General features: G+C 41.7%; 3 protein-coding genes across 3 annotated transcripts in view; 2 read left to right on the top strand and 1 right to left on the bottom strand.

Moving 5' to 3' along the window:
* si:ch211-195b21.5 (serine/arginine repetitive matrix protein 5) overlaps nt 1-10,111 on the top strand; it is a 16,150-nt gene extending 6,039 nt beyond the window's left edge. The window contains exons 4-8 of the mRNA XM_036593792.1: nt 1-624; nt 3,216-3,292; nt 4,462-4,555; nt 6,330-6,448; nt 8,246-10,111. The exon at nt 1-624 is cut by the window's left edge and continues 28 nt beyond it. Coding sequence (XP_036449685.1) covers nt 1-624; nt 3,216-3,292; nt 4,462-4,555; nt 6,330-6,448; nt 8,246-8,677 — 1,346 coding nt within the window. The 3' untranslated portion in view covers nt 8,678-10,111. The remainder of the gene's footprint in view (nt 625-3,215; nt 3,293-4,461; nt 4,556-6,329; nt 6,449-8,245) is intronic.
* Nucleotides 10,112-16,178: 6,067 nt separating this feature from the next.
* On the bottom strand, nt 16,179-60,241 carry tbc1d12a (TBC1 domain family, member 12a). Its single transcript, XM_036593350.1, is given in 15 exon segments — nt 16,179-16,631; nt 17,838-17,993; nt 17,995-18,097; nt 21,740-21,849; nt 23,483-23,611; nt 24,848-24,919; nt 25,504-25,598; nt 30,495-30,575; nt 30,752-30,858; nt 34,080-34,197; nt 36,397-36,479; nt 38,085-38,203; nt 49,447-49,573; nt 58,689-58,727; nt 58,729-60,241. Coding segments are annotated over 15 exon segments (2,595 nt in total). The 5' UTR covers nt 59,916-60,241; the 3' UTR covers nt 16,179-16,562.
* A 6,377-nt stretch (nt 60,242-66,618) lies between these two features.
* LOC118823766 (D(1)-like dopamine receptor) lies at nt 66,619-68,031 on the top strand. Its single transcript, XM_036593563.1, has one exon. The coding sequence runs from the start codon at nt 66,619-66,621 to the stop codon at nt 68,029-68,031; it is 1,413 nt and encodes a 470-aa protein (XP_036449456.1).
* Nucleotides 68,032-72,089: the final 4,058 nt, after the last annotated feature.

Raw genomic sequence — 72,089 nt, 5'->3', positions numbered from 1 at the left:
AAAGCCAGCCTGTAATGGAAACCTTCCAGAAGTATTCAGAACTTCCACAAAAGCTGTATGAACCTGAACTCCTCGCTGGCTTTAACCAGAGCGGTCTGCTTCCTCATGAGCGGGTCGGAGAGGGTGCCAGTTCCTTCCCCCGGATCTTATCCTGGGACGACCCCAGCCTGCAGCCTGAAGTCAAGCCCATGTTCTCAAGCATCGAGGATGAAGAGGAGTTCCTTTACGGAGAGGAGGAAGGGAGGACCAAACCTCAGGCTGTCACCGTCCCTCTGGCCCAGACCAGACCAGTACAATCCCCAGTGGAGACGATGATTTCTTCAGCAGAGTCTCCATATCTCACCAAGACGCTCCTCTACCAGACCTCCACTCTTCAGGAGCCCAAAGCTCAAGCCGTGCCCAGCAAACAGCCCTTGTCGACAGACACAGCTAAGGTCACCCCTGAGGACTGTGAGAAGGTGAAAAACCTGCTAAAGACTATCGGTTTGAACCTCAGCATGACTGATATCAGTAAGATGGCAGCCAGGCTGAAGCAGAAACAGGTGGAGCAGAGAGGGACTTCTCCAGCTTCAGGGCTTGCATTGCTCAAACCAGCCCTGGAAGCTCTGCAGGCTTTGTCTAAAGGTACCATTCAGTGCTGGATCTGATTATGATTAATGAAACAGTAATTTAACAGTGTGCATCTCCACAGGTGTTCGGGTTACGTTGCCTGTCACAAGTTTGGGGACACCTAGTGTTTCAATGTGTTTTTGCATGTTTTCTTTGATTGTGATAGCTTAATATGCGGGGTGATTCAAAGAGATTAATCCGATTTCAAAATGATTTATTTCACTTGTAAATCATTACAGAACAATGCAGTAAACTAAGGCTGTGTTCACACAGCAGGTAAAAGCGGCCCAAATCTGATTTTCTCACCAAATCCATTTTTTTTTGTTTGGCTGTTCACATTATCTTTTAAATGTGATCTGTATGCGACATCATTCTGAACAGATCAGCTCCTAAACTGACCCACATGCGCAAAAGAGCAATGCTTTACGTGGCGGCTCATTCAAAGGTAAACAGTCATGACGGCCAGCGAACGCCAGTCGATCCCGGTGCTTCAGTTTCGTCTTCGCCAGCATCACAGAAGTGATTATGAAGTTCCAGTGGTTGACAGCTGGGCTCATCACCCACAATGTGTTCGAGTTTGTCGTGAAAAGGGCTCGTTATTCGGCCACTTCTTTGGTTCGTGTCCTCGGATTCTTTAAAATGTTCTTTAACGCTGCAGCCTCTGTCTCCTCCGGCCACGTTCGGCCGTTCCGTTCGAAACCTCTTTGAACACGGCTGCGATGAGTCTCTTTTAATGTTTTGGTACAGAAACATCAGCCTAAATGTTTTTGAGTCTCAGCAGTGCGAAATTATGATGAATGTCGAGTTGGATTGACATAAAACTCGCATGAATTCCGATCTGGCTGTTCTGAGTTGCATTGCCGCAGATCGGATACGTATCGGATTTCAGTACCACATATGAAATCGTCTCAAATCGGAATTGAAAATGTCAGATTCAATGTGTTTTTTGCTGCTCACACTGACACACAGACACATCTGTGTCACATATGAGGAAAAAGATCGGATTTGGGCCACTTTTACCTGCTGTGTGAACAAAGCCTAAATGGTTTAAATGAGCATAAAGTTTACTATGTAATTGTACAAGGTCTCAGTATGAACCTCCTCCAGCTGTACAGACATCAACACCATAGTCAAACTCATCCCATACCCATACTTTCAGTTTCGGAGATCATCCAGTGTTGTGGAACCAACAACGAACGTTCTGAGCTGTTGGAGGTTCACTGCCGATGAAAATCACGCTGCACAGTTATGACGGATTCACTCTTATTGAAGTGGAGAACGCAGAACGCTTTCTGCTCAGGGGTTGCATCTCCTCTCAGACTGAAGGGAGCCATCTTCCACTGACAGTCAGAAACTCTATGACCCCCTCTTACAATTGGTATGTGATTGTAAAATATGGTGCTTTGAAATCGGATGAATCTTTTTGAGTTACTCTGTATATTATATCCGTACCAAGCTGTTTAGATTTTGCCATTTTTCAATGCAAAAACTGCCAAACTGAAGGAACAACTGCTAAAAGCCTTACCTTGTAAATAATATCAAAGCGCACACATTTTGTCTCATAGATGTGATGTAAGCACTCAGATGTTTAAACCACCTTTAGGACAAAAGATTTTGAAATATGAGATTTAACAATAGTTTGGAAAAGAAAACTGTCAAATTATTATTTAGGGAAAACCTGCAAGAATTAGTAAATAGAAGTAATGTTAAAACTTTTGCTGGTGTTTGTTTTAAATGTGAAGCACCTTGTAGACCACTCACTCACTCACTCACTCTCACTCACTCACTCACTCACTCACTCACATTTAGCAGGCTAAAGGTTCTCCTCAAGGGGTAGCTTTTGGTGCTTGTAAGAATAATTGATAGTTTTAGTGCCCCTTATTCATTGAAGTTGCCTAAACATGAGCTCAGATTTAACTACGTTTAATGTCACACAAACTACTTTGCATCTGATTCATGAAACTTCGGTGCAATATGGAAACAAGCGGACATTTGAGCGCAACTGATGAATCGGTTTCAGTGCGAGATATCAAGTGCCAGCTTACTAGTACCTCACTTTCATGTTCTTAATATGAAGCGCATGAGCGAATGGCTGTGTTCATAGCTCCTAAGTTGATTGAATGATTAAGAGAATCATTTTTTACTTTCCAATATGTTTATTATCTGGGTTGTGGTTTGTTTAGCAGTATAAAACAATAGCACAGTGTAATGTATCTTTAAATGAAAATAGAACAGTTGCAGCATTTGTTTATACCAATGTGCATGTAAAATAAGTACGTTTTCTATTTTTGTTCTAATGTTTGGTATTTCAGATCATATTGATACTTTTGTTTAGTTTTCGGAAAATCTTTTTTAGGCTGTTACTATCTTGCTCAAATGTACACACTTCTACCAGACTCTCAGCGAAACTTGCGTTCGCTCACTTTCTGATCAGATTCGCAACTTGTGTTTCCCTGTTTTCATAAGAACTGAAAAGTAAAGTGGGGAAAAAAAGGCAGGGTGTCCCCAAACCTTTGAATGCAGTGGTAATGGTTTAATTACTCTAAATGAAAGTAGATTTGTTCAGAGTTCCTTTACCTCATATGGACCGAATTTTCTGTTTTCAGCACCCAAGTCTGATGACAGTAGGAGCAATCGTTCTGGAAGCAGCCATTCTCACAGGGAATCCGATCACAGAGAAAAGGTAATGAGAGCTGTTTATAACACGTCTTTCCGCCACCTGGATGTACTGCTAGCAACACCTGATGCAAATGGGGGACAAAGGGAAAAGCTGAATAAATGAGTGGATAAACTTAATAAATACATACGCTTCCAGAATGGTGTATGTGAAATTAACATCCTGTCATGCTGTGTGAGTAAATACTGTGCAGGCCCAGTTGACCTTGGTTATGGATGAGGATGGCAAGAGGAAAAAAATCAAAATTACCTTGAAAAACTGTTCATTATGGGGTACAAGTTGCAGGAGCTTCAGTAACAAAGACTGCTCAACTGACTAGTGTTTCAATAGGAGCAGTTACTAAAGTGTCTACGTTTACATTTGTACATCTACATTTAGATCTATGGGAAAGACATCGGTAAACGGGGCTGGACATTATGTTTGAAAGCACACATTCAGTGACTGTGATGCTTGTGCATTAGTACGATATGTAAGGAGTAGCTGGGTGACTGAGAATGTTAATGCAGGACGTGATCAGACTGTCAGCCAGGACAGTCCGTCCACAACTACATAGAGAGGGACATTCTACATATGTATATGGGTTTTTAAAACACTGTGTCCACTCACTGTCCACTCTACTAGACACTCCTACCTTGTCAGTCCACCTTGTAGATGTAAAGTCAGAGACGATAGCTCATCTGCTGCTGCACAGTTTGTGTTGGTCATCCTCTAGTCCTTCATCAGTGGTCACAGGACGCTGCCCACAGGACGCTGTTGGCTGGATAGTTTTGGTTGGTGGACTATTCTCAGTCCAGCAGTGACACTGAGGTGTTTAAAAACTCCAGCAGCACTGCTGTGTCTGATCCACTCGCACCAGCACAACACACACTAACACACCACCACCACGTCAGTGTTACTGCAGTGCTGAGAATGATCCACCACCCAAATAGTACCTGCTCTGTGAGGGTCCATGGGGGTCCTGACCACTGAAGAACAGATTAACAAGTATGCAGAGAAACAGATGGACTACAGTCTGTAACTGTAGAACTACAAAGTGCACCTATATAGTAAGTGGAGCTGATAAAATGGACAGTGAGCGCAGAAACAAGGAGGTGGTCAGAATGTTATGCCTGATCGGTGTATATTGGTAATGTTTTGCTGACTGTGTGCTGATGCTAATTCTTGTGCAACTGTAGCGGAGTGACGAAAAGGAGAGGAGGGAGAAACAGATCCAGATGAAGAGGAAGGAGTATCTGGTGAAGGAACTGGAGGGGCTGCTGAAGCAGGAGGGTGTGTTCTCACGTCAAGTTATCTTGTTCATTCTCAACACAAAGGCTCTTAAAACCTCTTTCCAGCAAGTGACATTACTTTGCTAAATTAAGAGAAGCAATATGAGGGTGAGGGAGGTAGTACTGAGACAGATTTGAGACAGTGAGAATATGGGACTTTCCTACATCTGAATCTGCACTTTAAAAGCAGAGATATGGATGAGCATCAACCAACATAAGCCTGATTCAGCCAAGTTTACATGGGGTCTTGGGATACTTTCCTTTTTTACAGGTGCTACTTGGTGTTCTCCTAGTGTTCATCCACTTCCCGAGTCGTTAAATAATGGAGGCTTTGGAAGAGTCTCTCAAATATTTACTTGGTCTGGTCCGATACCAGCTGATACCACGAGACGTAAGCTTAGGCTTTGTTCACACAGCAGGTAAAAGTGGCCCAAATCTGATCTTTTTCTCCATATGTGACACAGATGTGTATCTGTGTGAACAGATAAACACACTGAATCTGACATTTTCAATCCCAATTTGAGACGCTTTCATATGTGGTGCTGAAATCTGATACATATCTGATCTGCAGCAATGCGACTCACTCTGAACAGCCAGATCGGAAATCATGCGACTTTTACGTCAGTCCAACTCGACATTCGTCATCATTTCGTGCTGCTGAGACCTCATAAACATTTAGGCTGATGTTTCTGTACTAAAAAATTAGAAGAGACTCATCAAAACCCTCCGTGTTCAAAGAGGTTTTGAAAGAAATGGCCGAGCGTGGTCGTAGGAGAGCGATTCTGCAGCGTCAAAGAACAGTTAAAAGTCTGAAAGCAAAGTTTAAAGAATCCGAGGACGTGAACCAAAGAAGGGACCGTGGCCGAATAACGTGCCTTTTTTACGGCGAGCTCGAACACATTCTGGGTGATAAGCCAAGCAGTCAGTCAGTGAAGCTTCATGATGGCTCCTGTGATGCTGGCGAAGATGAAGCTGAACCTCTGGGAGTGACAGGTGTTCATTAATAGTCATGATTGTTGACCTCTGGATGAGCCGCGTGAAGCATTGTTCTTTCAGTTTAGGAGCTGACCTTTTCAGTTTAGGAGCTGACCTGTTCAGACTGATGTCACATACAGATCACATTTAAAAGATAAAACAAACAAATAAAAAAGATAAAGACAAAAAAATTGGATTTTGTGCTGTGTGAACATAGCCTTAGTGTACCCTATTGTGCTAATGGGCACATGACTCAAGCTAGCAGTGGACAAGGGTCTGCTTGCACAACGAGGTGTTGCTGATGTCCTGGCAGTCGGACACAGCCGTTGGTCACTTTAGCCCGTTTTTAAACACACATAATCACTTCCCCAATACGGATGGAGACGTGTGGGCCAGCAAAACGGAGGTGAAAAAGTCTACATTTACTACCAAAGTCTGTATGTACTGACTTTACTCTGTTCAACTGAACAATATAGTGTTTTTTAAATGTAGTTTTATTTTTTAAATTACCGTTGTATTATAGGCTGTAGATCAGTGGTTTCCAGCCCTCCTCCAGGAGAGCTACCTGCTTGCATAATCAGTCTCTAATCAACCTCTTCCCAAATCCCTGATATGCTGGATCAGTAACAAAAAAGGCCATAATGCATTGATCGTATTAAATGAAAAATGTGCTGATTAATCATACTCATACTCAGATGTCCTCATATTCAACTTATTGATGTATTATCAAAATGATCTTCATATGTCATTTGTGAGTAGCTCTAAGGTGCATGTATCTGCACTCTCTCTTCTGTTTGCAGGTTCAGGTGATTTGATCCCAGTAATAGGTTTCTTTTGCCAGCGATGTGAGGAGTTCTTTGGGGATCTGAATAGCGCGGAGGGCCACAGTGCCTGCCACAAACAGAACAACACACAGAAGGTAACAATTCACAGCAATACAGATATATATACATATAGTCACTTCTTCTTGGTTACGGTATGAAAATGCATGTTTGATTTCTTTATAGGTTTAAATGTAGCTGGCCAGCCAAGACAGGTTTGGTGTCAAGTCTACTTCTTTAGTTTTACATTGGAGCAATGATGCTAATGTAGCTAACAAGTGATGGAAGTGTATGTACAAAAAATAGCAGTGGGCAAGTAGCACAGCTACATCATCACACTCTTGCCTCAAACAGCGTCAGGTAAACTAAAACTAAAGCCAGTGCACTTTTAGGTCGATTTTAAACCTGATTTGCCTCGAATTTGACACAAATTCAACAAAGATTTGACAACAAACCGAACTTCCAGGAGCAACTGGCGGCTCCGGAGTGCACAGAGGCCTCCCGATGTCTGACATTTGACTGTTTACGTCTGAGTCCTGTAGCATGAGATGGTCAGCAACATAACTGAACGAGTGGTTCAGGCAGTAGCAAATGAAAGAGCTAGAAAAGAGGAAAAAACAGGCAAAGACATGGAGGAGCTGCTTGTTGAATACTGGTAACTGCCTCTGTGAAGTCAGTGCCTTTATAATAACCACTCCTTTTACAAGTTCATGTCAGCTTGACAGACTAGTAAAATACACATTTATAATTTAACACGATAACTATGTATGGTCATATTTTCCAGCTCTTTCCAATTTCATGATGAGTACCTTTATAGACCCTTACCCTATAGCTTGCATTTTCCACGATGGTAATATAATTTCTAAAGGTGCACCAGTTATGAATTTTTATGGCCAATTCTGATTTTTTTAATAGCCAAATTAGTCAATTTTGATCAGCTATGTTCAAAGTAAGCCTGGCAAATAGCTATCAAGCACTTTGAGTAGTACATATTTATGCTTAGATATTTTGGTATTGGTATAACACCAGCAGCTTTCATATACAGAGCGACACAGTTCAGTCAAAAAAAATCACTTAATAAAATGTTACTTACTCATTTATAATAATAGCCATTCTGCACAGATGGCATGTAACCAAAATATTGAAAAACTGGTGCGTTGGCACCCGTCTTCTGGACAAGCGTTTTCATTTTAGTTCAACCTATTAAAATGGCCTAAGTATGCACATGTGTACTTAATTACTTAATATTCTGTTTGTAAAGCCTATAATAAACTGCATTGTTTTCACTGTATACATTTTTGTCAACTAGACATAGTTTAGAACAAAGCCTGATCACAATTAATTGAGCTGATCACAGTTATTTTCTTCCATTGTTGGCTTTCACAATCACGTTTAGGTCACAGCAAACAAAACTTGCATGTGGTTTCATCAGTTGGATGGATGCAAATTCATGAAAATAAAAGAAGACTGAAATTTATTGACACGTTGCGAGGTTTACAGAAACAACAAAAGTTAGTTTTTACTGGTGCTTTAACACCTTTAGGTGGCAGTGGTGAGTAATGTTTGAGTTTGAGCTGGGAAACAAGACAGCTCACTTAATAACACTATAATAGTTGCATTTAGTCAACAATTATTTCTGTTAGTTAATCATCAGTTAAATGTTCAGGATCAGGACAGGTCTAGGAATGGATAAATGAAGGTGATGCAATCAAGTATTTTAATATTTTATAAAATAATTTGTGTAGTATGAGCACTTTTTGAAACTTCTTAGTCTTATAGTGCACACTTGGTTCAAGAAAGCAAATGTGTCTAATCAACTGATCGACTACGTTTGTGGTAAGAGAAAAAGTGTGTAAATTCGATTTACCAACCAGAATTCTGTCCATTCTCCGCAGAAGGCGCCGGTGGATCATCACGACAGGCATAAGGACACCAAGAGGCACGGACAGCAAGAGACACCAAGAGAGCACCAACAAAGACCACACTCGTCTGACTGCAGAGACAGAGAGAGACCGCCCATCCAGGACAAACGGTCAGCGGCGTCACGCATCTACCAAGACTTCCGCGAGCGCAGTCCGGAGAGGAAGCGAGCGAAGGAGGAAAAGAGTCCCCACTCCTCTTCATCTCACGGGACAGATCACGACAAGACCAAAGCGGAGTCTGAGAAGAAGGAGTGCAAACAGGAGAGCAAGGACAAAAATGAGGACAATGGGTCGCCCAAGAGCGAGAAGAAGAAAAAGAAGAAAGAGAAGAAAATGAAGAAAAAGGAAAAAAAGAAGGAGAAGAAAAAGAAAAAAGAGAAGGCAGAGAAGGATGCCGCCGAGTAATCGAACTGCCGCTCGGCTTGGATGGGAACGCTCGCGTTTTTTGATAAAGAATGTACATTTGTAATTGGACCTCTGCATTTGCCTAATGCTGTTTACAATGATCAGATGTAGTTTTTTTCATGTTACAAGTTCAGACAGTTTCATCCTTTGCTCAAACAGTTATTTACAAGCTGCCAGTTCACTGTTTTGTTCAAACATGATGAAGGTGGAATGGAAAGCAGAAATATCCATCATGGACCTGAGTGAATGGTTGCTGATGTTATAAATAAATTGGTCAGTATTTTGTCAAAGTTTCTATGTAAATCCCTGATACTTTCCACCTTGCTGTGTTTTACGTCCTACATTGGAGTCTCTTTTGGTTCAGTTCTTAAAGGGCCTTTCTTTTCCTTGGCAACATAAATGATGGAGGTTAATACAGTGCTGTGTGGTTGTAATCATATCAGTACGGCTGAAATTCAGCAGAACTGAATCTGACTTTTAGAAAGACATTTCATACTACATTTCGTGTTTTCCTTGTGGTTCTGCTGTCCAAACTTTGAGTGCGTATACATGCACTCATTAATCTGATCGTAATCGGATTTCTGCAGTTAGCCGATTATTCAAATGGGCATGTAAACAGCATACTCTGATCTAGAAATCCGATTAGGAAATCCAATGAAGAGAGCTGGATTTTAGCTCAGTAATCAGATTTCTCAGTGCATGTAAACTCTCACTCTGATTTCTTTCGGATTTCTCAGCCTGCGCTTGCGCGAGATCAGACGTTGGATGTCGCGAGACGCAGCAAAACACTTGGAGCGGCGCTGAAACCAAACACGAAATAAAGGATTTGAATATTCTTCATCTTGTAGATGATGTATGTTTATATTTTCAGGTAAAGTGGGGCGTTGTTTAAAAAAAAGTTTGAGTTTTACATTACGTTTCCGTCACGTCGTCTTCTGCGAGTCTATTGGCTGGTTGAAAAGCAGTAATCTGATTACTGCCTGAGTCATGTAGACCCAGAGTTTCCCATTATCTGATTACTCAAGAGCATGTAAACGTGTTGATTATTGAAATTACAGTTAGGGCTGTCATGGTTAATTAAAATCCATAAAGAAGTAATCGGTTGCGTTCACAGGTCAGTATAAAGCAATGTTCAGCAGATAGCATTCGGATCACTTCTGTCTGCATTACTGAAAGAGAGGAGACCCACACCAGCAGGATCTTGCAAATCCATGTGTTTGCAGTTAAATTCCAGTACAACTTTACAGTAAAAGGGATTCTGAATGGTTTAAAATTAGCTAATGGTTGTTAATTAGGTCATGAACACTTAACAGTATAACACAAATAAAAAGGGCATCAGTACCTTGTTGCTTGCCAAATAGAGAACCCACATTCATCTATACTCTTAAAACTCAGATCGTGTTGGTTACTTGCTTTGTTTTCTCCATCATTTGAATTAAACCGGTCAGCTTCATCAAACATTCATATTCATCAGATATGACAGCTGATTGCCACCCTTTTTATTTACAACTGCTTATTGATGATTTGTAATGTTTATGACCTAATTAAAACTGTTAATAAACTGCTTTTAAACCATTCATAAAGCCTTTATAAGGGTGCTAAAAATCCATGAACGTAGAGTAAAAAGGTTCCAGTGATAAAATGCATGTCTATGAAGTAAAAGGTTTTGTTTAACTTGGTCTAACAGGCTCCTCCAATAATATTCACTAAGACTTTACCAAAGGTTTCTCTGTAAAACATACAAGGTTAAGAATGTCACTTGAATGTTTGTTACAAGCTTCAAACGTTTCAAATGTCAGTGTTTAAGTAGAGCTGGTACTGTTAGTGTTAAACCCTGTGTGGGAAGTGTACATTACCGCTAGTTTTGCCTTAATATAACATTGCAACTCCCATAGAGGTCCCCAACAGAAATTTGCATTATCATAGTGATGGTTCTCAGGTAAATGATAAAGTGGAGATTTGTATGAGGATATAAAGCTGAAAAAAGGCTAAAAGCAGCAGTAAATATCTCTCCATCCTAAATATTACCTATACGGCACTGCACCGGTCCCCCATGCTGGACCCTGTGGTTGGTGGGCCCACATGGTCCCCCCACGTTGCCTTTTCGGGCTGAGCCCGGCCGGGTTACGTGGGCTGCCCAGCCAAAAGGCGCTTGCTGAGAAACACTACCCCCAGGCCTGGCTCCAGGGGTTGGTGCCGGTAACCCTTTCCCGGGCAGGGTACAAGGTTCCCTTTGTCATGGAGGATTTTTGGATTTTTTGGATTTTTCGAGTATAAATGGCGGAAATGAGCTTTCTTTGCAGGGTGGTGGGCTACACTCTACTTGATAGGGTGATGAGTCGTCCAGGAGGAGCTAGGAGTAGAGCCGCTACTCCTCCGCATTGAGAGGAGCCAGTTGAGGTGGTTCGGGCATCTGATCCGGATGCGCTCTGGACGCCTCCCAGTGGGGGTATACCAGGCACGGCCTACTGGGACAAGACCCCGGGGTCGTCCTAGGACCCGCTGGAGAGATTATATCTCCAAGTTGGCCAGGGAGTGGCTTGGGGTCCCCAGGAATGATCTGGAGGAAGTTGCGGGGGACAGGGTCTTCTGGGATTCTCTGCTCTCCTAACTGCTACCGCGACCCTATCTGGACTAATGATGATGATGATAAAAGGCTTTAAGTAGAATTTAAGTGTGTTACAGTTACTGCCTATTTTTTTTTTTTAGTTTAAAAGAATGACAGCCTTACTAAAGTTAAAAACACTGCAGTAAGTCTTGCACCCAACTGATCTGTATAGCGACTGAATGGCCTCCATGTTTAAGGGTTCAAATCAGGTGTAATTCCATAAAAAAACTGTCTCTTCTTATTAAAAAATGCCTTTAACTAATAAAAAAAGACAAAACAACATGGCACGAGTCTCATTATTCAGCTATATTTACACATCTACAGGCTACCGCCCCCAAACCAGAGAGGAAATCAATTCACAATTTATATACATCACTGACTATATGTAAGAAAACTGTACAATAGTGAGTCTGAGTTAAAAAAAGGAAAGCACACTAACTGATTTCTTATTTAAATAAAAAACATTACATTGTACAACTTTAAATAAGTATCAGACGTGTCACTTCGTTGTCTAAAACTATGGGAGATCATGGCCTGAAGCGGAGAGTCAAGGTGCAAACAGAAATGCCGTGTGGGTCACTGTGTACTTCGTAGAGTGTTGAGCTGATGTTTTCACTCAGTGTGGCCTGACTGATGTGCTGGAGGACAGTCCAGAACCTGAGGGCTTTTTCTAAGAAGCAGGTTAAAGTGTTAGCAAGTCAGCTGGTTCACTTTCAAGTGATAATTTGGCAAAAGAAAATCAAAGTTTACACCATTTGACCTTCACCACAAATGTACTTGATCAGTCAAGACATGTTTAGAGTCGCATAAAAGTCTGCTTCTTCAGTTTTATGTAGCTATGAGTGGACGTTTATGCTTAAATCATAAGACTTGTCTTAAACCTTGTCAAGTGAAGTCATTTCAAGCATGTTTAAGCGGTTCCTTCACTGTGTGACACTTAAAAAAAGATGGTTCTTTAAGGGTTCTGTAGTAAAGGCAATGGTTTTATTCAGCACCTCTCTATTTAGTTTGCATGGTGAAATCGTTCTTCAGAAGGAGGAGAATGTGTTGCGTACAGTTCTATATAGAAGAGTTTTGAAAATGGTTCTGTATAGTACCAAAATGGGTTCTTCAGCTTGACTTCATAACAACAGAATAACCCTTTTTGGTGCTATATAGAACCCTTTTTAAAAAGGTTCTGTATAGAACCATCTACAGCACATTCTCCATCAATCTGAAGATCTATTTCACCGTGCAAAGAACCCTTTAACCAGGCAAATGGTTCTTTGAGTGTTCATGCTTCTACATAGAACCATTTTCTTTACTAAAGAACCCTTGAAGAACCATCTTTTTAAAAGTGTAGAACAATTCTCAAAAAGGTTCTATACAGAACCACATAAAACACATTTTCCATCAATCTAAAGAACCTTTTCACCATGCGAAGAACCATTCAAGCATGAAATGGTTCTATATAGAACTCATGGCATAAACCTTGTCAAGTGAAGTCATTTCAAGCTTTTTTAAACGGTTCCTACACTGTGTGACACTTAAAAAAGATGGTTCTTTAAGGGTTCTGCAGTAAAGGCAATGGTTTTATTTAGCACCTCTCTGTTTAGTTTGCATGGTGAAATCGTTCTTCAGATTGAAGGAGAATGTGCTGCATACAGTTCTATATAGAAGAGTTTCGAAAATGGTTCTATATAGTACCAAAATGGGTTCTTCAGCTTGACTTCATAACAATAGAATAACCCTTTTTGGTGCTATATAGCACCCTTTTTAAAACAAGGTTCTGTATAGAACCATCTACAGCACGTTTTCCATCAATCTGAAGATCTATTTCACTGTGCAAAGAACCCATTAATCATGCAGATGGTTCTTTGAGAGTTCATGCCTCTATATAGAACCATTTTCTTTACTAAAGAACCCTTGAAGAACCATCTTTTTAAAAGTGTAGAACAATAAACACACAAAACACATTCTCCATCAATCTAAAGAACCTTTTCACCATGCGAAGAAGCATTCAAGCATGAAATGGTTCTATACAGAATTCATAGTTCTAAATAGAACCACTGCCTTTACTAAAGAACTCCTGAAGAACCATCTTTTTTAAGTGTGTAGAAAAATGAACCTCACTATAGCAAACACAGTAGTAGCCTTAGCTTCGTAGCTCAAGCGCTAAAGTGCTGGAGGACAGTTCAGAACCTGAGGGCTTTTTCTAAGAAGCAGGTTAAATGTGTTTGCAAGTCAGCTGGTTCAGTTTCAAGTGATAATTTGGCAAAAAATATCAAAGTTTACACCATTTTACCTTCACCACAAATGTACTTGATCAGTCAAGACATGGGTTTAGAGTCGCATAAAAATCTGCTTCTTCAGTTTTACGCTGAAGCTACGAGGCTAACGTAGCTATGAGTGGACGTTTAAGCTTAAATCATCACAGACTTGGCTTAAACCTTGTCACATAAAGTAATCAGGCTTGTTTACGTGGGTTCTACACTGTTCGACACTCTTATCTAAATAAATGAACAAAACTACCTCAGTATGGCTAAAAATACAGTAGCCTTTAGCATCGTAGCTCAAGCGCTAAAGTGAAGTGAACTGCAGACACCATGTCTTAGCTAACAAGTACTGAAGTACTTTATGCCTAAATCACCACACACGTGCCTCAAAACTAGCCAAGTGAAGTCATTTCAAGCTTGTTTAAGCGGTTCCTTCACTGTGTGACACTTAAAAAAGATGGTTCTTTAAAGGGTTCTGTAGTACAGGCAATGGTTCTATTTAGCACCTCTCTATTTAGCTTGCATGGTGAAATCGTAATTCAAATTGATGGAGAATGTGTTGTATACGTTTCTATATAGTACCAAAATGGATTCTTCTATTGTTACAAGCTTGACATCATAACAATAGAAGAACCCTTTTCTGGTGCTTTATAGAACCCTCTTCAAAAAGGTTTCTTTACAGCACATTCTCCATTAATCTGAAGAACTATTTCATCATACAAAGAACACTTTAACCAGGCAAAGGGTTCTTTGTGTGTTCATGCGTCTATATAGAACCATTTTCTTTACTAAAGAACCCTTGAAGAGCCATCTCTGTAAAAGTGTAGAACACTTTTCAAAAAGGTTCTATACAGAACCACATAAAACATATTCTCCATCAATCTAAAGAACCTTTTCACCATGTGAAGAACCATTCAAGCATGAAATGGTTCTATATAGAACTCATGGCATAAACCTTGTCAAGTGAAGTCATCTTAAGCGCTTCCTACACTCTGTGACACTTAAAAAAGATGGTTCTTTTAAGGGTTCTGCAGTAAAGGCAATGGTTTTTTAGCACCTCTCTGTTTAGTTTGCATGGTTGAAGGAGAATGTGTTGCATACAGTTCTATATAGAAGAGTTTCGAAAATGGTTCTATGTAGTACCAAAATGGGTTCTTCAGCTTGACATCATAACATTAGAACCCTTTTTGGTGCTATATAGCATCCTTTTTAAAACAAGGTTCTGTATAGAACCATCTACAGCACATTTTCCATCAATCTGAAGATCTATTTCACTGTGCAAAGAACCCATTAATCATGCAGATGGTTCTTTGAGAGTTCATGCCCCTATATAGAACCATTTTCTTTACTAAAGAACCCTTGAAGAACCATCTTTTCAAAGTGTAGAACAATAAACAAATAAAACACATTCTCCATCAATCTAAAGAACCATTTCACCATGCAAAGAACCATTCAAGCACGAAATGGTTCTATACAGAATTCATAGTGAAGTAATTTTAAGCTTAAGTGGTTCCTACCCTGTGTGACACTTAAAAAAGATGGTTCTTTAAGGGTTCTGTAGTAAAGGCAATGGTTCTATTTAGCTCCTCTCTATTTAGTTAGCATGAAATCATTCTTCACATTGATGGAGAATGTGTTGTATACATTCTACTAAAACCTTTTTAAAAATAGTTATACACTTTTAAAAAAGATGGTTCAATGGTTCTTTAGTAAAGAAAATGGTTCTATATAGAACCATTAACACTCAAAGAACCCTTTGCGCGATTAAAGGGTTCTTTGCATGGTGAAATCGTTCTTCAGATTGAAGGAGAATGTACTGCATACAGTTCTACATAGAAGAGTTTTGAAAATGGTTCTATATAGTACCAAAATGGGTTCTTCAGCGTGACATCATAACAACAGAAGAACCCCTTTTTAAAAAGAAACATTCTCCATCAATCTGAAGATCTATTTCACTGTGAGAAAGAACCCTTTAATCATGCAAAGGGTTCTTTGAGAGTTCATGCTTCTATATAGAACCTTTTTCATGTCCATTTTCTGACTCCAGTTCCCTAAACACACTCAACCGACTGACCAACACGTAACAGAAGCTGGCCTCTCAATGAAACCCAATTCAGGACTGAAAAAGAGAGATATTCAGTTACTTTTCAGTAACTTTCAGTTTTCAGTTAAATATTTATAATGGTAATAAAATAGATGAAGAGTGGTCTCGGACCTTTGCACAGTACTGTATATATATATATATGTGTGTGTGCACTCATGAGTTCTACAGGGCTTGGCACTAGTTTATAACAGCTTATTAGACGGCTGGTAGACGGGAACAGGAATTCCACTAATGTAGGGCTGCACCATTAACCGTACTGTGGCCTTCGCAAGTAGCCCATTGCCAAAGGCCACAATGAAAGTATTGCTTTTAGTACAATGGCTGCTGCATTGTAATCAAGCAACTGGGGTTCTAAACACTAATGCACAAGCACTCTAATCAATCCCAGTCCCTTCTGTGGAGTGTGTCAAGAGGGCATTGACCAATCTCTGATGATGCCGTTGAGTGTTCTGCTGGGTTTAGGGCAAATCGAGGGTCCATCGTGGGAGTGACCACGTATTGCACTCAATTAATTACAATCACAATAGTCAAAACGACCTCAATTAGAGAGTTTATTGTAATCATGCAGCCCTACAGCTGCGGCAGCATGGATGTGCTTGTGTGTGTGTGTGTGCGATATTGGGTTGGAATGTGTGTGTATGTGAGTGTGAGAGTGTATTATCAAGAGTAACATTGAAAAGGCTGGCACATGAGATGGAAACCTGACACACAAGAATGTTCTTTCCACGCAAGACGGACGTGTGGCCGAATTCAGCCAGCAGTCCAGATCCACAAAGTCTCTTCACTGCCATAGAATGACTGGAGTCTGCCTCCTTAATACTGTAGAGGACAAGATGAAGACAGACAATGGCCTTCTCTCCATCATAAAAACAAAGTGACTTCATAAGCAGTCCCGAGGCAGCCGTCAGCCATTAGCCGTTAGCTTCTCAACGCAGGACTGGCTGTTTTATCAGTCTCTTTAGGTCCATCTTTCAGGGCAGAGAACACCTGCAGGAGAGAGAGAAAGAGATTGGCACACAAACCACCAAAATGACCTGGATGACTTTAAATAAATATTTATCAGGCATAACATTATGACCACCTTCTTGTTTCTACGCTCATTGTCCATTTTATCAGCTCCACTTACTATATAGGTGCACTTTGTAGTTCTACAGTTACAGACTGTAGTCCATCTGTTTCTCTGCATACTTTGTTAGCCCCCTTTTACCCTGTTCTTCAGTGTTCAGGACCCCCATGGACCCTCACAGAGCAGGTACTGTTTGGGTGGTGGATCATTCTCAGCACTGCAGTAACACTGACGTGGTGGTGGTGGTGTGTTAGTGTGTGTGTTGCGCTGGTCTGAGTGGATCAGACACAGCAGTGCTGCTGGAGTTTTTAAACACCTCAGTGTCGCTGCTGGACTGAGAATAGTCCACCAACCAAAAATATCCAGCCAACAGCGTCCTGTGACCACTGATGAAGGACTAGAGGATGACCAACACAAACTGTGTAGCAGCAGATGATCTATCGTCTCTGACTTTACATCTACAAGGTGGACCAACAAGGTAGGAGTGTCTAATAGAGTGGACAGTGAGTGGACACAGTGTTTAAAAACTCCAGCAGCACTGCTGTGTCTGATCCGCTCATACCAGCACAACACACACTAACACACCACCACCACATCAGTGTTACTGCAGTGCTGTATGATCCACCACCCATTTTTTTGGGGATTTTTACCTAGTTTTCTCCACAATTTAGTCGTCTCCAATTCCACCCACTAGTTAGGACTCCGCCAATCACACAGTACCATCAGTGCTAGGAGGGTGAAGGCTAACACAGGCTTCCTCCGAGTCCTGTGAAGAGCCACCGCATCTTTTTGAACTGCCGCTCACGCAACGTCACTGGACAGCCAAACGGGCTAGTAGGAAAGCGCCAACCGCCAGATCTGTTACGTCAGCCAACAGCATTGCGTTGAGTGATGGGGGGAGAAGTGGGGGCCGTCCTACCCACCCAGAGAGGCCAATTGTTCCCTCTTACACTCCCGGCCACGGATGGCTGTGGCCTCACCAGGGATCGAACTCACGATCTCCTGATGATAGGGCCAACACTTAGACGGTTGCACCACTCTCTGCACTCTCTGCATCTCTGCACACTTTCAACACAATTCCACAATTAATCTGCTCGTGATAAAACATGTGTGCAGTCTGTTTTTACCTGGTTCCACCTCCGGTTGTTGCTGAGCATGTGTGTGTTGGCTATGCAGGTGAAGAGTGTGTGCGCTGGAGTGTTCTCCGGGAGGCGGGACAGGAACTGTGCGCTGTGTATAAAGTCCATCTGCAGGAGCACATCCTGATAGAGGCGAAGAATTCCCTAATCCGGTTCGGAATAACGCCTCCTCCCCATCCCGGCAAAACAGGTCCCACACGCGACAAGCCACGTCCAACGGCAACGACTTGCTGTACAGCGTGAAGATCCTGTGTACACAAACACACACACAGGCTTGTACGATCTATATCTCACATTGTTCTGAGGGTTTATATGACTTTTGTGTGGGTTCATATATAAAACACAGTTATCACTGAAACAGGCTGTTTTGTTAGTGGGCTTTTAAGACTCTGTATATATGTAAATTATCTCTGCTCTGATTGGTTTTCCTGTGTTGCATCTGCGTGTGCAGATGAAAGCAAACGAAAGATCTCAGGTCAACAGTGGGTATGCGCTGAAAAAAAGGCTAAAGTCCAGGTGTCTTTATTGTGTTTAATGAAACAAACCAAAATTCAAGTAACATCTGGGCAAATAATGTAAATTTCAATTTGCCATTTTATTTACACTTTTGAATAAAAGCATAAATGTATGAAACATAAAAACTACAAGGTAATAAAGAAAACATTTTTATTCTTGATCAAATCTGCTTTTAATAGGACAAAACGGAGCTGCCAATAAATAAAAATAGCATAGTTGGTCATGATGACAAATTCTATTATTTTTAAGAATAGTTTGCTACAGACGTGCTGCAGGAGACTTCTCTTTCTGTTTTTGGCAATATGATACTTTGTTATCGTGATATGTCACAAATACGCTTTTCTGCGCATATCATGGATATTGTCAGTATATGAACACTGACTGACTGTACTTCATTACACAGTGAGCATAATTAGGTCTGTTTAAAGGGATTTAGTGTAGTTTAGTTTGTGCAATACTGAATAAAGAAGCCATGTTTTCAAGTGGAATCAAACCTGTAGTGCAGAAGTCAAACCTGTAGTGCATAAATCGCTTGTCTAATGTCCCTTATAGAAACTCTAAAACAGACGACTTTCACCCAGTGGTTACCCGTTATCTTGACATGTTGTTTGTAGTTCTATTTAATCTTTTGCATATTTTTTCGGCCACAATTTTTCTCTTTTGTCCAAAAAACTGAAAGGGACACTTTCACTTTCAGTGCATCTCTATGATAACTGTTTTACTAGAGTTCATGTAAACATACTCAATGATACTCATACAAAGCAGCCCCAACTCTAACCTTAGGCTTTGTTCACACAGCAGGTAAAAGTGGCCCAAATCCGATCTTTTTCTCCATATGTGACACAGATGTGTGTCAGTGTGAACAGATAAACACACTGAATCTGCCATTTTCAATTGCGATTTGAGACACTTTCATATGTGGTACTGAAATCCGATACGTATCCGATCTGCGGCAATGTGACTGAGTCTGAACAGCCAGATCAAAATTCATGCGACTTTCATGTCAATCCAGCTCGACATTCATCATCGTTTCGTGCTGCTGAGACTCATAAACATTTAGGCTGATGTTTCTGTCCAAAAAAATTAGAAGAGACTGATCACACCCTCCGTGTTTGAAGAGATTTCTAAAGAAATAGCCGAACGAGGCTGCAGCGTCAAAGAACAGTTAAAAGTCTGAAAGCAAACTTTAAAGAATCCGAGGACGCGAACCAAAGAAGGGACCGCGCCCTTTTTACGGCTCGAACACATTCTGGGTGATGAGCCCAGCTGTCAGTCAGTGAAGCTTCATGATGGCTCCTGTGATGCTGGCGAAGATGAAGCTGATCCTCCGGGAGCGACTGGCGTTCGTTCATATTCATGACTGTTTACCTCTGGATGAGCCGTGAAGCAGCGTGACGCTCTGTTCTTTTTCGCATGTGGGTCAGTTTAGGAGCTGATCTGTTCAGACTGATGTCAAATACAGATCACATTTAAAAGATAATGTGAACAGCTAAACAAAAAAATCAGATTTGGTGAGAAAAGATTTGGGCCACTTTTACCTGCTGTGTGAATGTAGCCATAGTCACTAAGGGGAGAAAATGAATACAGAAAAAGTTTTTTTTTTTAACGTACATTTGTCACATCTAAAGCTCTAAGGGTGCGTTTACACTTGTTCGGTTCCACTGGGTCCAGATCAAAGCAGAAAATGATACATTGTTGCATTTTAGTTGTGGTTTGCTTCGCGTTCACAGTGACATATTTAACTTCGAACCAAGAAATGTAGTGGCTCACTGCTGTAACAAAAACAGACAAACCTCAGTGCCTCAGCCCTTAGAAACCTAAAATTTCTGGTATTTTTTGGGTCAATTACAATTGCAATTATAAAGTATTTACATGTGACGGTCACACATACCATATGTTATTTTCAGGAGACCCTGGGCTGCTCAGATATGCCATTGTTTGACATGTGAATGCTCACAGAAATTTGTTATCTTTATGAATTTGGGTCATTTCTGATCAAAAATTTACCCAGTGCCTGCTAAATTTGTTTTTTTTAATTACAGAGATCTTGAAAACAAGTGCAGTTGTAGTTATCTTCTCTGAAATTGTTAGTCTGGAGTGTCTGTGAGCTGAAAGTGCAAATATGTTGATGGTGATTCATTCTATTAGTTGTTATTAGTAAAAATAAACAATTAGCATGTTTTTTTATTGATTTTCTGTCCTCTTGGATTCATGATCAGTGCTAAAACTCTGATACACAGCAAGAGAGGCTTTATTTTTAATTACAAACTGAGCTGCATATTTAATATCAGATATTTTTAATACTCAAAATCAATGTAAACTGAAAGCCCTTTGTTTATAATATGAAGGCTGAAAGCAGAGATGTAGTATAACAGTAGCGAGTGGGTTTGGGTGATTTGGGTGGATCTCTGGCTGACTGATGGTCACAGGTGGATGAAATCACTCTGGATGGTGAAGCAGAGTCTGATGAGTGATCTGATGTGTGAATCATGCCGCTGTTTTAACCCTTTGTTGGAATATGAAGGCCAAACAGCAGAGCAATAATATCAGGATTTTAGGTGATTTTCCAAGCCAAATTACTCACTGATACTGATGCCACAGCTCGACGACGTCATGCTTGCTAGTTTGGGGCGGGTCGGCTGAATGTCCTGATATGTGGATCATGTTTGTATCTTAAACTGTTCTGAAGTTATGAAGGCTAGAGGTGACCGTTTTGCCCACAAATTGCAGTCTCCATGTCCTAAGGGTTAATATATAACTTATGCAGTCAAATGTGTATATCAAGTATTTAATAATGACTTCAAATGTGCCTCAGCCTCGGTTTAAACCGAAACTATCCGTTCTATAATTACTGATTCAGAGTTTATGAAGAGATAATAAAACACGAGCAAGTGTCAAAACAGCATCAGAACCTTTTCTATGAACCAAAAAGTTCTGCAGAGAGGAGACGACATCTTCAATCTGTATTGTGTTCATACTTCAAACAAACTGCACCAGAATTCGTCTGGAAGTGAACTAAGACCGACCTACTCAGGGGGTCTCGGTCCACTTATCTGGTGCGAACCAGATGTTCAATGGCAGTGCTGTCGTTTGCTCTAACGAAGCACACTAACAGAGCAATCGCACCAGGCTTCGTTTTGATCGAACCAAACCTGCCAAGTCTGAACACACCCTAAAAGCAAAACCTACCCAACTGCTCCACCCTCAACATGGAAATGAATTACATTCCACAGTTAGAGCCATTTTCCACCAGGGGGCACTGCTGAGCTATGTTGTTTCTCATGTGACTGGCTTCCCGTACAAAAAAGAAAGGCTGTAATTAAGACGAACAGCTGCTCTTCCATTCTGATGTGAAACGCCTGGTCTGGACTCACCAGTCTATGAGGTAAAAGTCTGGAGTCAGACTGTTGTTCTGGAAGTGCTGGAACAATTTGGGCAGATTCTCCTCAAAGAAAACCTCAAACGCTGCAAAGTACTTCAGCATCTAAACACAAAGGCACAAACACAGACAACAAAGCAGTACAAATAAATACGTAACCGTGAGTGAAAGTAAACTCTCAGACGTCAAACTTTTTGTCAGAAATAACAAAAGCATGACACAATTTCACAGAATTTTTTTTCAATTTTAGCTCATTGAAACAGGCAATTCTGCTGAAAAGCGCAGATTCTAGATTTTCGCTCCAGCTGTGTTTAGAAGTATAAGAGGAGATATGATTTATGAAACATTACTATTATGTTTATGGTTGTATGGTCTTGTTTTGCACATAAAGCATCTTTTACATTTTTGTCACTGACATCGAAAACAAATGGAAAAACTCAGAAGCACAGACTCAAACCTGTCTGCACTGCTTTAGTTACCATGCAAATTATTAACCTCTTATGCTCATGAGTATATTTCCGTTTTCCCATCTGAATTTATGCCCAAATCGTAAAGCAAATTATTCAGTAACTGCATTAAATAAATGTAAAGTTTTGGTTTTTTTTGGTAAAAGATCCCCTCAAATGAACAGAATGTGTTTTATGATCATAAACATTATGCCATGTGTTTACAATTTACTGCTGGAAGCCAAAAATTTTAGACGCTCTTTGTATTTCTTTTATAAAAATTTTTTTTTCGGTGCAGATCACTGAAGAGCCGCCATCTGAGATCCAGTTTATAGCTCAGATTTGTGGAAAAATGGGTCAACTGAATTCAGCTTCTTTCACTACTAAGTTTTAAAATACATTACCCATCTATTTGACTGGAAAGAAGACAGTTACAGCTCTATTACACAGATGATGTACAAAATAATTATGTAATATAAACGTACAGAAAAATGACAGTACTGTCTCTAGACTTCTAAGAGTTAAGTGAAATTCCTCATGCGCAACTTTCACATAACTGGGTCACAGATGGTTAAAACAAATGCTGACTACACACATACTGCTGTATGCAAAAGTTTGGGCACCCCTAGTTTAAACATTCTCTACAGAAAACAGGCTTCTGCCTATTTGAATGCACAAGTACTGTTTTTTTTTCTGGGGGGAGGTAATAAAACAAAATGTGGCCTGTGCAAAAGTTATGGCACATTTCATCTTATTCTATTTTTTCCCCATATCATAAGCTAAGCAAATAAATAGAAATTGTGCACAAAACTTGCACAAAAATGTTGGAGTGTGTTCCCTGCAGACATAACTTACTTGCACTTGCAAAATCAACCAAACACATAATTTGGCCGGGAAGCCCAAACCTTCGCATCCAACTGTGTGCGCAGCAAATTAGATTAAGTGGCCCTTATTAGTCCCACAACGGGGAAATTTCACCTTTGCATTTTAACCCATCCGTGCAGTGAAACACCACATACACACTAGTGAACACACACACTAGGGGGCAGTGAGCACACTTGCCCGGAGCAGTGGGCTGCCCTAGCCACAGCGCCCAGGGAGCAGTTGAGGTTTAGGTGCCTTAGCACTTCAATCACGTACTGTCAGCTCAGGGGATCGAACCGGCGACCTTCTGGTCACAGGGCGTGTTCCCTAACCTCCAGCTCATGACTTAGCATGGTGTAATTTCTTGTGAATGTTTCAGCAGGGCGTGGTTTACTTTAAAAAGTTTTATGAGGGGGGCTGTGTTTTACCAGATCGTGGTCCACCCTGAAGAAGGCCATTTGGCAGGGTTTGTTGAGGAGGTTGGCAAAGGCAATAAAGGCGTCCGCCTCCTCAAGGTTCAGAATGAGGACAGCAGCAATGAAGGACATTCCCTGCACCTGAAAACAGACACACACACCATAACATCTCCAACTTGCCATACTGGTGAAAGACAGTGGGGCAGCTTATCTGACACCACCACCACCTGCAGGGCTGTATGAAGTGCAGTAAGACGACGTGTTAAAACTCCACAGATGGGAGCTGCTAATATCAGCAGTCTACATTAACGATGCTCCGAAATAAACATTCTTGGCCAAAAAATACTCTCTAAAATTTACAGTCTGTGGGCTACAGGATGTAAACAGAACCCAACAACATCCAAAAGAGCAATAAATTCTATTGTTTTTAACAAAGCTGACATAAACTCCTTATTCGGAGGTCATGTGTTTTCACACACTTCCTCTTGTGTTCTGTTTAGTCATCATAGGTCCCAATCCCAATATCGGACTGTGGCATGTGCCCGTCTCCTGGGTCTGAGGACGGCTGCGAGAGCTCCTGAGCGGACAGCGACAGACTCTGCCTCGGTCACCACCCCTGCTCTCCAGCTTGGCCACCAGGATTGAACGTTAGGCAAATTAAAGTGGCCTCGTTGTGGGACTGGAGGCGGTGCCCAGGGGGCGGGGTTCAGGACACGTACGCCATCCCCCACTCCCTCGCACATTTCATCCTCTCCCCGTTGTTCCTGCCGGCTCTTGCCGCTGTCCTCGGGGCCCAGGGGACGGGCGCATGACACACGGACTAATAGCAATGACTACATTTCTGAGAACTATACGCGGATCAGGCATAACATTATGACCACCTCCTTGTTTCCACGCTCATTGTCCATTTTATCAGCTCCACTTACTATATAGGTGCACTTTGTAGTTCTACAGTTATAGACTGTAGTCCATCTGTTTCTCTGCACACTTTGTTAGCCCCCTTTTACCCTGTTCTTCAGTGGTCAGGACCCCCATGGACCCATGGATCCACTCAGACCAGCACAACACACACTAACACACCACCACCACGTCAGTGTTACTGCAGTGCTGAGAATGATCCACCACCCGAATAGTACCTGCTCTGTGAGGGTCCATGGGGGTCCTGACCACTGAACAACAGGGTAACAAAGTATCAGAGAAACAGATGGACTACAGTCTGTAACTGTAGAACTACAAAGTGCACCTATATAGTAAGTGGAGCTGATAAAATGGACAATGAGCGTAGAAACAAGGATAATGTTATGCCTGATCGGTGTATATACAGCTGTCAATATTTCAGTTAGATCTACCTGGAGGTGCAGTATGAGAGATACTCACATAGCCTACATCTGGTCTATAACACGTGTACGCCCCCAACACGCTGTGCAACAAGTCATGGTAGGGTCCACCCTTCAGAGAAGGAGAGAAAGAAAGAAAAGTTATACAGTAACTAAAGCCATGTTCACAATCACTTCAGGGCATGTTCTGGTATCCATTTATTCATCTGTAAATATTAACATGCTTTGCCTTCATGCCAAAAACAAGCAGTCGAGCATCAACAGAGCAATTACTTCTGTTTAATTTCCCAACATTGAGGAAACACCACAAAGAGAGGTTCAAAGACAGGATCGATTATAAAGGGGGCTGCACAATATATCATTTGTTGATCATTATCATGATATTGGTCCTTACGATGCTGATATCTCAGCAGCAAATAATGCAGAAGCTACATTTGATGTGTCTGATTCGATTATCACAATCAAATCATCAGACGTTATGCTGAGTGTTGATGTATGTTTTTTTTCAATTTATACTATACCGACAACGTGCAGCAGTATAACAAAAATAATCCATTTTAATCCCCCCCAATTCCTCCTTTAGATGCACCACTTCCACTGCTGGAGTGATGATTAGCTCCATTATCAGGGTCACAATTGGACCCCTGCAGCCTACTAATCTCAAAATGATGTTCAAAGCAAGTGTCTCCATCTCACCTTCTGGAATATGTAGAGGGAGGGGAAGGTCCTGAAGATGTCCAGCTTGATCAGGTCTAAACTGGACTCCCTGTCTGCCAGCGACGCACCACAATCTCAATTAGCAAAAGAAACAGAAATAAATAACAAATCAACTTAAGTGTTAAAAAACTCCAACTCCGTGACGATGAACGAGAACAAACATACATACTGCAGTACGCAAAACTTCACCACCCCTGGTCAAAGGACGTTTTGTTGATTTTCCAAGCGAAAATAAGTTAACAGCAGTGAACAAATTCAAATGTGGCATTTATTTGCTGAGTTTAACAAACTGGAAAAACTAAAATAAACAGAAATGTTTCAGAACTTTTGGACTGGCCACATTTTAGGTTTTATCTTCTTCCCCAAATATAAATAAAGTACAGCAAAAAAAATTCATTGAAAAAAAAAAAAACATTTATAAAACATGTACTTTAACCAGGGTTATCCAAACTTTTGCATGCATACAACTGTATACATACTAGAGTGGGCGATTTGAGCTCAAATATATATCATGGTATTTTCTAGTTTTCAGATGATAACGACTCCCTGATATTGATTTATAGCAGTAGCAATAATAATAACAACAACAAAACAAAGCAAAAATATTAAAAAAAAAAAACCAGACAGTTCCAGTCCTAAAATCTGATTGGCTGAGTCGCATTCGAACCCGCTGTAAAATCCACAATGTAACACGGCTGTGACGCCTCACAACAACTGAACTCTGCATTACTGCACTATGGCACGAAAAACCCTTCTGCTGTTAATGGATTAATCTTTGACTCTAAAGCTGATCAGAGCACCGACTGTACTGATGAACTAAGAACACGTTTTTTTGTTTAAACTGAGGGGCTGACAGCTTATTTTCTTAACTAGAACTAGGCTGGTCAGATAGCCAACCGGCTAAAAGAGCCAACAGCCTAAACAGCTCCATCATTAATATTACAGGCTTGAATTAAAGCACTCACGATATGATTCAGTGGAAAACGGCAGTATAGAAGTCTAAAGAATGTCACCTGAATGTCCCTACACGCTTCAAACGTCCCGTGTTTCGGTCAGAAGTCACATCAAACCCAGACTGAATCCCAAACGGCTCCGTTCTCCCTAGCTAAATAGTGAGCTGTGTGAACATTAAGTTTAGCTTCTGCTGCCTAATACTGCACTGCTCATCGAGTATGAATGTGTCCGAGTCCCAAATGACCATTTTTAGTGGTATTTTGCTCTGTTGGGCTGCAGGAGTCAGTATTTAAACTCCTACGTAGTGCACTATGTAGCGAGCAGGGAGCCATTTGAGATTCAGCCCCAGCGTGAGAAAAGTGGCGTCGTCAGACTGACAGAAGACTCACAGTGGTAATTTGGTGACCAGAAAGTACTTATAAACAAAGTATTTACAGTAAACAGTGCTGTTTTATTATATGTTCACTGTTATACGACAAAAAGTTTTAAAAATCATGAAATTTCTGCAGTGTACAGTGATGGGCGGCCGAACGTTCTTCGCCTCATTTGGCAGTCCATGGGTGCTTAACAACGATACCGTACTCTAAAGGAACTACATTTCTTGGCGGAATACTTTTATGTCGGTTGTTATTAATATTAACTTAAATAATTATCTAAAATATTGCGCATTTTAATATATTTTATGTTGGCTGCCGTTTTACAAAAGCAATAAACCACTTGAGGCTGTGTGTTACTGCAATTTTATCACGGGGACGGGAGTTTTAGGTAGAAAGAACAACCTTCCCTGTGATAAAATCGCAGTAACCCATGGCCTCTCGTGGCTAACTGCTTGAATAATAACCACTACTACAGCTATTACTGCTGTCATCATTTCTATTATTATTATTATTGCAGCGACTGTGTTTGCCCTTCAAAACAAATAAAAAAATAAAAAGGTTCATTTTCAACTTAAACAAGAAAAAAAACTGACTGTGTGCAAGTGAAAAGTTGGGCTTTCTTCACTGTGCAATCTCTAACATGCAATCTTGTTGCTACCTCAGTTCCCTTTTATGAGGTCGTTCTCTCAAACAGCTGATTCTGTCTACCTCCCCACTCATTCTCAATTCCCTTTTGCACTTCGCAGCTGCTAAAAAAAAACCCCAAAAAAACACTTTGACCGTTTGCTTAGTCAAGTTTACCACGTTATATTTACCCCTCGCCTGATGGCTGGGTTTTACAAGCTGATTCATCCGTGCTTGTTTAGTTCACCACTCAGGGTGGATCTGTTTGGTTTAACAGAGTAAAAATAGAAACCATCACAGAGTAATAACTTGCCTATTACGGTCAGCAAAAAAACAGATACCATTGCTGACACACTACTGAGCCAAGGAGTCCAAAAAGGAAGCCAAAGGCCCAGTCCCATTTCACCCCTCGCCCCTACCACTGAGCCCTTAGCCCTCTGTTTTGCACATTCACGTTTAGGGGTAGGGTGCCCCGATTCTTGTTGAGATAGAGAGGTGTGGTGAAGTGTTGGGGCTACATGATCCCTCCAAACGGAGGTTTTTCAGAGACTCCAATCAGAGAGTTATGAGAAAAAAAGAAAAACCGGCGAGATGGAGAACAAGAGACCGAAGAAACCCACAAATGTGAGAATTTTCTCTGTTAAAAAATTACGATAATCACTGTATTATCTTAGTTTAATGTCGTTTCAGTGTATTATGGTCATAACAAGCATAAAAAAATCGCTAATGGCATGCTAATGTATCGGTAGCTAGCTAGTTAACTTACCATTCCACCTTAAATAGTCCAGCAGTTCTGACGCCTGAAGCGCCAGAATGTAACGGCTGCACCATTTAAAGTCGAACGAGAAAATTCGAACAAGAAGCTGGTGAATATCTGATTTCAGCTTCATATCACTGAAGAATTAGTGTTGGGTGATAATAAATAATTGCCCCCCTCTCAAGCCCAGCAGTGAGGAGCTGAACTTTACCCTCCTCTGCTGTCACTGAAGACGGGCCAGGGCGCCTACAGAGCAGCGCTAGTAGCTGTTAATGAAGCAATGTTTTTTTTTTTTATCTGAGGGTCCCATTTCGTGGGGCAAGATTTCAACCACTACCCCTTGTAACTCGGTTCCAAGGGGTTAGAGTGACACTCGAAAAAAAACAAGGGATAGGGTTAAAAAGAAGAAATGGGATTGGGCCTAAATGTGTTTGACTGACTACAGCAAAGTCTCTGGTTGTGAGACAAACGGACTGGACCCACAGCGAAAAAGTCGTCAGACAAGGACAAGGAGACGCAGGACTGGAGGAAGGTCACAAAGGATTCAGGATTGGTGGAGGAAACCTCAATATCCTTCTATACTTTGATGACATTCATAGCTGAAAATCTAGAGATTAGTGCTGGGCGATATGACCTCAAATCAATATCACGATTAATTGAATGTTTTACCTCGATTACGATTATTTTGTTTCGTTTTTTGCCCTCATAGTTCACTGAAGGTTTGTACTGAATTTACTCTGCATATCTTAATGTAAATCATCTCAACAGCCAGATCGGATTTCACGCAGCTTTCACGTCAATCCAACTTGACATTCATCATAATTTCGCGCTGCTGAGACTCATCAACATTTGGGCTGATGTTTCTGTACAAACAGTAGAAAAGACTCATCCAAAACCCTCCGTGTTTGAAGAGATTCTGAAAGAAATGTCCGAACGCTGCCGCAGGAGAACGAGGCTGCAGCGTCAAAGAACAGTTAAAAGTCTGAAAGCAAAGTTTAAAGAATCCAAGGAGACGAGAACCAAAGAAGTGACCGCGCCCTTTTTACGGCTCAAACATATTCTGGGTGATGAGCCCAGCTGTCAGTCAGTGAAGCTTCATGATGGCTCCTGTGATGCTGGTGAAGATGAAGCTGAACCTCCGGGAGTGATTGGCGTTCACTGGCCGTCATGATTGGTTACCTCTGGATGAGCCGCGTGAAGCAGCGTGACGCTCTGTTCTTTTGCGCATGTTGGTCAGTTTAGCTGATCTGTTCAGACTGATGTCGAATACAGATCACATTTAAAAGATAATGTGAACAGCCAAACAAAGAAAATCAGATTTGGGCCACTTTTACCTGCTGTGTGAACAAGCCTTAGCTTCCATGTCGCAGAGTGGACGTGGCAGAGTCACGTGATACACAGTTTTTAAGGGGGCAGTACATGAACACACAGAGTGGGGAGAGGATTAACAGAATTAAAAAAAAACCCCCAAAAAAAAACCCAAATAACCGACCTGGGCAAGATTACGTCAATGTTGGTCTAGATCACTTTTTTGCGATTAACTGCCCAGCCCTACTAGAAACCTGAAGGCCTTAAGAAAAGTTAAAGAACAGAGTGAAAAGGTGGGACTTCAGCTCAATGTGAAGAGGACAAAGGCTCTGACAACAAGACTGCTAACTCCTCAAGTGATGGAGAAATGGTGCACTGCAGCTTGAAAAGATCTTCAAATGCAGGCATTTGTCTCTACAAACAAAGATCAGGATTGTCCAGGCTGTGGTCTTCTCTGTGGTTCTTCATGGATGTGAAAGCTGGACAATAAACAAGCGAAACATGGATATACCGAAGCCTTTGAACTCTGGTGTTGGCGAAGACTTCTGAAAGTATATTTGTTGGCAAAGAAAAAAAAAAATTAAGGCCCACCTCCAACTCGAAGCCCAAACTGAAGCTCCTATTTTGGACGTATCCTGAGAAGAACCAATTCATCTGAAAAGACATTATGCTTGGAAGAGGAGACGGTAAAAGAGGAAGAGGACGACCAACAGCAAGATGGGTGAATACAAGCATAGGAATCATGAACCAGCCAATCAGAAACCCAAAGACCCAAACAGAAGACAGGATATTCTGGAGAAACACTGTCCACATCGTTGCCTAATACATACACACAAACAGAATCACATGCCTCTTTTAACCTCAAATGGAGCATTCAGAGCACTAAAAAATGTAGGTCAGTAAAGGTCAGTAAAGTAAAGGTCAAGCCCAACAAGGAAATGAATACATACCCTCATTCTCACTGACCGAGCTCGTCTCATTAAAACTCCGCCACTTCTCTTTGGCTCTAGACAGGAAGATCTCATACAGTTCTGGAAAGACACACACAAACGAGAGTCCACTTTAAATCCTGCTGGTCACTATAATGACACTTCAGTTCTTATTGTCATTAGTCAGCAGAGCAACATCTGCTGTTAATGAGAAAATGTAATTGTGTTTGTATAGAGGCCAAGAGGTGATCCTAAAAGGCCTATGTTGCCATGGTTACCGGGGGTGATGTTGAGCTCGTTGCCGATGGCGAGGCTCCAGACTTTTCCACGGACGCTGGGGGGCAGACCCTGCCACCAGAGTTCACGAACCCGCCGAGTGTTCCTCCTGCACAGGCAAGCATTTAATCAACTCACTGACCCATTAATCAACTAATCAGAGGGATCCAAGCACCACATTAAAGCACTGCAGTGGCACAGCAGTGAGGTCCTTTAATCATGCTATTAAATTTGCCATTGGACCTTCCAAAGAAAACATACAGCCTTTTAATTTGCGAGGGCTGACTTAGAGGGAAGCTACGGTCTACACATTAAGAAATGCACTGTCGCTACAGGATGCAGAAACGTTAGTTCACGCCTTCATCACGTCCAGGTTAGATTACTGTAACGCTCTGCTTTCTGGTTGTTCCAGCCAAAACCTTAACAAGCTTCAGTTAGTCCAGAACGCTGCAGCCAGAGTTCTCAGCAAAACCAGGAAATTCGACCACATTAGCCCAATTTTGTGTACCTTACATTGGTTGCCAGTTAAATTCCGCATTGAGTACAAAATTCTTCTGCTGACGTATAAAGCTCTGAATGGCCTTGATCCTCAGTACCTCAGTGACCTTATTTCTTACTATCAACCGACACGCCCACTTAGATCACAAGGTGCTGCTCATTATTAGTACCCAGAATAAATAAAGTTACGTCAGGGGGAGGAGCCTTTTCATACAAAGCCCCCCAGCTTTGGAATAGCCTACCAGTCTGTGTTCGGGACTCAGACACAGCCTCCATCTTTAAGTCTAGGCTAAAAACGTACCTGTTTAGTCGAGCCTTTGGTTAATTAGTTTTCCTAACTATGTCCCTCTTATCCCCCCTATTCCCCCCCTCTTTTTCCCTGAGCTGAGCGGCTGCGTGTCCTACGAGGGTCTGACGTGACTGATGCGGCCGGCGCACTGCACAGTGGTGTTAAACTCTATCCACTTATACTGTTTTGTGTCTGTGCTGTTATCCGGTGTCGACCAGAGGAGGATGGGTTCCCCTTTTGAGTCTGGTTCCTCTCGAGGTTTCTTCCTCCTGTTGAGGGAGTTTTTCCTTGCCACTGTCGCCAATGCTTGCTCACTGGGGGACCCGGATTCTCTGTAAAGCTGCTTTGTGACAACATCTGTTGTAAAAGGCGCTATATAAATAAATTTGACTTGACTTGACTACACTCACCGGCCACTTTATTAGAAACACCTTGTAGTCAGGGTATCTGCAGGTATGGGGAGGTTAAATTTTTTAGGGCCAATCCCATTTCACCCCTCGCCCCTACCACTTAGCCCCTACCCCTCTGTTTTGCGTGTTCACGTCTAGGAGTAGGGTGTCCCGATTCTTGTTGAGATAGAGGGGTAGGGCAAAGTGTTTGGGCTATATGGCTCTCCAAACAGAGGTTTTTCAGAGACTCACTCCAAACAGTGTTATGAGAAGAAAAAGAGAAACTGGTGAGATGGCTGAACAAGGGACCAAAGAAACCCATCAAATGTGAGAATTTTCTCAGTTAAAAATTACGACAACCACTGTATTATCGAGGTTTAATGTTGTTTAGAAATGGGATTGGGCCTTAATGCCACTTAGAGACAAATTTAAGACCACTTCCGCAAAAACAAAACAGTAAAAAGCACAGAATGGCATCAGTATTACATTTGCATTTCAAACATAAATTGACAGTTTTGCACAAACAAAAATAAAATTGTCTACAAACTGAAAATAGAGTCTATTTTTTCTGCTATTTTTCTGCAATTCTCTCAGAATCATGATGTGTCTGAGTTCAGTACCCATTGTCTCCAACTCTTCCTTTTTTCTTTCAATTCACACATTTTTTTTTGTTCGCTTAAGCAGTGTGTTTGATTTGGTGATAAGCTGCACCATTAATGCACCAGCCTTTCGCTCAGCTTCCTTCTGCGAGCTGATCGACACCTGAAGCAGAGTTTGCTTCTTTTTTTCAGCTCTGATTGTCGATGATTCTTGATAGCTTCGTTACCGTGTGCAGACACCAGAGCACCTCTGCTCTAAGAGGAGCCGTAGAGCCAAACGTCGTTCGGAGGTCTGTTGTTGCTGCTGCTGTCTCTAAAGCTGGTATCTGAAATGGAGCAGAGCTCTTTGGAACTGAGGTGCAAGACACACAACAGTTCTGGTAAATGTCGGGTGTTTGCTGGCGAGTTTTTGCAACCGCTTTGTGATTCTCGCTCTTCTGTGCGACTCCACGGCTCTTATTCCCACTGTGAAGACCTTCTTACAGTGTGCAACACTCTTCGTACAGATTACCTTGAACTGGATTAACCACGGTGCAAAATTGGGCTTATCCAACCAGTTCTCGCCACATTTACACATCCCTATGCCTGCAGTACCGTCTCTGCTAGCTAAAACAAAGTAATGAACGTACTTGCAATTAGCGCCCCTCTGAGCCATAAATAACGCTGATGGTTCCGTTGAATTCAATCTGCCACAGTAACGTGCATATGAACGTGCATTATCAATAAATTCACACTAAAGTTATCAATAATCTTATCGTTAGTATTTGCACGCATAAGTTAGCAAATAGTACCTTCTGCAAATTATGTCGGTACAAAACTGGCTACCAAGTTCCAGTCCATTTTAATCTGAAGGTCTGTTTCATGTGACTGACTTGGTCAACCTGGAATCGGCTTCACTGTTCATCTGTCGTCTGCACATGTCGAGCGGCCCAGGCGTGCTAGCACTAAGTGACGGAGATACTTGTCGTGACAATCGAGCCACTGTTTTCTAAAAGTTGTAGTTCCGACAAAAAAACAACCACTTTTATCTGCCTGGTTAGGATTTTCCCTACAAATTTACAGAACATCTCAGGTACAGAGGGTCAGAATCGACACATGAGAACTGAGTTTTCTATGAGGGAACGAAGCTGTGGACTGGTTTTGCTTTGTATTCACGCTTCGCCGACATTTCCCTGCCTCGCTCTGACAAATAAAACCATTGGTTTGTTTTACCTGGACGCAGGTATGGATAAGACCGTTTCTGCATGGCGAGGGTTTAAATACTCGAGTGAATTGAGGCCTCAGTCAGGCTGTTCTGTTCTCTGCTGCTGTCCCGACATTGTGTTTTACTTGCCCCGGGCATTCAGGCGATCACTATCGTTGAACCTGTATGAGGTAGATGGAGCTCTAAAATGAGTGGGGCTAGTGAGTGAAAGCACAAGGCAGAGGGATTCTAATAAAGTGAACAAGTGGGTAAATATTCAGAATGGAGGGATGGATGGACAACGGCATGTTTTCAAAAAACAGCTGTCTGAAAGGACGGCAGCTTGGGCAGATTACATGGATGAGCACTCACATGCTTTCCCAGTTGGGCAGAATCTCAGTATTCCAGATAACCATGGCATGGGCGATGTTCTCCTCCTGCCGGTACCTCTCCTTCATCTGCTTCTTTTTACGCTGAGCTTCCTTCATCTCTGACAGGGGAAGGAAGGGAGGGAGAGGAGTGTGAAAGAAAGGAGGGAAGAAAGAAAGAAAACAGGAGGGTGGGATAAAAATAAATAATGGTTTATTATTATGTGCAAACAATCAATGCTTATCAGCACATAGACACACAGGCCTGATCAATATGAAAATGTGATTACTGATACAAGTTAGTTACCCTTTATTAATCCCGTAACGGGGAAATTCACCTCCGCATTTAACCCATCCGTGCAGTGAAACACCACATACACACTACTGAACACACACACTAGGGGGCAGTGAGCGCACTTGCCCACAGCGTAGGCAGCCCTATCCACAGCGCCCAGGGAGCAGCTGGGGGTTAGGCGTCTTGCTCAAGGCACCTCAGTCGTGTCCTGTCAGCTCAGGGAATTGAACCGGTGACCTTCCGGTCACAGGGCTGGTTCCCTAACCTCCAGCCCACGACTGTGACTGTTAAACCCATGAACAGATACAGTTTAGCTCTACAGTAAATGGACGCCGTTCTTAAGCGGGGCATTTTCCCACTTCGCATTACTAGTGGACCGTTACCATCCGCCACCAGTTAATGTTATTCTATAGACCAGTGCTGATCTACCAGCTAATGCTGAACTAAACTACCAGTTAGCGCTGATCTACTGGCTAGTACTGTTCTACCAATTAGTGCTATTCTATAGACCAGTCCTGATCTACAAGGTAGTGCTGAACTACCAGTTCGTGCTGAGCTACTGACTAATACTGTTCTACAAATTAGTGCTATTTTACATACAAGTGCTGATCTACCAGCTAATGCTGAATTACCAGTTAGCGCTGATCTACTGGCGAATACTGTTCGACCAATTAGTGCTAATTTACATACAAGTGCTGATCTACCAGCTAGTGCTGAACTACCAGTTAGCGCTGATCTACTGGTTAGTACTGTTCTACCAATTAGTGCTATTCTAAAGACCAGTCCTGATCTACCAGCTAATGCTGAACTACCAGTTAGCGCTGATCTACTGGCGAATACTGTTCGACCAATTAGTGCTAATTTACATACAAGTGCTGATCTACCAGCTAATGCTGAACTACCAGTTAGTGCTGATCTACTGGCGAATACTGTTCGACCAATTAGGGCTTTTCTGCCAGCTAGTGTAGAACTTCCAGTTGACAAGTTGGCTAGTACTGTTCTACCAGTTGGTGCTATTCTACAGACCAGTGCTGAATTACCAGCTAGCACTGATCTACTGGCGAATACTGTTCGACCAATTAGTGCTAATTTACATACAAGTGCTGATCTACCAGCTAGTGCTGAAATACCAGTTAGCGCTGATCTACTGGTTAGTACTGTTCTACCAGTTGGTGCTATTCTACAGACCAGTGCTGAACTACCAGTTAGCCAGAACTACCAGTTAGCACTGATCCACTGGCTAGCACTGTTCCACCAAGTGGTGCTATTCTACAGACCAGTGCTGAACTACCAGTTAGGTCCTAATATGTGCATATGCACATAACAGCTGCTGCCAAATTAGCTCCGACCTGCTGAAGCATGGACTCTACAAGACCTCTGAAAGTGCCCTGGGGTATCTGGCACCAAGACGTTAGCAGCAGATCCTTTAAGTCCTGTACGTTGGAGCTGCTGCGAATCAGACTTCTTGTTACAGCACATCCCACAGATGCTCAATCAGATTCAGATCTGAGGAATTTGGAGGCCGGGGCAACATCTTGAACGCTTTGTCATGTTTTTAAACCATTCCTGAACAATGTGTACAGTGTGGCAGGGCGCATTATCCTGCTGAAAGAGGCCACTGCCACCCTGATGTACCTGGTCTGCAAAAAAGCTTAGGCAGGTGGCATTCCTGTGGACGCCAACCTATGTCCAGACCCAGGATTCCCACCAGAGCATCCAGTTCCCTCCATCACCTTGTCCTTGACCTTGCGCAGTGATGAGTCTTGGGCGCCCCCCCACCCTGTCACTGGGAGCACCCAACAAGCGTTGCCACAATCTGGCCCTCGTCAAAGCTGATCCTCTCAGGTCTTTACTCCTGCCTAATTCTCTCACACCCAACATCGATTTCGAGGACCGACTGTTTGCTTGCCGTCAAATATATCTCAGACCTTGACACGCACCACTGTTACGAGTAAATGTTATTGACTTCATCTTCATCGGTCATAATGTTTTGGCTTGTCGGTGTACGTGCAGACGAAACACTTACCCCTCCTTTTGGCTCCCGCCACCATCTCATTGTACTCCTGTCTGTGTCTCTGAGCTTCCTCCTCAGACTTAGCTGGCAGATTCCTGACACAGGGAATGTTAAACAATCAGCTGTAATACATCAAATGTCTCTGTAAAAGCCACAGAGAATTCTGACCATCCATGATATTTCAATATTATACAACAGTCAGTTCTGCCCACGCAAGCTGATTGGTTGAGAGGCGTTCTAACTGTGCTGTTATTTTGCCATAACATCACATTTTTTCAGGAACACTATCACGCCGTTGAGACGCCGTTGCTAAGCAACGACTTTCACAGCTGTAGGAGATGCTCAAGCCATTTGAACGTTTTTACTTCTTACTCTGCCACAAACAGAAAATGGACACTTTTAAGATCACATTTGACTGACAGCCGATTTGGTCAGACTCTGAAGATGAGACGACACTAAATTCCCAAACTGTCATCACCACTGAGCAGCTTTTCAGTCGGCAGCTGTGACAGAAGAACAGCTAAGCAACCTGGAACCAGCCAGAAATGAACCCAATACCATTCGCCAAACTAAATGGGCTGTAAGATGCTTTACAGACTGGCTGGAACAAAACAACATTAATACTGATCTGGCAAAAATTGACTGAGCTAAACCTGATATTGCGGCAGTTTTATGGCTCAGTCTGATTTGGTCAGACTCTGAAGATCAGACTACTCGTTTGGCGAATGGTGTTGGGTTCATTTCTGGCTGATTCCAGGTAGTTTAGCTGTTCTTCTGTCACAGCTGCCAACTGAAAAGCTGCTCAGTGGTGATGACAGTTTGGGAATTTAGTGTAAGGAGCTGGAGAACGAACTGCCGGCTGTGCAGCGAGTGGGCGGAGTTCGTTACTCTGACGTAGCAACAAACTGCTCGTTAAGGAACTATAATTTGGTGAAGGAACTGCGAACATTAAAACATATTAAACGGCGCGTTCACGGCCCAGTTTATTAATTTATTACTTTATTTATTTAACTGTTCTATAAAAGAAATAAAACACTCAAGGTTGTGCGTTATTGTGAATAACACACTCCCTCTCGTGTTCTACTGCTTAATTAACAGGCTGCTTCCACAGTCCCTCTTATATACAAAATGAACAGCTTATTCACACAACGAACAGCTGCATTGTGATACGAGAACCTTGTGAACGTAACAGGCTTTGGACAAATAATAATTTCAGCACAGAGGATTCAGCCGTTCTGTGGACACAAGGAGCACATTCTTTAATGTGGAGAGAAGCCAAAGCCTCTTCAGAGTGAGAGACAGCATGTCTGTGTGAACGAGAGTGAATAAACAAATCATACTTCGGTGTTACATTACAGCATATCCTGATGCACGATAGGAAAGAGGTCAGCTGGAAAATAGGACCATAAAGCAGCTACTTGTTACTGCATTATAGTTACTTTTTAACTATATAACACATGGACTGGGTTTGGTAAACAACAAACGCTGACCAACGACAGGCGGCTAACGTTTTGCTCCGTCTCACAGAATAAAATCTGAAATTGTTTAACTCCCTGAAGTATGTTTGGCAGGCCTTTTAGGCCTTACCAGTAATACACAGTGAGTAAATATTTGGCTATGTGGCAGCATGCAGTCGTGTCACTCTGCTATGTGGAAGCAGTGAATCATGGGAGATGTAGTTCCAGCCTGGAAACACTTACGCGGGCCTGTCCTCCAGAATGAGCGCAGTAGTAGACAAAGGCTCAAACTCCAGATTCTTCCGTCTCATTGGCTGTCGGGGGTGAGGCCCGGTCCCTGGTCCCGCCCTTGCCTCGTACTCCTTCAAAGAAAAAGGAGGAACCATTCAGAAGGAAAAAAAAAAGAAAGAATGAAAAGAAAGCCAAAACAATGGAACAGCTGGTTTGAGGCTGCAGAAGATCCACGTCTGCAAATGCCACGGCCCAGCACAGCGCTCGTCTGAGACGGAAGGAGGAAAGAGAGGGAGAAAAAAAAAAAGAGGATGAAGAAATGAAAAAACAACACGACTGGCGAATGGCATGTGTGAGGAGATGCTATCAAATCTGATTTTTATATGCAGTACAGGTCAAAAAGTGAGGCACCTATTTATACAGGGGTTTTTCTTAGACTTTACTATTTACCCACATTTTAGAATAATAGTGAAATAACACGATGGAACTGCTACAATCAAAAATAACAGACTTCTGTCAAACAGAGTCAATTAGATCCACCTTAACTCGTCGCAACAACGTACCTTTCCGTCACCAGTCCATGTACAGCTGTATGCAAAAGTAATTTATGAAACAAATCCTAGTCAAATTACACATTATGTAGATTTTTGAGTGAAAATATTCTTTTAGAGGAAAAACTTACATGGAAGTTTAACATATTGGAAAAACATAAAATATCAAATGTGCCATAACTTTTGCACAGGCCACATTTTGTTTTTTTTTCCCCTCCAAATTATTAAATTAAGCAAATAAATAGTAATCGTGCATTAAAATGTGCAGAAAGTTGTTCCCTGTAGAAAATAGGTACTTAGAAAATCAACAAAAACGTATAATGATCTGGTCCAAACTTTTGCATACGACTGTATAAACTCTAAGCTGCAAAAAACATTTTGAATTCACTCTGTTTGTTACAGCAGTTTAGCCCCGCCCACTCACACTGAAGTTATAAGGAGTGTTTCAGCTCCTTCAATAAGGACAGCTAATTAGAGAATATAACGCTGTGCATGCAAATTTCCAGGCAAAACTCGCATTAAGTAAAAAAATTTTGTTTTCAGCATCAGGAAAAAGCTGAAAATCTATATTCACAGAAAATTACACTCAACAACCAAGTTTAATATCAACATTTTCATTATTTACTGTCCTTTGCTTTCATTATGGTTACCATTCTTTACAGGAGACTTGTTCTCAGTTTTTAAGAAATCTGCAGGGATATTTTTCCACACCTCCAAAGTCTTAAAAGTTCAAGGTCATTTGAGGTCATCTGCACATTTTAATGCATAATTACTGTTTATGTGCGGAAATTCAACAAATAAAGAAATATTGTGCACTAAAATTCGTAGAAAAATGCACCCTTGTACCTGTAGAAGATGTGCTAATGTGTTTTCACCTAGAAAATCAACAAAATGGAACTTGACTGGGGGTCTCCAAAATTTTTTAGGGGGTACATGAAACCATACGAACGTCATAAGTGGACAACAGGGTGAAAATGAAATACAAAAAAAGGATTCTGATTAACTATTTCTGGGGGGCATTTGGGAGAAATTTCTTCTAAATTCAATTTCAGTTGTGGAAATAAATTACATAACTGGAAAAACTATTTTTCTCTTTTTATTTATCCGCCCAACAGCTGCTGGCGTGCCTGATCACAGGCAGACTGCATCTAAACACCAACATGCAAACAAGAAAGGAATAAATGCAAATCCGACCGAAGCACGTCATCCTACTGTCTAAATACAGGCGATGTGTGGGTGATGGAGCACAGGCCGACTTCCCTTTCAAAACAACTCAAATGTAATGGAACAATTTTCTGGATGTTTATGATTTGTAGCCCATCCTGTTTCAACAAACGAGCGACTGGCAAAAGCATCAAAGATAAAGACCTTAACAGCAATCATATTTTCACAACTTGGGAACTAAATCATGCTGTTCACAAGAAAAACGAGGAAAGGAAAGCATCTGTGAGAGAAAGAGAGAGAAAGATACTTTTTCTAGTACACTTCTCAAATGCTCTCTTCAATCATGTATGCATGTAAATATATAAACAGGCACAAATGATGCAAATGACATCATACTAGGCCCAGTTTCCCAAAAGCATCTTACGCTGGTGTTACATGGTGAAACTTCCGTGCAATTTTAGCTGCTCGAAACCTACATGAAACTAAATCGCCCTTGAGTTGCATAACTTAAAGCATCCTGCAACTCATTTGAAACTCAGTCGCAACTTAGTCAAACAAGTTTCATGAAACAGCCAATCGAAACGCAGGTAATGCATCGTGACCATATCACATGACATCGTTTTAAACAATTGATTTCACTGAATCGATAGACAACATTAAATTTGTTACATTCATGCAGTTTTCCACATTTTCCCCAAATGCAGTCGTTCTTAAGACTTTTAGCACTGAAGCTACACAATATAAGCAATGGCAGCATTTAAATCAGCAATTAGCATTATGCAAACAAATCCTCACATATTTACCCTCAAGTTTAATGAGTTTAAAGAGGGAGTCTTGTTGTAAACAAGTCTAGCTGCCTCCTACAGTTGTGCCACAGTAGCCTCTAGAGATTTTGGGGTTTAAACACCAGGAAAAAACCCCTTTGATGAGGTATCTTGAAGGTAGTAGGGACAAAACAATGTGCTTTGGACACCATTTGAATTTTTTTTTGTTTGCTTTGTTTTATTATCTGCTACAACTAGCCACTGCAGAAGGAAGTCAGATATCATATCTGTATTTATCAGCCTCTACATCAGTGCATTTTTTTTATTGTTAATCGCTTTGCGTAATGCTTGCTCAGTATTGTAGTTATTTAAGCAACAGAACACTCGAATAACATTTGAATAACATTATTCGCGATAACACACGACCTTCAGTGTTCTATTGCTTTTATACAACAGTTAAATAAAGTAATTAATTAATAAACTGGGCCGTGAACGCAGCGTTTTATATGTTTTAATGTTCACAGGGCCTTCCACCGAATTATAGTTCTTTAACAAGCAGCTTGTTGCTACGTCAGAGTAATGAACTCCCCTGCACAGACTGCTGTGAGCCTCGCCTTTTGAAGTACCGACTGAGCCATAAAACTGCCGAAATATCAGGTTCAGCTCAGTTTTGTCATTTTTTGCCAGATCAGTATTAATGTTGTTTTGTTCCAGCCAGTCTGTAAAGCATCTTACAGCCCATTTAGTTTGGCGAATGGTGTTGGGTTCATTTCTGGCTGATTCCAGGTTGTTCAGCTGTTCTTCTGTCACAGCTGCCGACTGAAAAGCTGCTCAGTGGTGATGACAGTTTGGGAATTTAGTGTGAGGAGCTGGAGAACGAACTGCCGGCTGTGCAGCGAGTGGGCGGAGTTCGTTACTCTGACGTAGCAACAAGCTGCTCGTTAAGGAACTATAATTTGGTGAAGGAACTGCGAACATTAAAACATATTAAACGCCGCGTTCACGGCCCAGTTTATTAATTTATTACTTTATTTATTTAACTGTTGTATAAAAGCAACAGAACACTCCAGGTCGTGTGCTGCGCTTCAAAGTGACACATAACTCAACAAACAACATATTAAATGCTAGTTTTAGGCCTGAGTGACCCTTAAAGGGCTTAATTTAACATGAAAACATTGTTAATGCTTCTAAATGTACTGCTCACTCCCCAGTCTACAAGGCCCGTATACGGACACCAAGCTGCATAAACAGCCCGTTTTGAATTCAATGCTTTTGTAAGGTCACAAAAACCATCACGTTTACAAGCATCCGTCTATTCGGCCTACAGCGCTGCCCATTTATGTTGGAAGTTTTAAAGAGTGCCTTAGTCCAGGCTGCCTTTTGAATGAACCACAATACAAGACAGCCAATCGGATCACACATCAGTCTTAGAGGCACGGTAAGAACAAACAGCCTGTTTAATTCTCGGATAAAGAGAGAGGCAGGAAATGGTCATTGAAAAAGAATGATGACTGCCTTTGGGACACATCCCCACACGAAACACAAAAGGTTTTACCAAAAAAGTAGATGATATGCACTCCAAAATAACTGTTTGAGTCAAGTGGGTGATGGACATCATTTTCACAATGCTATCTGGTGAGTTTCAGGCCAACAATGCTTGTTATCTACATTTAGCGTTGGAGCTCCAGTGCTAAACAGCAAACTTCAGATACCAAACACAGCAAACTTTGACTACATTTGTTTTAAGCAGAAAAAAGAGTGCAAATTAGTTTTTTTTCACCAAACTATTCCTTCGAGGCACTGCATACCTCATTCCTAACGCTGTGAAGAGACCAAGAAGCAGTGGCGGACAGTAATGAGTAAATGTAATTCGTTACTGTACTTAAGTAGTTTTTGTGTATCTGTACTTTTTTCCATTTTGGGCGACTTTTTACTTTCACTTCACTACATTTCAAAGTCAGATGTCTTATTTTTTTACTCTACTACATTATGAGAAATCTGTCGTTCCTTTTGGTTTATGTGTGTATAAAAATGTAACGTCAAAACGAAAGAAGCACAAAGAAAGAACACCAATCAGGGCACAGTGGTCACTTAGTTTTGAGCTTGTTTTGACCCGACCCAGTGCAGCACACGGTTCAACATCAGTGCAGCAGCGTAAAATTTTGGGAGAGTCTATTCAACATAAATGATGAACTAACCTAACTTTGTGTAAATAGACCACAATATAGAAATATGTACACATATGCAGTTGTGACTGACGTGTCTTTTATTCTGAATTTATACAAACACTATTTCATTTTATAGTAAATTAGTTTTGGCTAGTTTATGTTTATGAACAGAGACCTACAGATGCAGTTTAGTAACGGAAAACTCATTTGTGAATCTGAGTTTAAAGTTTTTATTAAACTTGAACTTGTAACTAAGTTGCAAATAAATCTTAAACTGAAACTTTGCTTGTTTGTATAAAGTGATTTCAGAGCCACTCAGTTCTACCTGATGGAAACTGTTCGCCTTCAGTGCTTTGTGCTTATGATAATTTTATTAGACATCAGTGACAGACTCATTTGGCAACAATTACCTTGTCAATTTTAAAAAGCAGTAATGTAAAATCTGTGTTTTCCTATTTAATTGTGGAAAAAGGATCTTTTACTTTGAAAGGACAAATAATTAATGACATCACATGACCAGGAATTCCTATTATGATGTTGTTATTACCATATATTCCAAATACCAATCGAAAATGTGTTGAAAATTATATTTTAAGGTGCTACGGTATGATTGTGCATTGTTGCTATATGGCAACAATTTACCAAATACCCCAAAGTAGAGTACCCCAAAGTCTTTACTTTTTTTTTCAAATATTTCCATTATTTAAGCACTTTTAAGTAACAAAAACACATTAAAACATTATCATGTTTAAGTAATAATTCATGCAACAGAGGGTTAAAAGACTGGTTTACCAAGAGAGACACTGGAGTATTTTCACCTAAAATGAGTTAATGAAGCGAGTCTTGTTACAAAAATGATAATAGGACATTAAAGTCATAATTAATCTTTTAGTACTTTTACTTGCGATACTTAAGTACATTTGAAGGCAAATACTTCTAGTACTTTTACTCAAGTGGAGGTCTAAAGGGAGGAACTTCTACTTTTACTGGAGTAATATTTTACCTTGGGCTCTCTCTACTTTAACTCCAGTACATGATTTGTGTACTTCGTCCACCACTGCCAAGAAGTGCTCAATGTGGCGAGTTCTGAGTACATAACTGTAATCAAGAGAAAACCAGTGAACTTCCGCCCACGGCAAAGGTTTGTACTGCTTGCTTATGCATGCATATACAAAAAGAACTACACTACTTCTGCCTCTCTCGCAAGCAGGCGACAGCTGACAAAGCCAGCAGTCCTCGAGAAAGAGTCAAAGTGAAGAAAAGGAATGAAGAGACAATATATATGTAAAAAAAAGGACATGAGAGAGAAAAAGAGCAGACTGCAATTCATTATCACTCAGAAAAGGCCTCCCCACTGCACTTGAGACGGCACAATATTCCTTATCCGTCACTCTTTATCTGCAAACAGTACTCATTTTGTGAATATCCATGTATGTGCAATGCTGTGCAGAAGTCAGAGAGGACACTTGCGTAACGAAGGAGAGAGTCAAAGGAAAATAAGTGGGGAAAAAAAAAATGGGAGTATCCGAGGCTGAAGTTAAAAAAAGAAGATTAAAAGCTACAGAGAAAATGGGATTCCTAACAACCACCTGGTAGACCAAAACTGCCCCAGTCAGTTAAACAGCATTTAAAGCTTTCATCTCTGAGAGAGAGGAGAAAATCAAGCTGCTTCAGACCTGAAAACATCCACAGGTGTTTCTGTCCATCCTTCCACTGTGAGAAGACGACTCAGCGCTACACTCTCAGAAATAAAGGTAGTAAACTGTCACTGGGGAAGTGCCCATCTTGTCACTGGGGTGGGACCCTCAAGGGTCCATCTCAGTACCTTTAGGCTACGTTTACATTACCAGTCACGCTGCTCAAATCCTATTTTTTCCTCAAATCCGATCTCTCTGACACGATGGTTCACACTCGTTTAGGTAAGTGACTCAAATCTGACATTAATGTGACGAACCGGCGTCCTGAAATGACCCTCATGAGCTCATCCTACTCAGTAACGTCACGTGAATGAATCACTGATCATCATCAGCACAAACTAACGAGCAGAACGAGCTTCGCTGAGAAGATAATAACTCTGATCAGCTCTCAGCTTCATTATTACAACCACAACTTACTGGCTCTCTTGCTAAAACACTAGAACTCAAGTCACCCAAACAGCCCAAATCATTTCTATAAAAATACATCCTCAAAACTTCTTTCAACCCTGATTAAACTTCATCTAGGTCTTCATGAAGGTCACGCAGACTTGCTGATGTGGTTAAGAGCATGACATGACTTACTATGAACTGCAAAAATGGGCAAAACATGTCCAAAAGCTGAAGTAGTAGTTGCTGATGTCCTGAAGACATAAGTAAATCTGTGAACACAGCTTGAAGCAAATAAGAAATTATTCAGACATGCAGTTTACACAGTGCTAAACTGCTAAAAGCTGCTGGAAAAAAGACATCAAAACAAAAAAGGAGTGCTGATGTAGAATCAGTATTCCTGACAACAGAAGTTTGCCGAAAGAACTTTCAGGGATGTATTTTTACAGAAATTATTTACGCTATTCGGGTGACTGAGCTCCAGCGTTTGTTAGGAATGTCATTCTCGTTAGCGCAAGGCCAAAAGCCACAGCTGAACGCCTGTGACCTTCAATCTGTTATAAGCACTGTATTATAAACAGACATGTGCCTGGGATGGATATCACCACATGGGCTCAGGAACACTGACAGAATTTTCACTGCATCAACTAACTCAGGTTAAGAAGCCATATATCAACACTGTGAAGAAACGCCGCCGACTTCTCTGGGTTTGAGCTCATCTGAAATGGACTGATGCACGGTGGGAATGTTTACAGTAGTCTGACAAGTCAACATTTTTAATTGTTTATAAAAATAATGGACGTTGCGTTCTCTGGGCTATAAAACGACCATCTAAGCTGCTACGAGCATAAAATTCAAAGGCCAGGGTCGGTCATGGTGCAGGGATGTATTAGTGTCCATGGCATGGGTAACTTCTCTGAAAGCCACCAGTAACGTGAACGATTTATACACATTTTGGAGAAACATATGTTGCCTTTTAGATGCCGCCTTTTTCAGGGACGCCCATGCTTATGCCTGTGTAATCAGAGAGCGTGCAGGTGCTAGACTGACCTGTCTGTCCTCCGTTTTAAAATGTGTGGCACATTATGAACTGCAAAGAACAGCTGTGCAGCTGAGGACTTGCATGAAGAAAGAATGCCAACAAAAAATGCTTTCACAACTTGATCAACTGGTGTCTTGCGTTCCCTAAAAGATAATTAAACGTGGTTAAAAGGTGATGTAACACAGCGATAAACATGCTCCTGTCCCAACTTTTATTTAGAGGCATCAAATTTGGAACGAGCACATATTTGCTAAGCATAAACTATAAAAGTTTATCAAGGTAAAAACAACAAATATTGTGCTTTTTTACTGTTTTCAATTTAACAGGGGACAAACAGAATATATCCTTCACTGCTTTTTGTTTTCATTAGAGTTTCACATGCTGTCCCAACTTCTGAGTACACAAATACTGTGATATAAATTTCACTTCATATCGCCCACCCCCTAGAACTTCCATCATGTTTTTTGCAGGACAGGCGCTGGAGCTGAGACTGGATGGAATTGAGGTGAGCCCTGCTGCTATGGCAACCGCAGGTTGACGGCAGGCTCCATATATAGTGATTCCTGAGGGTAAACAACAGCAGGGCTGTTCAACGCCTGTCATCCTTCACAGCCCGAGAGTCTCAAATGACTCGTCTTCTTTTGAGCTGCTCACCACAACAAAGATAATGAGCTCTTATGAAGAGAACGCTAATTAGTTTAGAAACTAATGTAATTAACTAATGATACAGCAAGTGCTTCACAATCCCCCCCTGCATGTTTTAGGGATTTCCCTGCTTTAGAGTTCCCACTTTAGCTCAGAAACGGCTCTGTAATTAGCTTGGATCATGTATGGAAAAACAGTATAGCCCATTTAGGGTTTGCTTCCCAACTAAAACGCAAAAAAGATAGCGAGTCCAAACCTTTGATCCTTCCAAAGAGTAACCTACCTGACTTATCAGCCTGCACTGCACAGTCCAATGTGTGCCCCACCCAGTCAAACCTGCTTCAATTCACAAAGGACTTGATAATTAATTGATGCGGCTAATTTAATCTGGCAGCGCAGAGAAACATGAAACTGGAGATGACAAAACACTGGCATACATACCGAGTCATGAAGAACCTTATTCAAAACACTAATGATGGCATTAATTTCACATTGTATAACTAACAGGCATGCCAAACTAATTCTTTTCTCCGAGTCTGTGGCTGGAAAAGATGCTGGAAAATCCAGGGAGTACACTCTTAATCTTCTCTCTATTATTCTTTCATTCCCAAAAAGGCTTGAAAATAATGTTGACCAAAGCACTAAGGATGTAGCAAATTCCAAACAGTATAGGTGCACTTTGTAGTTCTTCAGTTACAGACTGTAGTCCATCTGTTTCTCTGCATACTTTGTTAGCCCCCTTTTACCCTGTTCTTCAGTGGTCAGGACCCACATGGACCCTCACAGAGCAGGTACTATTTGGGTGGTGGATCATTCTCAGCACTGCAGTAACACTGACGTGGTGGTGGTGTGTTAGTGTGTGTTGCGTTGGTACGAGTGGATCAGACACAGCAGTGCTGCTGGAGTTTTTAAACACCTCAATGTCGCTGCTGGACTGAGAATAGTCCACCAACCAAAAATATCCAGCCAACAGCGTCCTGTGACCACTGATGAAGGACTAGAAGATGACCAACACAAACTGTGCAGCAGCAGATGAGCTATCGTCTCTGACTTTACATCTACAAGGTGGATCAACAACGCAAGAGTGTCTAATAGAGTGGACAGTGAATGGACACTGTCCACTCTATTAGACGCCAGCAGCACTGCTGTCTGATCCACTCAGACCAACGCAACACACACGAACACACCACCACCACGTCAGTGTTACTGCAGTGCTGAGAATGATCCACCACCCAAATAGTACCTGCTCTGTGAGGGTCCATGGGGGTCCTGACCACTGAAGAACAGGGTAAAAGGGGGCTGACAAGGTATCAGAGAAACAGATGGACTACAGTCTGTAACTGTAGAACTACAAAGTGCACCTATATAGTAAGTGGAGCTGATAAAATGGACAATGAGCGTAGAAACAAGAGGTGGTCGTAATGTTATGCATAATGATCGGTGTACATATGATACATGATATGTAGCAAAACAATCAGAAAGTTTTAATTATACCGTGATATAAAGTTCTGCCCATACCTACTACCGCTGACCCCAAGCTTTTTCTTTCAGTAATCAATTCTTTATGTGTGTGTGTGCAGGCTTGCCTGCAGGAATACTGAGGGACACCTGTGGATTGCGTGGAGTGAATCCCAAGCAGCGGAGTGCAGAAGCAGAAAGCTGCCTATAACAGCCTCTCAGTCAACACAGAGAGGAGGGGGAATGGGCAGACAGCTGGTTAGACAGCAGCTGCAGCACACACACACACACACACACACACACACACACACAACGCCCCCACAGATCCCATACCGCTGTGTGTCTAAGCTGACACATCCAGTGACACACTCTTTCCAGTGTTCTCAAACCCTCTGTTTCTCTCTTCTGTAGACCCCTTCAGCACTGAACTACTGTGGTGCCGTTATCTCTAGAAACGCTGTAGTAGAGCAGTGCCTGTTAATCAGAGTAATATTTTTCTTTTTTTCCTTTATTTTCTCCAAGGTTTATGGTTGTAAAGTCTTTAAGAGTGTTTTTTCCACTGCTACATAAGGGTCTACAGAAGGGTTGTAAATGGTTCTGAAGGTTTTCGGGAACTTCTCAAGTGTGAGACTGCATTGCAGAGACTCGACTCAGATGCACCTCATAGACTTGAGACTCGACTCTTTGGGCGGGTTATAACCTGCTGTATAGTTCTGGTGTCTTTGAGAGGGTTCTGACCTGCTGTATAATTCTGCCATCTTTGAGAAGATTCTGACCTGCTGTATAATTCTGCCATCTTTGAGAAGATTCTGACCTGCTGTATGGTTCTGGCGTCTTTGAGTGGTTGTAATCTGCTGTATGGTTCTGGTGTCTTTAAGAAGGTTCTGCCCTGCTGTATAATTCTGAAGTCTTTGAGTGGGTTCTGATGTGCTGCATGGTTCCGGAGTCTTTAAGAAGGTTCTGACCTGCTGTATAATTCTGGAGGTTTTGACAGGGTTCTGCCCTGCTGTATAGTTCTTGTGTCATTGAGAGGGTTCTGACCTGCTGTGTAGTTCTGGTGTCTTTGAGAGGGTTCTGACCTGCTGTATGGTTCTGGTGTCTTTGAGAGGGTTCTGACCTGCTGTATAGTTCTGGTGTCTTTGAGAGGGTTCTAACCTGCTGTATAGTTCTGGTGTCTTTGAGAGGGTTCTGATGTGCTGTATAGTTCTGGATTTTTTGAGAGGGTTATGACATGCTGTATGGTTCTGGAGTCTTTAAGAAGGTTCTGACCTGCTGTATGGTTCTGGAGTCTATGAGAGGGTTCTGACCTGCTGTAAGGCTCTGGAGTATTTGAGCTGGTTCTGACCTGCTGTATTAGTTCTGACGTTTTTGAGATGGTTCTAACCTGCTGTATGGTTCTGGCGTCTATGAGAGGGTTCTGACCTGCTGTATGGTTCTGGCGTCTATGAGAGGGTTCTGACCTGCTGTAAGGTTCTGGTGTCTATGAGAGGGTTCTGACCTGCTGTATGGTTCCGGAGTCTTTTGGAGGGTTGTCCCTTGGAGGGGTTTTCCCAAACAATCTCCAGCCTGGAGCACTCTGAGCAGCTGTAGCCTTGGGCTCTTTGGTCTTCCAGGAAAACAGACTTCTAAAGAGATCAAGGAGAAGGAGAGACAGAATGAGAGGGAGAGAGAAAACAAACAGAATGAGGAACCGAGACTCCCGAAACAGCTTCCAATCCGTTTTCATCACTGCCTGCCTGCATCAGACTCTCAGTGAACTTAAAACACAGGCTCCATCACACTGGGACGTCACAGCCTTAAAAGCTTTTGCCTGTTCACTCCAGACAATTAACAATCAAGCAGACTATTAGTTTGCTGTCGGTGATAAACGACTTGCAACATCCAAGATATTAATCCACCTGTTGTCAAGGCAGATGCCTCCTGCTCATGAATAAAACAGCTAATAGTTACATTCGATACGGGCATCTGTTCACCGACAGAAACACTCTGCAAAAGCTAAACAGCATCTGTTGCACTTTTAATTTAATTACATCTCTGAACGTGTAATTAATCAGTCAATAAATTCATCGCTGTGTGTTCCGGTCAATTAACAAACCCAGTGCGCTGAGTGACAGAAGGAAGGGAGAGAGTCAAAAGAGTCACAGGAGAACCGGGTTGGAGAAAAGAGGAAATTGAAACAAGAGAGAAAAACGCAGTCGGACTTGAGCAACACAAAAAGCTTGACACAGCAGGACACCATGACGCCCAACTCATAAAAGCTGACATTAAAATTCCTTTGGCTTCTCTAACCAGACGAACACCAAAGAACCATGTACTGAACAACAGCAAGCAGAGTTGAAAGTTTGAGTGCCTTATTTTGTGCTTATCATCTTTTTTTCCACACATTAACTTAAAAACTAAGCACTTCACTTTCATTTAACTCGTTCATCCTGATTACTTTACCCTTCAAAGAGACACTTGCAAATGACTAAAGGAGATATTATAATGAGATTAGATATAAAACAATTCACTTGTGTGATGAAGGGGAAAATCTAAGGAAATGAAGTGAAGGAAACAACTGGTCTGGGTCTGAAAGGAGCTCTCAAAAAGCAGTGACTAAGAACAGGAAACAGACATATAAACAGAAAATTTGCACAAGTGGACATTTGAGACGTGGAGCAAAGAATTACTGAATATTTAGTCTAAATTCACAATTAGGACTTTTGAGGTGTGGAAAAATATCCCTGCAGGTTTCTCTGAAGTCTCTTGAACAGAATAAAAGCTGTAATAAAGGCAAAGGACAGACTTATTAAATAAGTTTTAATAATTTTGGCTGTTGTGTATTTTTTAGGGCTGCATCAACCCCAATACTGGTATCAGGTATCAGCCTGACACTGCGCTCATTTGCCCATATAAGACCACAACCACCTCCCCCAGTACTTTACATCGTGGCACTTTACCTGAAAATATGAACGTACATCATCTAGAAGATGAAGAATATTTAAATCCCTTATATGGTCAAGAATGTGTTTGGTTTCAGCTTCGTTCCAAAAGTATTTTGCTGCGTCTCGCGGCAACGCTGCTCGCTTATTTCCAGCATCGCAGTCTGTTTTTGCACACGCTCAGACTGAGAAATCCGAAAGAAATCAGAGTAAGAGTACACAGGCACAGGTAGAAATCTGATTAATGAGCTAAAATCTAACTTCCTTATCGGATTTCTGGACCTTCTTATTCTCCAGGGTATATTTTGGTTTGTCCATCTGAATTTACGTGACCAAATCGTAAGGCAAATTATTCAGTAACTGCATGAAATAAATGTAAATTTTTTATTTTTTTGGTAAAAGCTCCCCTCAAATTAACAGAAAATGTGTTTTATGATCATATATACATATTGCAATATGCTTACAATTTACTGTTGAGAGCCAAAAATCTTAGATGCTCTTTGTATCATTTTATAAAAATAATTTTTACAGAGAAGATCACTGAAGAGACGCCATCTGTTTATAGTTTGTAGCCCAGATTTGTGGAAAAATGGGTCGACTTTAGGTAGACAAAAAAAAAAGTGTGTTTCTTTTATTATAAGGGTTTAAAATTACATTTCCCGTCTATTTGACTGGAAAGAAGACAGTTACAGCTCTCATACGACCCCCACCTTCTGAATGTAGCTTATGAAATATGAAAGTTATAATGTATATGACAAAGTGCATTTTGGAACCACTGGTGGCCTCAAGGAGTTGAAGAGGTTAATTGGATTTCTACACCTTACTCTGATTTCTAGACCTTACACTACATCCGGAGTGTGCTGCTTACACGACCATTTGAATAATCAGACAGCTGCAGAAATCAGATTATGATCGGAGTACTGAGTGCATGTAAACACACTCAATTATAGGTGTCCTCTGACTTTCACAGAGTACAATTCTGGATCTTCAGTTCAGCATACCACACCGCTTACATTATGAAATAACTTGTCGACGCAGCTTTAGCACCTACTGATCTAATCTGTAAGGAGTGACTACCTACATGAACAGATGGGGAACGGTAGAAAACCAGTTCAGCCAAAAATGCAGTGACTTTTCACACAGCAGTCTCCCAGTCAACCATTCAAGAACTGGCAAGTTAAATCCAGACACTGAGTGAGAAGCAAGCAGATCGCCTTCCACTACGCTCAACAAATTAGGAAATCGACGGGAATTTCTGTCTCAAACTGTACAGGAAGTGATGAGCGTCACAATCAGTTCTGCTGCTTACTTAAGACGACCACATGTTTACGGCATCGGCTGTGGAAAAACGCTGAAAAACTAATCTGGACCACGACTCAAACGCCTGACAAGCACGTTAAATCAGGATGAGAACAAGTTCTAGGGCTGCACAGCTGCGGAACAAAACAAGATCGACTCCAGCAGCAAATCTGCTCGGCCATCTCTCACTGAAATATACTCATAATCTCTGTTCTAACCACAGGCCTTCCAGGTAATAAAGCAGACAGAGGCCTGTAGGGCAGCCAGACGCAACTCACTCAACCAGCTCTGACCCTGGCACTCATTACCAGATCATGTGAGGCACAACGTCGCTCGTGTGGTAAATTTTTAGAGGCTATTCAAGCCTTAAGCAGTCGGCTCGGAGGCAGTAACGTTAAAGAATAGGCTTGAGTGAGACGTTTATTTAATACTGACCATTTGCATGATGACTAATACAGCTGAAGCAATTATTTGATATTATTGATTAGGGTTGGGTATAAAAATTATGATGGTATTTCAAAATTATGACATTCAATCCATTTACATTTTAGAGGGCATCGCTGATTGGTGGTGTGGGAGCTTAACCATAAAGTGGGATTGATAGAAAGAAGGGAAAAATTAAAGCCTCAGAAAAACTAAGCATGAAAGTGGCTCAACGACAGCTGAGAGACATACACACCACAGAACACGTTCGATTTCGGCTTTCGCTCTAACACCAACCACTCTGCGCTCTCAGACGTCCTCTAAACAGGTCAGCATCAGCTAGCTCTGTTAGGCCTGTCATTCCAATAAGGGTGCAACGATTATTTCACTTAGTCGACTAAAATAAATGACCAAATTAGTTGGCAACTAATTTAATAGTCGATTGGTGATGTCGTTACGCGTCTTTCCGACGTTACGATAACTTTAGTACCATGCAGGCAGGCTGAGACTATTTTTCTATGACTAAAACATAAATGAAAACGAACACTGTACAACTACTTTCTCAGTCGGTTTTATATTTGTTTTCAAACTTACATCCTTTCATTTTAACGTTATCAAACATTATTAGGCACATACTCTACACTGTGTTCAGACTAATAGACACTAAGGTCCAATCCCATTTCGGTTTTTTACCCCTACTCCTTGTTTTCGAGTGTCACCCTAACCAGAGTGTAACTCAGTTCCAAGGGGTAGTGGCTGAAATCTTGCCCTACGAAATGGGACCCTCAAATAAAAAAAAAAGAAAAGAAAACATCACTTCATTAACAGCTACCAGCGCTGCTCTGTAGGCGACCCGGCCCGTCTGCAGTGACAGCAGAGGAGGGTAAAGTTCAGCTCCTCACTGCTTTCCATGAGATCGGTGCCAAGTGGTCGTGCTATTTTAAATTTGTTTCATGTCTCAGCTGCAAAATGCTGTTTCCAAAAAACAGATTTTCCCACCTCATAGGAAATACATACACACATACATATATATATATATATATATGTATATATATAGTGCCAAAAAACACATTACAACCCATCATGCTGAACTTTTGACAGAGGGAAATGTAACAGGGCGGTAAAATCTTTTGCAAAAGTGGCTGCCACGCTCTCTTTTATCGACGTTCTAATGTTAGTTTTTCAACAGTAAATTACATAAAATAATAAAAAAGCAGTTTTCTCTGTGTGTTTTGTGTGACGGGGTGAATGTTATGCCTGACCTCATCAAGGATGAAGAAAATGGCAGATTTTCAATGTTGGATAAAAACAAACTTTTGAGCTTGGCTCCCCTAAAGACTTAGGCCCTGTCCCATTTCTTCTTTTTACTCCTACCCCTTGTTTTCGAGTGTCACCCTAACCCTTTGGAACTGAGTTACAAGGGGTAGTGGTTGAAATCTTGCCCCACAACCCTCAAAATTCCTTCATTAACAGCTACTAGCGCTGCTCTGTAGGCGACCTGGCCCGTCTTCAGTGATGGCAGAGGAGGGTAAAGTTCAGCTCCTCACTGCTGGGCTTTAGTTACATTTAGGACATCATATGCCTTCAAACAGGGGGGCAATTATTTATATCACCCACCTTTCTTCAGTGATACGAAGCTGAAGTCAGATATTCACCAGCTTCTTGTTAGAATTTTCCCGTTCCACCTTAAATGGTGAAGTTAGGTAGCCAGCTACCGAGACGTTAGCATGCCATTAATAATTTTTGTGCTAGTTATGAAGAAAATGACCATAATACACTGAAACGACATTAAACTAAGATAATACAGTGATTATTGTAATTTTTAACAGAGAAAATTCTCACATTTGTGGGTTTCTTTGGTCTCTTGTTCTCCATCTTGCTGATTTTTCTTTTTTTCTCATAACTCTCTGTTTGGAGTCTCTGAAAAACCTCCGTTTGGAGGGTCATGTAGCTCCCAACACTTCACCCTACCCCTCTATCTCAACAAGAATTGGGACACCCTACCCCTAGACGTGAGCACACAAAACAGAGGGCTAAGGGCTAAGTGGTAGGGGTGGGGGGTGAAATGGGATTGAGCCTAAAACAGCTGCCTTGACCCTAAAAAACCTGCGTAGGCCTACTTTTTTCCCCACCCACACATAAAATTGATCAGGAATCATTAAGGGAATCAATGAAAAATTGAACTGATAAGCAGAATAGAGTGGTATCAAAATCTATCAATCCCCATCCCGAGTCATGAGCTTGGAAATTCACAGCCAACAGTCAGCATCAGTGCATGAAAAACTATTTTTCTGTAATTTTTATGTTTTAATATTCTGAGCACAACTGAAGTAGGATACTTAACACCGGCTTGACTCTAGCCACAGAGGACACGAGTAAACGCTTCCTCGAGTGCCTCCATACTCCATTTCCACAGGATAGTGTTTTTATCAATATGCCGATTCACACTGGTTTAATATAACCTGGATTTATTCTGCTGTTCCTATTATATCATGTAATAGGTATAACGGGAGCGTGTGGTCCGTAAAAATGATGCATTCGGTCGGGACTAAAATCACTGAGTAATGCCAGTAAAAATGACCCAACCACCTCATGTAAAACTAATCCTATATGAATAGGGCTTAAGAAATGGTGGGAAGCTGTTACTGAGGAACATATAACCCCTCACACACACTACCCTGATCATCTGGAGGGTGGAGCTGTTTTTATTTCATTCCTGAAGCTGAAAAAGTTTTAGACCAAACTCACAGCTTAATTTCAAACTTGTTATTGGAGATTTAAGATGGCTCTAAGGTGAGCTACTTTGTCTGGGTTACTGTACTTGCTAAAAATAGTTTTAATATGATTTCTAATGATTAATAATCCAGGAGATTAATTATAAGATCACTTGGTAAGCTTTTCTATACTAAGCTGCTGAGAGTCAGCTTAATAAATCGGTCAGATTTAACAGGACTCGTGCGCACGCTGGTCTTTGTAGTGTTTCTTTAAAGTCTGCTAAAAGACGGCCGGAGCATCTAACGTCATGTTTCTCTGAACAGCTCCAGTGTTAGATTTAGCATTAGCTCCTCTGTAGGGAGCAGCTTCGGTTGCCAAAACCTCCTCCTTATTAAATTTTATTGTTTTTTGAAAAATATTTGCCCATTATGAATTTGATGCCAACAACATGTTCCAAAAAAGTTGGGACGGGGGCCTGTTTACCACTGTGTCTCATCAGCTCTACTTTAAACAACACTCTGTAAGAGTTTGGGAACTGAGGAGACACTGCTGTTGTTTTGAAAGTGAAATGTTTTCTTGTACTTGTTTAATACAGAATTTCAGCTGCTCATCAGTTCAGGGTCTCATCTGTCAGTGGTGACAGGTCTGGACTGCAGACAGGCCAGTTTAGCACCCGGAGCAATGCTGTTGTAATACATGCAGAATGTGGTTGTACATTGTCTTGCTGAAATAATCAAGGCCTTCCCTGAAAAAGACGTCATCTGGATGGCAGCATATGTTGCCAAAATATGTATCTATTCTTCAGCATTAATGGTGCCTTCACAGATGTGCACGTCACCCATGCCATGTGCACTAATGCCCCCTATACCATCATGAATGAGTGGTCTTTACCCCAGAGGACACAGTGTCCATGATTTCCAAAAAAGAATTTCTAATGTTGATTCGTCAGACATGCACGTCAGTTTTCCACTTCCCCTCAGTCCATTTTAAATGAGCTCGGGCCCAGAGAAGGTGGCAGCATTTCTGGATTCTGTTTATATCTGGTTTCTTCTTTGTGTTTTAGAGTTTTAACTAGGATTTGTGGATGCAGTGATGAACTGTGTTCACAGACAGTGGTTTTCAGAAGTGTTTCTGAGCTCATGCAGTGATTTCCACTACAGAATCATGTCTGTTTTTAATGCAGTGCTGCCTGAGGGCCCAAGGATCACAGCCAGCAAATACTGGTTGTCAGCCTCGTCCCTTACATACAAAGATTCTCCATATTCTCTGAATATGGTACCGTAGATAAAGTTCTTTGCTATTTTATGTTGTGAAATGTTGTTCTTGAATTGTTGCACTATTTGATCGTGCAGTCTTTCACAGAGTGGTGAACCCCTCCTCATCTTTACTTCTGAAAGACTCCGCCTCTCTGAGATGCTCTTTTTATACCTAATCATGTTACTGACCAATCAATGCTGCCAATCAACCACCAGGTGTTTTTTTAGCATTACACAACTTTACCAGCCTTTTGTTGCCCGTCCCAACTTTTTTGGAACGTGCTGTTGGCATCAAATTCAAAATGGGCAAATATTTTTCAAAAAACAACAAAATTTCTCATTTTCAACATTTTATATATGTTGTCTTTGTACTGTTTTCAATGAAATATAGGCTTTAAATGATTTGCACATCATTGCATTTTGTTTTTAATTTACATTTTGCACAGCGTCCCAACGTTTTTGGAATGGTATTGTACATTTACATGCTTTTTAAAAACCAGGCTTGTAAATAAGACTTCAGACCACCATGCAAAACACGAGCTAGGACAGCACATGTTATAACAGATTAGAACTGATGAGCTGTAATCTGATCAGCTAAGTAGCAGTGGTGGAGGTAATTTCACATTCATTCACTGTGTATTTGAGTTTATTGCGATACAAAAGGTTCAGTTAAAGTGCCCGAATTCTTTTTTCTTCTATTTTATTTTTGCTTAAGGTTCACTTACAAAAGTTTTGGCAGTTACGTTTCTAAATAGTCTTAACTGAATTTTATATGACCGTTTTCAACTTCTCATTATCCTTCAGAACTAAACAGCCTGTTTTTGAGGACTTATATAGGTAAATGAGCTCTGTTTTGATTGGTTGTCTCTGATTGTATTTCGCCTCATTCAAAAACAACAGCCTGGGCTGAGACGCTTCTCATAATTTTAGTATGAATGGGCGGGGCTACACTGCTGTAGACTGAATAGGGTGGATACATGTAAAAGTGCTGTATTTTGTGACATCACAAAAACAATGAATTCAGCATGAGCTGTTTTAACAGCTTAGTTTTCTTCTGTACATTGAAGAGTGAATGTTTTGATATATACTTACATGAGAACATATATAGCTACATATACACAGATCAGGCATAACATTGTGACCACCTTCTTGTTTCTATGCTCATTGTCCATTTTATCAGCTCCACTTACTATATAGGTGCACTTTGTAGTTCTACAGTTACAGACTGTAGTCCATCTGTTTCTTTGTTAGCCCCCTTTTACCCTGTTCTTCAGTGGTCAGGACCACCATGGACCCTCACAAAGCAGGTACTATTTGGGTGGTGGATCATTCTCAGCACTGCAGTAACACTGATGTGGTGGTGGTGTGTTGGTGTGTGTTGTGCTGGTCTGAGTGGATCAGACACAGCAGTGCTGCTGGAGTTTTTAAACACCTCAGTGTCACTGCTGGACTGAGAATTGTCCACCAACCAAAAATATCCAGCCAACAGCGTTCTGTGGGCAGCGTCCTGTGACCACTGATGAAGGACTAGAGGATGACCAACACAAACTGTGCAGCAGCAGATGAGCTTTCGTCTCTGACTTTACAGCTACAAGGTGGACTGACAAGGTAGGAGTGTCTAATAGAGTGGACAGTGAGTGGACACAGTGTTTAAAAACTCCAGCAGCACTGCTGTGTCTGATCCACTCGCACCAGCACAACACACACTAACACACCACCACCATGTCAGTGTTACTGCAGTGCTGAGAATGATCCACCACCCAAATAGTACCTGCTCTGTGAGGGTCCATGGGGGTCCTGACCACTGAACAACAGGGTAAAAGGGGGCTAACAAAGTATGCAGAGAAACAGATGGACTACAGTCTGTAACTGTAGAACTACAAAGTGCACCTATATAGTAAGTGGAGCTGATAAAATGGACAATGAGCATAGAAACAAGAAGGTGGTCATTTGGTTTTCCATGCGTATTGGGACACCATGTAAGCCTGTCATTTCAACAGATCCTTTGTATTTGATAAATTATTGTTATGATTATTATCACTATTATCAAACATGACATTCACGATAAGCAAAGTCAAACAAGTCGACACCCCTGAACTCATGCTCTGGTGTGAATTCAGGCCTACCTAGTCAGGAACTCTGCAATACCATGCCTCTTGGTGCCCTTCAGGGTCAGATGAAGGGTCAGGATCAACACAAATGCCCTCTGGCAGCTTATCAGGAGCGCTCTGCCGCCGAGCTGCACTCCCAGAGTTCAGACAACCGTCCACGCCACCCTCGTCCCCAAAGAAGCCAGCGTCGTCCTCAGGACTGAGAGGGGTGGCATCGCAGCTGAGCGACACCGTGTACCCGGGGTTGGTCCTAAGGGTCTGCGGCCTGGCCGAGAAGCCGGCGTCTCTGAAATCCTCTGCGCAGTCGCTGGCGTTTTCAGCCGAAGGGGATATCGACAGCTTTCCGCTGAGTTCTGAAAGGGTGTCCAGTCCAGGGTCAGGCTCACAGCTGCCCCCCTGCTGTGGCTGGGTCGAATCAGAAGCCTCCAGGCTGGCGTGACCGCTCTCCTGGTCAGGGCTGTCGCAAGACCCGGGTGAGGAGCGGGTGTTCTCAGTCGGGCTACCTAAATGAGGAGGACCCCCAGGGGGTGCATCCCAAAGCGACCTAGCGTTCACAACCAAGAACCCGCAATTCCCCAGCCTCACCCCTTTATCTAGAGCAGCATTCCGGTGCAAAAATCCTTCTATCCGTCCCCTCTCGAGGTCCAAGCAGCCTCTGGGCATCTGCATGCAAACATCTCCATTGGGTATTTTCTTGGTCAGCTTGGAAGAAGCTGGTGAGTCTCTGTGATTCTTACAGGAACAAGCTGGAGGGAGCTGCTCGCAGTCCAGCTGGGGGTCAGTTTCCTGCTCCATGACCCTCACACCATCACCATCCCCCACCTCAGAAGTTCCAAGGTCTTGCTCTGGAGGTGCCATTCTATCCATGTTCCCAGCTGGGGCTGGGCTCAAACGTCCATGCTCCTGACCTCCACCCAGCTCAGCCACAAAGGATGATGACGGCTCAGGAAATCCATTTACCACCTCCTCCTGTTCTCCGCAGCGCTCCTCACCCCCCAAACACTGACCACCGCTGCTGTCTTCTCCCCCCAAGCTGGTCTTCACACCAGCGCCCAAACAAGAGTTCTTACCATTAACAGCCCCGTAAACGCACCCCGGTCCAGCCTCACCGGCCACACCGCCCTGCTCCGTCTCCGCGGCGGAGGAAGCCCACCGGCCGGCGTCGCTCAACAGGCGGCTCTCCGGAGGCTCTCGCTCCGCGCAGACGACGTCGACGGAGGACGGAGAGGCGTGACTCGCCATTGTCCTCCTACTCCCATCTCCCTGGCGGCGGAAAGGCGAATGAAAGCCCGCGGCCGAAGCCCGCTGACCCCGAGGCTCCGCTGCACTCTTCCGTTGTGTGCGGAGGAGCGGGATCTCATCTTACGAGCGAACGCCGCACGCACGCGCCGCTGGCCGCGGTCTGGTAACGCACGCGCTCGGACGGTCGCTTCACACGGCGATAAGACGGACAATAACCGACGGACAAAGTCGCCATCGCTCGCCGTTAAACCGAAGCTGGATTTTTTTTTCAGCTCGGTCCGCCGCAGAAACACACAGAGGCCATTTTGAACTGAATGACGTCGCGTCTTTCCAGAGGCTTTTCCTCAAAAGTGGATTTTGCAGGAGTTAAAGCGACACCGTCCGGCTAGAAGGAGTAACTGCAGCTCGCTGAAGGGGAACTCCACCGAATTTCCAAAAAAAATCTGTAAAATTAAAGCGATGAAACCATTCAGAGTGGTTTAATGTGAAAGGGTTCATTGTAGAGAAACTTCTTTACAGTGGTGTCGAGAGGAACCAGGAGTTATGATGTCAAAAAAACACATAAAGGCAACAAATGAACCTGTTTTTATAGTCCTATGTAACACTGATGATGGCGAAATAGTAGAAAAGCTGTAATTTTCTTTGGGGATTATTTTGCCTTAGGTCACCCTGAATGGGTTTTAAAAATACATTTTAGGTCAAAACCTTACTGGAAAACGTGTCTCTGGCATCATGAATCGTATTCATAACCATTTCATGTAATAGCCTTTTGTTAGCTTTTCGAGGCCGACGTCTGGTTCCCATCACTACTATTGAGAACAACTCTGAGTTGGCAAGTTTCAATATAAAGGATTGTTTTAAACGAAACCTCTCCGAATGTCTGTGTTTACATCTTAATTTAATTATACAGGCATTTTAAAAAGTCAGTGGAATTCCCCTTTAAACTCTTCATTAATTCAATGGTTGAGATGTAAACAAAGTCATTCAGAGGTTTAATATAAAATGCTCTGTTCTAGAGAAACTTACAGAATTGTTTGCAGTGGTGGTGATAGGAACCAGACGTCTGAGCTTTTGCTCCCTCACAGAAACTTATTCGTTGTCTGATGCCTGAGACATGGCTTTATGGTAGTTTTCCAGCAAAGTTTTGACCTAAAATGTATTATTTTTGAAACATATTCATGGCGAGAGGGTACATGTGGGTGTGGAAAGGAAAAATAGTCCCCAAAGAAAATTTATTTTTTCAGATTTATGACTATTTTACCATTATCAACATTACATTTTAAACTCACATGGCACAGGTAGGTTCACCTGGCTTTGGATAGTAAATAAAATGGCTGTATTTGAGTTGTAGACATTGTGACCCCTGGTTCCCATCAGCACCACTGTAAAGAAATCAGAGTCAGTGTACCATTTCACACCAAACCTCAAACCTCTGCAGAAATTATGCAGATTTTTTTGAAAATTGGTGGAATCCCCTTTTGATATGTAAACAATGGTCTATAGCTGTTTCCAAACTCCAATCAGGGGTGGATACACATACATGTATTTTAATACAAACATACCAAATGTACCTAAATAAGCTACAAAATATTGCATCCAAAAATGTATGAAAATGAAGTACATTTTGACTGTGATTGTATTTTTGCTGCTGTTTGTAATGTAATTCGACCAAAACTGGTGCAATAGATATAACAATGTTCTCTATATAATAATAATAATAATAATAATAATAATAATAAAATAATAATAATAATGCTTGTTTATATACAAATTTTCATACACTATCATTCAAAAGTTTACAATCACTGTTTTCAATAATACAAAATCAAATTTCCTGCATATACGTGTACAAAATAATTCTACTATGACGTTAATATTGTATAAGATTCAAATTAGAGGGAAGCTGTAAAAATTATTTTATGTCAGGAAAATAATATGAGTAGCAAATTACTGTTTATTATTTAATACATTTTGCTATATTTATTTTATTTATGTTACAAATATATGTTTATATATAACATAAAAAAATAAGTGCTTATATATGTTTTATATGTAATATCCCAATTTGAATTAGCTGTTTTTGTGATGTCACAAAAACCAACTCTTTCCCATGCATCTGCCTATTCAGCCTGTGCTAGTTTAGCTCCACCCACTCACACTGAAGTTATAGGAGTGTTTCAGCCTGACCTGCTTTTCCAGAACTAAAGACTGTACAGCCAATAGGAACAGAGCTCATCTTAAAGGCACAGTAACATCCTGTTTAATTGTGAAGATAAAGAGAGGTTAGAAAATGGACATGTACAAATGAATTATGACGGTTTTCCCTTTTTTTCAGGAGAAAAGAAAATAAAAATGCAACCCAATTACGATCTTTGTCCTTTTAGCAGGCATACTGTACTCTGTACATCGTCTCTTTGTATCTAGACACAAAAACTTCACCAACATGACCACTAGAGGGCGCAGGAACACCGCGTCTGAGTCATGCAGCCTGCTTGTGTGGCTCCACAGCCATTGATTTCTGTATTGAAGTCAATATGGAAAAAGATGAAGGATCTGCCCAATAGCCATTTTCTAGCCCTTTATATGGCCAGAACAAAAGATGATGATCAAAATCTCATTTTTATTTGAACTCCTGACACAAAGAACACAACAATTAAAGCCACTTCTACAGTAAAGGCCTCATTACAGCTGGGACTTAATTGTAGCTGAAAAAAGGTGCAAAGAAAATGTTGGTAAAATCAGAAATTAGAGAGGAAGCCGTGAAGAAGATAAATGATCTGTGCTGCTCCATGTTCACGCTTTGGAGCGCATTAACATCAGTCTTTTCCAGTTTCAGGAAGAACTGTGTCAGCCTGTCCCTGAAGGAGACCACGTCCAGGAGTGGTTCCATTAATCATGAAGGGGTTTCTTAACCCAAAGTGACAAGTGGGAAATAACAGCTATTGGTAAAATTTACATATACAGGGTGATTCAAAAAGATTCATCTGATTTTCAAAATGATTTATTTCACTTGTAAATCATCACAGATCAATGCAGTAAACTGTAAATGGTTTAATTGAGCATAAAGTTTATTATGTAATTGTACAAGGTCTCAGTATGAACCTCCTCCAGCTGTACAGACACCATCAACACCATAGTCAAACTCATCCCATACTGGATTGAGCATGTCGGGTGTCGCTGCACTCACGGCTCTTTCAGTGCGATTTCGGAGATCATCCAGTGTTGTGGAACCAACGACGAACGCTCTGAGCTGTTGGAGCTTCACTGCCCGATGAAAATCACACTGCACAGTTATGACTGATTCACTCTTATTGAAGTGGAGAACGCAGAACGCTTTCTGCTCAGGGGTCTCCATCTCCTCTCAGACTGAAGGGAGCCATCTTCCGGTGACGGTCAGAAACTCTATGACCCCCTCTTACAATTGGATTGTGATTGGTTCCTAGGCGCCTCACGGTTGTGAAAATACGGCGCTTTGAAATCGGATGAATCTTTTTGAATCACCCTTGTAGTTTAGACAAGGTTATTCAGCCTCAAGACGTACAGTATATATGATTTGTGTTTCCATGGGTGCCTTGTGCAAAGACCCCCCCCTGCCCCCTCTTTCAGACCTTTTCAGGAACCAGAACTTCACAACCTCACCAAGAACCTCCATAGATAGAGTCTATCAGATTGTACTTAACACTGTGGTGGAAGTCCCCATCCCCCCATTTTGTGATGTCACAAAAACCAACACATTTACATACATCCTCCTATTCGACCTATGGCAGTTTGGCCCCGCCCACTCACACTGAAGTCATAAGGAGTGTTGCAGCCTGGTCTGCTTTTCCAAGGCAGTCTCAATCCATGACAGCCAATCAGCACACAGCTTATTCACATATATCGTATATCAGTTTTAAAGGCGCAGTAACAAAAACAGCCTGTTTACTTCTAAGGGATAAAGAGAGGTTGCCATGTAAAGATAAATTTATGACTGTTTTTGATACATAAACTCAGACATAACTGGACATCAAAGGGGAAAAATACAGGAAAAAAAAGCAGAATATGGGTCCTTTAAAGAATTCGCTCCACAAAAGTCCTGGCAGTAATAAAGTTAGATTATTCTTAGCCATTGCATTAATAATAATGAACACAATTTCCTCTGGTGTCTGGCTCGTAATGAATGGTGCGCATTTATGAAAAAACGCTAATCGTTGACGTCACGCTCTGTAATTATATATTACACTGTTGATCTTGTGCACAAAAGGTGGGACGAAAACACTGAGAACATTAAGTATTTGTTCTTGAAAGCCATTAACTGCTCATCACTCAAATTAGATTAGACGTTAAACATGACAGCGCATGAATATGCAGAGGCCTGATTGAGTGACAGGGCACAGAGATGTTTCCTGTGAACACAGACTTACAGTGCCACTGAATTAAATCTCTCATGGCCTTAACATGTAAAGGTCACAAGTTAAGTTTCTTGTGGCCACAAATGAATATATTGAGGCCACAAACTACTGTACTGACTTCACTCGTGGCCACAAATGAATATACTGGGCTGCTGAATTAAATTTCTTGTGGCCTTAACATATAAACGCCACAAGTTAATTTTCTTGTGACCACAAATTAATATACTGAGGCCACAAACTACTATATTGACGTAACTCATGGCCACAAAATAATATATTGAGCTGCTGAATTCAATTTCTTGTGGGCTTAACATATAAAGGCCAGAGGTTAAGTTTCTTGTGGCCACAACTTAATGTATTGAGGCCACAAACTACTATATTGACTTAACTTGTGGCCACAAATTAATATGTCAAGCCATTGAATTAAATTTCTTGTAGCCTTAACATATAAAGGCCACAAGTTAATTTTCTTGTGGCCACAAATTAATATACTGAGGCCGCAAACTACTGTATTGACTTAAATCATGGCCACAAATTAATATATTGAGCCACTGAATAAATCTCATGTGGCCTTAACACATAAAGGCCACAAGTTAATTTTCTTGTGGCCACAAATTAATATATTGAGGCGACAAACTACTGTACTGACTTAACTTGTGGCCACAAATTAATATATCGAGCCACTGAATTAAATTTCCAGTGGCCTTAACACATAAAGGCCACAAGTTAATTTTCTTGTGGCCACAAATTAATATATTGAGGCCACAAACTACTATATTGACTTAACTCATGGCCACAAATTAATATATTGAGCTGCTGAATTAAATTTCTTGTTGCCTTAACACATAAAGGCCACAAGTTAACGTATTGAGGCCACAAAACTACTGCACTGACTTAACTTGTGGCCACAAATTAATATATCAAGCCACTGAATTAAATTTCCAGTGGCCTTAACACATAAAGGCCACAAGTTAATTTTCTTGTGGCCACAAATTAATATATTGAGGCCACAAACTACTATATTGACTTAACACATAAAGGCCACAAGTTAACATATTGAGGCCAAAAACTACTGCACTGACTTAACTTGTGGCCACAAATAAATATATCGAGCCACTGAATTAAATTTCTAGTGGCCTTAACACATAAAGGCCACAAGTTAATTTTCTTGTGGCCACACCCAGCACTCAGAGGACACCAACCAATCACGTTAAAGAGGAAGTCCAGTAAGTTTTTCAACAGAGTCATTCAGACTGTTTTGATGTGAAACAGTTCAGTGTAGAGAAACTTACCTGATCTGTTTACAGTGGTGATGATGGGAAGCAGAGTCCAGCTGTTTTATTTACCAAACATCAGTAAGCAAAACTTCATCTCCAAACTATTATGAAGTATAAAAGCTATTTTGTGTAATATCTTTCCGAGAGGGAGCTTTTAGGAGCATTAAAGGGGAATTCCACCAAATAAATTCAGTAATTCAAACATTAAGATGTGCACAAAATCATTTGGAGTGGTTTCATGTGAAACGGTTCATTGTAGAGAAACTTCTTTACAGTGGTGGTGATAAGAACCAGGGGTCATGATGTCAGATCACAAGTACCATTTTTACCATCCGACTCCATCCTAATTATTTAATCATACAGACATTTTAAAAAATCAGTGGATTTACTGTTTTATATTTGCCCTTTAATATCTCCAGACGTCTGGTTCCTATCACCGCCACAGTGAACAGTTCTGACTCAGTAAGTTTCTTGAGAATAAAGCGTTTGAAATCAAACCACTCCGAATGCTGTTGTGTACATTTCAACGATTTAATTATATAGACATTTTCAAAAAATCAATGGAGTTCCCCTTTAACTTCTTCAGACGTCTGGTTCCTATCACCACCACTGTGAACAGGTGAGTTTCTCTAAAACCGAACATTTGGAATCAAACCCCTCTGAATGACTTTGTTTACATCTGAACCGTTTAATCATGCAGTTTCAACATTTAACCGTCCAACACGGACCAACCAGCGCGCGTAAAGGTTGCAGGCACGCGCTCAAGGACGCAAACGAGTCCCAGCAGTGGAGGGCGGCAACCAATGGAAAAGAGGGCGCGAGCCAACGCAACCAATCACCAAGCTGGACTAGAGCAGCAGAGCGAGTTGGCGCGTCAGTTCAGCCTCAGTCGTTGCGCGCGTAGTGGAGGACAGCCGAGTCCGGACAGAAGCGCGCGAGCCGGACAGAAATGGGAGTCAGTGATGACGCGCTCAGTCAGGTGAGTAGCGCGAGCGGGATGGACGCCGCGTAAACGTGGAGAGTGTGCGCGCTCAGATGGAGAGCTTGGAGAACCTGACCAACGAGACGGTGGTGCGCGCGGACGGAGCCGGTCTGGACGGCGAGGGCGAGGGCGGAGGGAGCGCGCGCGCCCTGCTCGGCTTCGTCCTCTTCCTCCTCATCGTGTCCACGCTGCTGGGCAACACGCTGGTGTGCGCCGCCGTGGTCAAGTTCCGCCACCTGCGCTCCAAGGTCACCAACTTCTTCGTGGTGTCGCTGGCCGTGTCCGACCTGTTCGTGGCCGTGCTCGTGATGCCCTGGGAGGCCATGTCGGCCGTGGCGGGCACGTGGCTGTTCGGGCGCTTCTGCGCCGTGTGGATCGCCTTCGACATCATGTGCTCCACGGCGTCCATCCTCAACCTGTGCATGATCAGCGTGGACCGCTACTGGGCCATCGCGAGCCCCTTCCGCTACGAGCGCCGCATGACGCACCGCGTGGCCTTCGCCATGATCGGCGTGGCGTGGACGCTCTCCGTGCTCATCTCCTTCATCCCCGTGCAGCTCAACTGGCACGAGCAGGGCGGCGAGGAGCCGCAGGAGCTGGCCGCAGCCGCCGCCGCCGCCGCCGCGCACGAGGAGGGCGGCAACGGGAGCGCGCGCGCCGACTGCAAGGCCAACCTGAACCGCACGTACGCCATCTCGTCGTCGCTCATCAGCTTCTACATCCCCGTGCTCATCATGATCGCCACCTACACGCGCATCTTCCGCATCGCGCAGACGCAGATCCGGCGCATCTCGTCGCTGGAGCGCGCGGCCGGCCAGCACCCCGCGCCTCCGCACCAGCAGCACAGCCAGAGCCACCAGCAGGGCGACGAGCACGCGCTCAAGACCACCTTCAAGAAGGAGACCAAGGTGCTGAAGACGCTCTCGGTCATCATGGGCGTGTTCGTGTGCTGCTGGCTGCCCTTCTTCGTGCTCAACTGCGCCGTGCCCTTCTGCCGCTGCGTCAGCGACACCACCTTCGCCATCTTCGTGTGGTTCGGCTGGGCCAACTCGTCGCTCAACCCGGTCATCTACGCCTTCAACGCCGACTTCCGGCGCGCCTTCTCCTCGCTGCTGGGCTGCCACAGGCTCTTCTCCAGCGCCGCCGCCGTGGAGGCCGTGAACTTCAGCAACGAGCTGGTGTCTTACCACCACGACACCACGCTGCAGAAGGACGCGCCCGCCAACCTGCAGCAGCAGCAGCAGCACCAGCAGCCGCATCTGGCGCGCGACGAACCGGCCGCGCGCCTCGACAAGGCCTCCATCTCGTCCGGCGCCTCGCGAAGGCTCGGGCACGGGCACGGGCGCGCGCACGCGCTCCTGCCCCACGAGTGCGACGGCGAGATCTCGCTGGACACCATCACGCCCTTCACCTCCACCGGGCTCGTGGAGTGCGAGGGACTGCCTGGGCAGATCATCAACGACTGATTATCAATAACCAATAATCAGTAAACAGTCTCGAGCGTTTTAGCCAATAAGAGGCAACAGGCCACAAACCCGGATCTTACCTGTATGATCAGCAGAGGTGGGTAGAAGGTACAGCCACCGAGTTCTGTGTGTTCCAAAGTCAAAAAGGGGTTCTGCTTAGTACACTCCTAAGAAAGATGGGTTCTTTAGTGAGGGGAACGGACTTCTTTATGGAACTATTTCATGCTTAAATGGTTCTTAGTAAAGAACCCTTGAAGAACCTATAGATCTATATAGAACCATGAACACTCAAAGAACCCTTTCCATGGTTTAAGGGTTCTTTGCATGGTGAAATGGTTCTTCAGGTTGATGGAGAATGTGCTGCATATGGTTCTATATAGAACTTTTTTGAAATGGGTTCTACATAGCAGCAAAAAACGTTCCTCTATTGGTGCTATATAGAACCCTTTTTTTATATAGAATCCTTGTAGAACCATCTACAGCACATTCTCCGTCAATCTGAAGAACCTTTCACCTTTACCTATATAAAGGTATGGGCTAGAACCAACATTTTTAAGTGTATATATGTGTGTATATAATCAGTGTTCCATTATGTTAACCAAACTACTGTCGCAAGCCTGACATCATAACAATCAAAGACTTTTTGAAAAGGGTTTTATACAGAACTGTATGCAGCACGTTCTCCATCAATGCAAAGAACCCTTAAATCATGGAAAGGGTTTTTTAAATGTTCATGGTTCTATAGAACTGTAAGTTCTTCTTTAGTAAAGAACCCTTGAAGCCTTAAAGAACCATCACTTTTAAGTGTGCATATATATATATATATATATGTCGCTGCTGTCGGAAGAAAATCTTGTATCTCCAAAATGGTAACTTTACAGGAGAAGGAAAAAAACTACTTTACTTTTAATGTAAATCAATGGAACCAGAATTTTTTCCAAGTGATTTTGGGCCATTTCTTTTGGTCAAATCATCATGAAATTTACGCACAATATAAAGGGTAACAGGCATTTTCAAATTATGTCAAAAACTGAAAAACGACAAAAATGGAGATACGTGGTTTTCTTCCAACAGCTTACCTGGTTTTAAAAATCCATTTAGATGCCTGGTCTTTCCCATTGGCACTGTATATTTGAATATTGAACCTGTGTCCCTTCTTGTCAAGACTGAGAACACTGTTAATCCTCCACTGACACTGAAATTCAGTCCAACACTGATCCATGTCTGGGAAACCGGCACATGAAGTTTAAAGAAATGTAGACATAATGAATAAAATGATCCTTTGAGTTAATTACTCAAATTACTCACAATTATGTGATTAATTAGAATTCATTGAGTACATATTATTTAACCAAAGTATCTCAGAAGCTGCTGTAGAGAACCTATATATATAAGTATATACATACTTACATACATATATGTGTGTAGCACTGTGCAAAGGTTTTAGGCTAAAAGCTCTATCTGGGCAGTAAGTGTTTATTTGTGTGAAAAAAACTGCAATAAAAAAATCAGTAAGTAGTGATTTTATATATACATTTATTGCTGCTGTCAAAACAAAACCTCATATGTCCAACATGGTAACTTTACAGGAGAAGGGAAAAACATGCTTTAATTTTAATGTAAGTCAATGGAACCAGACGTTTTTCCAAGTCATTTTGGGTCATTTCTTGTGGGCTGTTCATCATGAAATTTATACACAATGTAAAGGAAAACAGGCATTTTTCAGATTATGCCAAAAACTGAAAAACAACAAAAACAGAGATATGAGGTTTTGTTCCGACAGCGGCGATATTTATATATTGCTTATGTTTAACAATTTCCAAAGCTCTCCTTTTAGTTTAGTATTAATTGCAGTTGTCGTCCAGCACCGTGTTTGATCAGCTCTTCATTACATTAAATCAGGAGTGCTGGTGATGGACTTATCCTTAAACCTGGGACCAAACATCTTCTTCGAATTAGCTAACCAGACTTTTGCAAATACAAACTCCTGGTTATTTTTAATCATATTTATGTTTTGTTTTAATGTATTGCGTAAGGCTTTTGCACAGTACTATATATATATATATATATATATATATATATATATATATATATATATGTGTGTGTGTGTTTCTTCCAACATCGCTGTTATCAGAAGAAAGCTTTGTATCTCCAAAATGGTGACTTTACAGGAGAAGGAAAAAACATACTTTACTTTTAATGTAAGTCAATGGAACCAGAAATTTTTCCAAGTCATTTTGGGTCATTTCTTTTAGTCCATTCAACATGAAATTTACATAAAATGTAAAGACTAACAGGTATGTTCAAATTATGTCAAAAACTCAAAAATGGAGATACAAGGTTTTCTTACGACAACGATATATAAATATATATATATATATATATGTATATGTGTGTGTGTGTGTGTGTGTGTGTGTGTGTACATATATATATATATCTATATATATATATATATATTAGTTGAATATATATGAATGTTATATTGCTCAGGAGAGGGCAAAAACATTTTTAACTTTTTAATGTAAGTTAATGTAAAAAGATGGAGCATTTCTATTGGTCCGTTCATCATAACATCTTTACACAATATAAAGGACAAATAATAAACAAACAGGTAATAACTAAACTCTTTTTAGGATGTTCTCGAGGACGTTTGTGATGAAGGAATCTACAGTTACCTAAAGGAGTCCTAAGACTAAGAAGTCCTATAGAGAGCAGAGTTTTAGGACCTGATACTTTTGTACTTTCGCTGTATTTATTTCTATATATAAATTTTGCATGTATATATATATATATATATATATATATATATATATATATATATATATATATATGTGTGTGTGTGTATGTATCTATATATGTATTTATTTATTTATTTATTTGTTTATTTATTTCCCTCATAGAGCATGTGGGTTAAATTAACACTTTAGCTCATGTAGCCCATTTCAGTGCTTTCTATTAGTCAACCCTGCATTATAAATTATTATTATATATTATGGCCTGTACAGGCATTTTACATTCATAATTGAAAAATCAGCTGCCTGTTTACATAACATGAATCAAATAAAGTGCTGCAGTGAAAGTAAGAGGTAACCGAATGTTTTGCACAATGAGTCATGCTTAACTATGCTATGACATTTTGGTACGGGTGTAGCAGCAGCATTCAAATACAGCGCTGCACTTACCTGCCCCAGTTATTTACATCTTAAAATGCCAACAAAATAAAAATAATACACTTGCCGGTTGCTTGTTTGGAGTAAAAATTGTCCGATTCCAGTTCTGATCATGCACCCCAGGTTTAGGCTGCTGTACCCACCTCTGATGATCATAAGAGAAAATCTTCTCTTGCAGTATAACGTTGCTGCTGGTTGTGGCGCAGATTGTAGCCTGTTCCAAGACCAGACCCGCCACACAGTGTATAGAAAGTCCATTTGTTAAGCTGCAGATTAAGCAAGGTTAATTATGCCTAGTTAATCACTAGAGTACTTTGCAGAAGAGGCTGTGCAGAAGACTGAACACACTCATGGTTATTTGGGCACTTAAAGCAGAATTCCACTCAGTTTCTAAAATAGGTACGTAATATAATGGTGGAGATGTAAACAAAGTCATTCAAAGTGGTTTGACTCTGATTTCTTTACAGCGGTCATGATGGCAACTAGGGGTCACAATGCCTACAACACAGAAATAGGCATTTTATTTACTATCCAAACCATCAGTAATCCTACACAAGTTTTTCTATATAATTAAGAATTAATTTTTAAGAAAATTAAGTTTACTTTGCGAACTGTTTTTCCTTAGAACACCCTGCATGTGCCCCTCCACCATGAATGTGTTTGAAAATGTGTGTTTTAGGCTTAAATCCCGTCTCAAAACTGTCATAAAATCATGTCTCTGACATCAGACGGTGTATTCTATTTACTAACTTTCTGTGAGAGCGGTATTAAACTCCTTAGACGTCTGGTTCCTATCACCACCACTGTGAACAGTTCTGACTCTGTAGGTTTCTCTAGAACAGAGCATTTCACACCAAACCACTCTGAACGACTTTGTTTACACCGTGA

The sequence above is a fragment of the Colossoma macropomum genome, unplaced genomic scaffold (genome assembly GCF_904425465.1).
Source record: "Colossoma macropomum unplaced genomic scaffold, Colossoma_macropomum, whole genome shotgun sequence".
Classification (NCBI taxonomy): Eukaryota; Metazoa; Chordata; class Actinopteri; order Characiformes; family Serrasalmidae; genus Colossoma; species Colossoma macropomum.
This window is presented reverse-complemented; position numbering and strand designations above follow the sequence as displayed.

What these genes read in the sequence shown, in the direction of transcription:
- LOC118823766 (XM_036593563.1), top strand. Translation starts at nt 66,619, where the DNA reads ATGGAGAGCTTGGAGAACCTGACCAACGAGACGGTGGTGCGCGCGGAC.